The 55,650-nt window shown below is 37.1% G+C and overlaps 1 protein-coding gene across 2 annotated transcripts; it reads left to right on the top strand.

The window, feature by feature from the left end:
* Positions 1-14,979: 14,979 nt before the first annotated feature.
* lcor (ligand dependent nuclear receptor corepressor) lies at positions 14,980-47,732 on the top strand. 2 transcript variants are annotated; one of them, XM_084117314.1, is made up of 7 exons: positions 14,980-15,078; positions 35,086-35,151; positions 38,689-38,768; positions 39,207-39,333; positions 42,150-42,476; positions 43,749-43,845; positions 46,535-47,732. In XM_084117314.1, the coding sequence occupies exons 1-7, from the start codon at positions 14,982-14,984 to the stop codon at positions 47,589-47,591; spliced, it is 1,851 nt and encodes a 616-aa protein (XP_083973440.1). In that variant the 5' UTR covers positions 14,980-14,981; the 3' UTR covers positions 47,592-47,732. The 2 variants fall into 2 exon arrangements, with proteins under 2 accessions (XP_083973440.1, XP_083973439.1); XM_084117313.1 differs by having other exon boundaries at positions 42,147-42,476.
* Positions 47,733-55,650: the final 7,918 nt, after the last annotated feature.

Here is a 55,650-nt window from a genome sequence, read left to right as displayed (position 1 = left end):
TGCCGACGGTCCCCTCGGTCAGGGAGTGTAACTACTGACAGTGGGACGTGTCCAGAGTGGCAAACAGGTCAACCTGTGCGGCTCTGAAGTGTCTCTAAATTAGCTGGACCTCCTGGCGGTGGTGTCTCCATTCTCCCGGAAGCGTGGGCTGTCGTGAGAGCTCGTCGGCTGCACAATTGAGCTCGCCCGGTACGTGAATGCTTCTGACTCCAGAAGAGGAGATGGCGGGGAGCGAATTGCGAAATACAACAGGAGCGTAGTCATCCTGGCGGTTGATGTACGCAACATCTGCAGTGTTGTCCGCCTGGACCAGCACATGCTTTCCCTGTAGCAGCGGTCTGAAGATGCGCAGGGAAAACCATAAGGCTTAGCCTGGAAATCCAGACCTAAATCTAAAAGATTAATTGTCTGGCGTCAACTAATGAAAATCGGCCAGCTCGAGGGGCGGCACCAAGCATGCATTTGAAAATCTCACTGCACGCAATTGGATAACACTACGACCAATCACAACAATAAACCCCATGCGCTTAGCTACCAGCGGAGCTAACTGGTAGATTAGACTGTCGCCGTATCCGGTCGGCAAAACAGCAAAAATGTCCTTCTTGCAAAGGAACGATTCAAGCGACGTCTTCTGTTCCTGTTTTAGATAAAAAGCCAAGTCTAACTCATTCATTGTAGTGGCCAAAGCCGTTTCAAACAACTGGTATTCATCCATAGCCTTCTTGCAATGTTTACTAATGACTTTGACGTCACAGCGCTGTCATCATCTGTTTAGCTCGCCTCTGGCCCGCCTATATCAGATAACCCGATGTGATTGGTGCAGCTCAGATCGAGGGGCATATTTAATGAGCATCATTACTCGACACCAGAGTAACTCGCTGAGCAAATTCAACTTGTGCGAACTCTGGATTTCCAGGGTACGTAAGGCAACACAAAACAAATGATGTGCCAATGCAGTCGAGGTCCTGTCTTAGGAGCCCAAGGCTTCATGCTCGTGGCACATGGCACCATAGCATCTGTTGAGACAACAACATGCCTGGACACTTATTCTAGGGGAACAAGGTCTGACCATGGGCTGAAGGTTTAGCAACAGGCCGGTGTGATTGCCACCCGGTGTGTGTGTCGCTGCACCATGCCCATATCGAGACTCGGCCGTGTAACCAGTGCTGAAGCGGTCTCATACGAAGCAACCCAAGCGGCGAGACTGTGGCTGTGAATGCCATGTGCCCCAGGAGCCTCTGAAACAGTTTCTGTGGAATCTTTGCTGTCCTGCCCTTGAATGAATTCATGCAGTTCAGCACTGACTTAGCAGGCTCGTTTGTGAGAAATGCTGTTGACCAATGTTGACCAAGTCCAATTCCATACTGAGAAAAGAGATTCTCTGCACGGGGGAGAGCTTGCTCTTTTTCCAAGTTGACCCGAAGCCCTAGATGGCAGAGGTGCTTGAGCACCAGGTCCCTGTGTTAGCACAACTGCTCCCGTGAGTGGGCCAGGATGAGCCAGTCGTCAAGGTAGTTGAGAATGTGAACACTGCGGCTCTATCGCGTCCATCGCCAGTAGGACTGCGATCTCCTCGCGCAGGACAGGAGCATCCTTGTCCACCACTGAGGTGTACCGGGCACCACTGCACCTGGGGGGACGGCAGGCAAACTGAGTCGCATAGCCGAATCTGATAGTCCGAATGAGCCAGCGAGATGGGCTAGGAAGTGCTAGACAAGCTTCCAGACACTGTACAAGTGGAGTCAGAGAGACTAAAGATGTACCCGCAGTGGGGCAGCCTGGTGGTGCACAGGGGCCCTCGGAAGACACAGCGTCCTGGAGTGGGGGCCGAACGTGCAATGCAACACTTACCTGGCTCCACGATTTGGCACTGCTTTTTTACTGAAGCCAGCGGCGGTACAAACATTTTACTCAGCAAAAGATCCTCCACACCAACACTCCCTGGAGGTGTTTGTAAAATCAACAAAACGCTCTGCTCTGTATCTTCCTTATACACCCACTTCGCTGAGCGGGGTTCGCGATGCCAATCTCACTCGCCAATGTCCATTGGCTTGTTTTGTTTTCACTCGAAGGTGATTGGGCTCTCCGGTGAGATCACAATTCGTCAGTCACCTAACATATCTTAGAACGTGACTGACTGATAGGGAACCATTTTTGTTTCCACAAATAACCTTTCAGTTAAAGGGATAGTTATTAATAAAACTAGCCCATGATTTACTCACCCTGAAGCCATCCTAGGTGTATATGACTTTCTTCTTTCAGACGAATACAATTGAGTTATATATAAAAATAAAAAAATCCTTTATTAATTTTTATTTTTGGGTGAACTATCCCTTTAACAGTTCTTTAAAATAACCTTTTTATTTTTCTAAATGTAAAATAGAAATATTCCTTGATGTTAAAGGTTCTTCAATCCATTAATCCAATATAGAATTATTAGAAATATTATTACATATCATTATTACAAATAGGCTAGTGCACACCTATGTGTGAAATATGTTTCACATCCCTGTTTATAGTGGCTTTTCAGCACTGCATATTTGGGATTTCTCCCTAATCTAACCTGATTCAACTCAAAAGCGTGTTAGGCTCCCGTCTCCTGTGCTGGAGAATCTCCCATGAGAGTGTGTCTGCTGTTGCCGGAGGGTATAGGATACAGGTAGAGCTAGGGGAATATTGTTTTTCCTATACTATAACCATTGTGACAGATAAGGGAGACAGTTGGAGAGACCTAAATAATAATGGGAAATTTCACAAAAATAACAAATTCACTTAGTTTGAAAGGAGTCTCTTCTGCTCATCAAGGCTACATGTATTTGATAAAAAAAAATGTGTTGAAATATCATTACAATTTTAAATAGATGTGTTCTATTTGAATATAAATATTAAAAGTAAATGTATTCATGATCAAAGCTGAATTTTCAGCATCATTTCTCCAGTCTTCAGTGTCACATGATCCTTCAGAAATCATAACATGCTGATTTACTGCTCAAGAAACATTATCAATGTTGAAAGCATGTTGTGCTGCTTATTATTTATCTGGAAATGGTGATACTTTATTTTCTGGCGTTCCTACTTGACTACTGCACACAACTGTATTACACCGTCATGCTCTCCGATTGATAGCCACAGCATTTACATAAATTTAAACTCTGCTCAACTGTCACATCGTTCATACATGCTCAAATCAGCGACTCTCGTTTAAAATGAATTGCTGCATGCCTTCAGAATTACATACATTCCTCAGTCCTGGAGTGCAGTACTCTATTCAAATCCGTTTTTTGCACATGCATGTTCACTCAAAATCAGCTCAGAAAAACACATGAAGACTGTCGAACAGCCTGCCACTTCAGATTAGATCTGCATCATGCTTAACATTTCCAAGTCATAACTAAAACTCACTTCTTTTCACCAGCTTTAAATACAGTATATCACCAGCATTTTATGTATGGCTTCTGTCTTCTTTTATGTTATTTGATCAATGGTTTATGATGTATTGTAAAGCATGTTGTTCAGCTGTTGCTGTATAAATGGTGCTGTATAAATCATCTTTGACATATTCTGTCTAAGTGTAAGTCTACAAACGGCATGCCAGTCCTCAGGCCTCAGTGTGTGAGGATTTGAGTGAAGTGGAGGGGAGCTATTGCTTTTTTTTCTTTTTTTTTTGCCAGCTAATGGTTTACTAAATTAGGCTCCCCATCTGTCGGCTCTTACAGAGCTATACCTATTCCCTAATCTACGAAGACATTCTTAGCCAAGAGATTTTGTAGGGGAGTGGGGGAAAGGGCATAACCCTTGGTTTTAGAGAATGTTTTTGATTGCTTTTGATTTCTGTTTGAATGCTTAAGGAGGAAGGGAGAATAGAAACTGACATTTTTGTTTGGCAAAAGAACAGAAAATTACTGTGGATTAGTGTATATATAATTAAAGCAATGACATACTTGTATATATTTTGTTGCAGTTATTGTTGTGCACAGAATCACGGAAAATACAAATTATGTTTTTAATTTATAGCAAAGCCTCTATATATATAAATTTTTCTGTGCCGTACTCAACATAAATCCAATACCAAGTGACAGTTGCCAGATAATTAGCTGAATTTGTGTGGATTTTGTGTCAATCAGTAGCTTTGATGCTTGTACGTGAAGAACAAGAATTTGCAAATGACCCAATTATTTTTAGGAAGGCACTTTCAGGTGTAGCTTTTACTCACAGGATCTATCATTATTGTGCACATCAGAATGTACATTTGCTTAGCTTTGACAGGTACTTTTCAAGCACTTCTTTAAATAAAAATTGGGTTACGGTGGTTTCAAACGCAGTTCTTCAAACTAATATCTAAAGATGGCATAATAAATAAAAAAACATATCCAGAATTGCAACTTTTCCCAATTGCATTCAAAAACTCAGTGTTATTTATTAATGTTTGGTTTGGTTCGTCATTTTTTTTAAAATTATTATTATATTAATTATATAATATTACTATATTAATTATAGTTTGGTGTGGCTTCTGTGTAGATTTTGTAATCAATTCAAAAGCAAGTGCAATTATTTCATCAAGAAAATCCAAGAAGGTTTTATTGTAGCAATTAGCAGTCCAAGGTCTGTTTCTTTTATTGAATTTAAGTTAATTGGACTCCTGCTGTTCCGCTAATTACTGTAACCCACACTTTTCATGGAATAAATTAGTTCTGCAGGTGCTTACATTAACTGTTGAAAATGTTTTTTTTTAGGTTTTTTTTTTAGTTTGGAAACTGAGATTTTGTCTATGAAAAGCATTGTTTTAAAATGAGGTATATATGCAGATCAGTGGAAATGTGTCATTCTCTGTTAAATGATTTAATAAGAAAGCATCTGCAATATCATTGCCATGATAATTGAGTTAGCTATCAAGCTTTTTTTGTTGAATTTTAATGAATTCATTAGTGTGAACTATAGCAGCAATAGCAACTATAGTCTCAACAATAGTGTGAATTAATTATGGAATCATTAATTCATTAATGATTCGTTATTAAATCATTAATAAACCAACTCATTAAGAGCCGGTTCAAAAGTCATTTGTTAATAAATCAGACTGCACTTGCGTGCACAAATAATAGACAGGTATTTAATAAATAATAAATAGGTATTTATCTTAAAGATTGCAAATATATATGAACTCGTGAAATATTATTATGGTAGGCTACATAATACAGTGGGACACAATGCAGTGTTTTTAGTTAGTCTAAAATAACACAACATGTTCAGATGTTTATGTGGTTGGGCACAGCTGTTGTTATTTTTATTTTATTTTTAAAAATAAAATACCATTTCATATTTCATACCAAATAACATTTTAGTGCATATCATGAACAGAGAAACTTAAAATAATAATAATTATTATTATTATTATTAAAACTTAATTTTAAAAATTAATGTTTTATGCCTTCATTTGATTGCCAGAAAACTTTTAAAAAACACAACACAGAATTTCTGAAGAATAAAAAACATTTCATAGAAATTAAAAATTGTTTTATTTTAAAAAAAGTGTTGTTATGAATTAAATTAATTAGACATGCTTTTTGACTATTAAAATTTAATTAAACCATTAAAATGGAACCCAGAAAACTTGAAAACGAAATTTGAGAAAAAAAAAAAAACATTATCTCATAGGGCCCTAATCATGTTGTGTTTTTTTGTGTTTTTTTTACTTTTTAACTTTTAATAAATTAAGTATAAGTTTCATTATTTAAATTAATTCGATTTGCTTTTTGATTTCTAAAATTTAATTTAACCATTAAAATGGAGTCAAAAAAATAGAACAGAAGAGATTCAAGCCAAGAATTTGAAAAAAAGAACAGAAACGTAATTTGGGAAAAAGTAAAACGGATTTCATGGGGCCCTGCGTTTTGAAAATACGAACACTTTCATGAATCTGAAAATGTTGAATGGCCTTATAAACGATTTACACAAAATAAATCCTTCTGCTTGTGTTTCATGAATGAGGCCCATTGTCTTTACAGCACTCAGTCTCTTTATGCCATCATATTGAATTCAAACTGCAGGCTCACATCAGGTGAAATATCATTCGTTTTGGCATCGGTGCTGAAGATTCAGCAACTAAACAGGAGCTCTGGAAACACTAAGTAGCTTAAACAAAGCCATCAACGTTTACTTAAAACGAACATTGAAGGCTTACACGACATCAATATGTAATCTTTTGTATTGGCCCCTTTAACACACATACTGTGCTCCCAATCTCCAAAGAAACACTGTCCGTGAAGCCCCTCCCCCACTACACTGGTATTTGAACATCAGATTATCCCTAAACGCTTTGAGCGCTGTGCATGAGACAAAGCTAAGGAACGAATTAGGCAATGAGAGAGTTAAGTAATGCGGGCCTTGTGCGCGAGTCGAGTGGGGGGTTACAACTTAGTCATTTTTAGTCCTAGTCAGTGTTCATTAAAAACTGAACCAATCAACAGGTCTGGTCTGCATGAGAACGTGCCACGACAAATCAATTTACTGCATTGTTTCATACATGTGCACACGCAACAAAACTGTTTCTGTTACAGTTTAACCAAACCATTACCCAAAAGCGTATTCAGATCACTTGTGAGTGACTGCTTTGTCTTTGGCTGTGGGACTGATGCCTTTTGTTTATACCATACTGCAAAGAAGACCTTGAGGGTATGTGGAGCCCTGGTACATACAGCGCCTCTGTTTGTGTGTTTAGCTGTCTCTAAAGACGCCTGTGGAAGACTCTTTGTGATATGATCATTTAATATCAGCAGACTTTGTGATTTACAACGCAACTGAGATTTTTCGTTTCCCCGAAAATGGATTATATATATATTCTTTCCAATTACTATTCTGACCCTGACTGCGAGAATGCACATTTTTCACATATCCGCAGTTAATTGTAAAGTCTGAATTCACGTGTAGCGTTATTCAGTCTCTTTTGGTCTCATGAATTATTTCTATCAACTGAGTAAAATAAATGCTCTTCCAAATCCAGTATTTTCAGTGAATACATTTCAATACGTTCCTCACACAAAGCTTCTTGCTTCAATGTGTTTTATATGTGCTTGCAACTCAAGTTTCTTTCCTGTCTGTTATTGGTTATTTGACCTCAATAAACTCAAGGTTTGAGTGTGTTTTTTTTTTTTTTTTTTTTTTTTTTTTTTTTTTGAGGGTGCAGGGAAATGTAGATTGGAACAAGGGATTAAAATATTACAGCTACTTGCATCACATACAGTAGAGTAATTATTTTTATACTCTATTATGTGAATAGTACTGGAACCACCTCTGGGGTTTAAGAATCATTCACTTCATTAGCTATGGCAACATCATGACATGTATCTGAATAAGGGTCTCTGGAAGCCTATACTGTATAAAGCTTCTTAGTTAGATTTTTAAAATGTATCGTTTTACGCATCCTTCCTTTTATTGCATTTTTCATGTTTGATAACCGTTCTTACTATTTACATTTGTTGGATGGAAAAGAGCAACTTTGCTAATCATCAAATTCTCCACAAAAAAATAATTAATATGATTAACTAGCCTATATACTTTACTGGCATACCATTTGGAGTGAAAATTAAGCACACTATTCTTAGGTAGAAAATAACTTATAATGCATTTATATTTTATTCATTTAATTTGCCTTTCTTTTACCATTTCATCCCATATAACAATTGCTTCAATTGTTACTGTCCACAGTAACCCATTGAAATCACATTAGGAAATCTGCAGCGCCACTGCTAGTACAATAAAAGCTGTCAGTCACTCCTAAACAGCTTACCTTTAACTGCACTGTACCTGCTATTCTGCCAGCATTAATTGTGAGGGAACAGAAATTCCTGCTTTATTACATGACCAGAGAATCACTGCCTTAAAAAGTTAGCTAATTGATTTTACTCGATCCACTCATAGGATCTCCACTCGCTGCTTCTTCAAAGTGACACCTGATTGGCTGAGCTGTTGTCCGAGTGACACCCAATTGGCTGAGCTGTTGTCCGAGTGACACCTGATTGGCTGAGCTGTTGTCCGAGTGACACCCGATTGGCTGAGCTGTTGTCCGAGTGACACCCGATTGGCTGAGCTGTTGTCCGAGTGACACCTGATTGGTTGAAAAGGCTGCAAGCTGTTGATGCATGGCAATCTTTCTTGCATTGCAAGCCATTATCCTTTTTATACAGGGATAGTTCACCCAAAAAATGTAAATTCTGTCATTCATTACTCTCCCTCATGTTATTCCTAACCCGTAAAACTTTCAACTTTCAACTTTTTCTTCGGAACTCAAATGAAGATCGTTTTTTTATGTGTTACGAAGCACGTTTGAGCTTCAGCAAGAACCAATGAGGTTCATTCTCGTGTTACGCAGCACGTTTGAGCTTCTGCAAGAACCAATGAGGTTCATTCTCATGTTACGCAGCACGTTTGAGCTTCTGCAAGAACCAATGAGGTTCATTCTCATGTTACGCAGCACGTTTGAGCTTCTGCAAGAACCAATGAGGTTCATTCTCGTGTTACGCAGCACGTTTGAGCTTCAGCAAGAACCAATGGGGTTCATTCTCGTGTTACACAGCACGTTTGAGCTTCTGCAAGAACCAATGAGGTTCATTCTCATGTTATGCAGCACGTTTGAGCTTCTGCAAGAACCAATGAGGTTCATTCTCGTGTTACGCAGCACGTTTGAGCTTCAGCAAGAACCAATGGGGTTCATTCTCGTGTTACGCAGCACGTTTGAGCTTCTGCAAGAACCAGTGAGGTTCATTCTAGTGTTACGCAGCACGTTTGAGCTTCAGCAAGAACCAATGAGGTTCATTCTCGTGTTACGCAGCACGTTTGAGCTTCAGCAAGAACCAATGAGGTTCATTCTTGTTTGTTACGCAGCACGTTTGAGCTTCAGCAAGAACCAATGGGGTTCATTCTCGTGTTACGCAGCACGTTTGAGCTTCAGCAAGAACCAATGGGGTTCATTCTCGGGTTACGCAGCACGTTTGAGCTTCAGCAAGAACCAATGAGGTTCATTCTCGTGTTACGCAGCACGTTTGAGCTTCAGCAAGAACCAATGAGGTTCATTCTCGTGTTACGCAGCACGTTTGAGCTTCAGCAAGAACCAATGAGGTTCATTCTTGTTTGTTACGCAGCACGTTTGAGCTTCAGCAAGAACCAGTGAGGTTCATTCTAGTGTTACGCAGCACGTTTGAGCTTCAGCAAGAACCAATGAGGTTCATTCTCGTGTTACGCAGCACGTTTGAGCTTCTGCAAGAACCAGTGAGGTTCATTCTAGTGTTACGCAGCACGTTTGAGCTTCAGCAAGAACCAATGGGGTTCATTCTCGTGTTACGCAGCACGTTTGAGCTTCAGCAAGAACCAATGAGGTTCATTCTCGTGTTACGCTGCATGTTTGAGCTTCTGCAAGAACCAATGAGGTTCATTCTCGTGTTACGCAGCACGTTTGAGCTTCAGCAAGAACCAATGAGGTTCATTCTCATGTTATGCAGCACGTTTGAGCTTCAGCAAGAACCAATGAGGTTTATTCTCGTGTTACGCTGCACGTTTGAGCTTCAGCAAGAATCAATGAGGTTCATTCTCGTGTTACGCTGCATGTTTGAGCTTCTGCAAGAACCAATGAGGTTCATTCTCGTTACGCAGCACGTTTGAGCTTCAGCAAGAACCAATGAGGTTCATTCTCGTGTTACGCAGCACGTTTGAGCTTCAGCAAGAACCAATGAGGTTCATTCTCGTGTTATGCAGCACGTTTGAGCTTCAGCAAGAACCAATGAGGTTTATTCTCGTGTTAAGCAGCACGTTTGAGCTTCAGCAAGAACCAATGAGGTTCATTCTCATGTTACGCAGCACGTTTGAGCTTCAGCAAGAACCATTGAGGTTCATTCTCGTGTTACGCAGCAAGTTTGAGCTTCTGTGAGAACCAATGAGGTTCATTCTCGTGTTACGCAGCACGTTTGAGCTTCAGCGAGAACTAATGAGGTTCATTCTCGTGTTACGCAGCACGTTTGAGCTTCAGCAAGAACCAATGAGGTTCATTCTTGTTTGTTACGCAGCACGTTTGAGCTTCAGCAAGAACCAATGGGGTTCATTCTCGTGTTACGCAGCACGTTTGAGCTTCTGCAAGAACCAATGAGGTTCATTCTAGTGTTACGTAGCACGTTTGAGCTTCAGCAAGAACCAATGAGGTTCATTCTCGTGTTATGCAGCACGTTTGAGCTTCAGCAAGAACCAATGAGGTTTATTCTCGTGTTAAGCAGCACGTTTGAGCTTCAGCAAGAACCAATGAGGTTCATTCTCATGTTACGCAGCACGTTTGAGCTTCAACAAGAACCAATGAGGTTCATTCTCGTGTTACGCAGCACGTTTGAGCTTCAGCAAGAACCATTGAGGTTCATTCTCGTGTTACGCAGCAAGTTTGAGCTTCTGTGAGAACCAATGAGGTTCATTCTCGTGTTACGCAGCACGTTTGAGCTTCAGCGAGAACTAATGAGGTTCATTCTCGTGTTACGCAGCACGTTTGAGCTTCAGCAAGAACCAATGAGGTTCATTCTTGTTTGTTACGCAGCACGTTTGAGCTTCAGCAAGAACCAATGGGGTTCATTCTCGTGTTACGCAGCACGTTTGAGCTTCTGCAAGAACCAATGAGGTTCATTCTAGTGTTACGTAGCACGTTTGAGCTTCAGCAAGAACCAATGAGGTTCATTCTCGTGTTATGCAGCACGTTTGAGCTTCAGCAAGAACCAATGAGGTTTATTCTCGTGTTAAGCAGCACGTTTGAGCTTCAGCAAGAACCAATGAGGTTCATTCTCATGTTACGCAGCACGTTTGAGCTTCAACAAGAACCAATGAGGTTCATTCTCGTGTTACGCTGCACGTTTGAGCTTCAGCAAGAACCATTGAGGTTCATTCTCGTGTTACGCAGCAAGTTTGAGCTTCTGTGAGAACCAATGAGGTTCATTCTCATGTTACGCAGCACGTTTGAGCTTCAGCGAGAACTAATGAGGTTCATTCTCGTGTTACGCAGCACGTTTGAGCTTCAGCAAGAACCAATGAGGTTCATTCTCGTGTTACGCAGCACGCTTGAGCTTCAGCAAGAACCAATGGGGTTCATTCTCGTGTTACGCAGCACGTTTGAGCTTCTGTAAGAACCAATGAGGTTCATTCTAGTGTTACGCAGCACGTTTGAGCTTCAGCAAGAACCAATGGGGTTCATTCTCGTGTTATGCAGCACGTTTGAGCTTCAGCAAGAACCAATGAGGTTCTTTCTTGGTTACGCAGCACGTTTGAGTTTCAGCAAGAACCAATGAGGTTCATTCTCGTGTTACGCAGCACGTTTGAACCTCAGCAAGAACCATTGAGATTCATTCTCGTGTTACGCAGCACGTTTGAGCTTCAGCAAGAACCAATGAGGTTCATTCTCGTGTTACGCAGCACGTTTGAGCTTCAGCAAGAACCAATGAGATTCATTCTCGTGTTACGCAGCACGTTTGAGCTTCAGCAAGAACCAATGAGGTTCATTCTCGTGTTACGCAGCACGTTTGAGCTTCCGCAAGAACCAATGAGGTTCATTCTCGTGTTACGCAGCACGTTTGAGCCTCAGCAAGAACCATTGAGATTCATTCTCGGGTTACGCAGCACGTTTGAGCTTCAGTAAGAACCAATGAGGTTCATTCTCGTGTTACGCAGCACGTTTGAGCTTCAGCGAGAACCAATGAGGTTCATTCTCGTGTTACGCAGCACGTTTGAGCTTCAGCAAGAACCAATGAGGTTCATTCTCGTGTTACGCAGCACGTTTGAGCTTCAGCAAGAACCAATGGGGTTCATTCTCGTGTTACGCAGCACGTTTGAGCTTCTGTAAGAACCAATGAGGTTCATTCTAGTGTTACGCAGCACGTTTGAGCTTCAGCAAGAACCAATGGGGTTCATTCTCGTGTTATGCAGCACGTTTGAGCTTCAGCAAGAACCAATGAGGTTCTTTCTTGGTTACGCAGCACGTTTGAGTTTCAGCAAGAACCAATGAGGTTCATTCTCGTGTTACGCAGCACGTTTGAACCTCAGCAAGAACCATTGAGATTAATTCTCGTGTTACGCAGCACGTTTGAGCTTCAGCAAGAACCAATGAGGTTCATTCTCGTGTTACGCAGCACGTTTGAGCTTCAGCAAGAACCAATGAGATTCATTCTCGTGTTACGCAGCACGTTTGAGCTTCAGCAAGAACCAATGAGGTTCATTCTCGTGTTACGCAGCACGTTTGAGCTTCCGCAAGAACCAATGAGGTTCATTCTCGTGTTACGCAGCACGTTTGAGCCTCAGCAAGAACCATTGAGATTCATTCTCGGGTTACGCAGCACGTTTGAGCTTCAGCAAGAACCAATGAGGTTCATTCTCGTGTTACGCAGCACGTTTGAGCTTCAGCGAGAACCAATGAGGTTCATTCTCGTGTTACGCAGCACGTTTGAGCTTCAGCGAGAACCAATGAGGTTCATTCTTGTTTGTTACGCAGCACGTTTGAGCTTCAGCGAGAACTAATGAGGGTCATTCTCGTGTTACACAGCACGTTTGAGCTTCAGCAAGAACCAATGAGGTTCATTCTTGTTTGTTACACAGCACGTTTGAGCATCAGCAAGAACCAATGAGGTTCATTCTCGTGTTACGCAGCACGTTTGAGCTTCAGCAAGAACCAATGAGGTTCATTCTCGTGTTACACAGCGCGTTTGAGCTTCAGCAAAAACCAATGAGGTTCATTCTTGTTTGTTACGCAGCACGTTTGAGCTTCAGCAAGAACCGATGAGGTTCATTCTCGTGTTACGCAGCACGTTTGAGCTTCAGCAAGAACCAATGAGGTTCATTCTCGTGTTACGCAGCACGTTTGAGCCTCAGCAAGAACCGATGAGGTTTATTCTCGTGTTACGCAGCACGTTTGAGCTTCGGCAAGAACCAATGAGGTTCATTCTCGTGTTACGTAGCACGTTTGAGCTTCCGCAAGAACCAATGAGGTTCATTCTCGTGTTACGTAGCACGTTTGAGCCTCAGCAAGAACCAATGAGGTTCATTCTCGTGTTACGCAGCACGTTTGAGCCTCAGCAAGAACCAATGAGGTTCATTCTCGTGTTACGCAGCACGTTTGAGCTTCAGCAAGAACCAATTAGGTTCATTCTCACGTTACGCAGCACGTTTCAGCTTCAGCAAGAACCAATGAGGTTCATTCTCGTGTTAAGCAGCACGTTTGAGCTTCGGCAAGAACCAATGAGGTTCATTCTCGTGTTACGCAGCACGTTTGAGCTTCGGCAAGAACCAATGAGGTTCATTCTCGTGTTACGCAGCACGTTTGAGCCTCAGCAAGAACCAATGAGGTTCATTCTCGTGTTACGCAGCACGTTTGAGCTTCGGCAAGAACCAATGAGGTTCATTCTCGTGTTACGCAGCACGTTTGAGCTTCGGCAAGAACCAATGAGGTTCATTCTCGTGTTACGCAGCACGTTTGAGCTTCCGCAAGAACCAATGAGGTTCATTCTCGTGTTACGCAGCACGTTTGAGCCTCGGCAAGAACCAATGAGGTTCATTCTCGTGTTACGCAGCACGTTTGAGCTTCGGCAAGAACCAATGAGGTTCATTCTCGTGTTACGCAGCACGTTTGAGCTTCGGCAAGAACCAATGAGGTTCATTCTCGTGTTACGCAGCACGTTTGAGCCTCAGCAAGAACCAATGAGGTTCATTCTCGTGTTACGCAGCACGTTTGAGCTTCGGCAAGAACCAATGAGGTTCATTCTCGTGTTACGCAGCACGTTTGAGCTTCCGCAAGAACCAATGAGGTTCATTCTCGTGTTACGCAGCACGTTTGAGCCTCAGCAAGAACCAATGAGGTTCATTCTCGTGTTACGCAGCACGTTTGAGCTTCGGCAAGAACCAATGAGGTTTGTTTGCGTGTTAAGCAGCACATTTGAGCTTCCGCAAGAACCAATGAGGTTGATTCCCGTGTTACGCAGCACGTTTGAGCTTCGGCAAGAACCAATGAGGTTCATTCTCATGTTGAATGAGGAAAGAGATGGATGGACCTAGCCTATATCTAAGTTCCCCCAGTGGGTAAAAATGAAGCTGACCAAAATCAATGTTTGTCTTGATTTGAAGCATTGAAATATCAACATTGATCCAATATTATTAGCACTGAATTTTCAACCTCAACCAAAATGATGATTCTGATGGAATTTCAACATTGAATCAATTTCACCTTGCTATCTGAGGTCTCTTCAGAAATTGTGGACTACACTGCTCGATTTATATGGATTAGTTTTACTTATCTCTTTATGAACTTTTTGAAGCATCAAAGTGGTGTTTGTGTAGCTGTCAATGGAAGGGCAGAAATCTTTCAGATTTAATCAAAAAGATCTTAATGTGTGTTCCGAAGATGAACGAAAGTCTGACAGGTTAACAACAACATGAGGGAAAGTAATTAATGACAACACTTTTTTGGGTGAACTATCCCTTTAATGCATTAAACAGTCCTCAGAGAAACTAAGTACAAATGTAATAATTCAATTATGTTTCTGTGATGTAAATTATGTTATATTTTTATCTAAGGATAAAATATATGATTATGTATTATTATGCATATATTATTAAAAAAATGACAATGTATTTTTATTTTTATATATTATTTATCAACATATGATATACACAATATAACTGACAAGGATCATATAAGTATTAACATATGATAACAGACAATTTTTAAATGAAGTCATCTGAATTCTTTTCAGCGAAACACGCTATAGCAAAATGTAAAGCTTCGGCATAGGCTGAATAAGATTTGGATGTGGGAGGGACATGTCAGAACAGTGCTGCAGCAGCGAAGACCCCCCCTCCAGCCCTTCCCACAGAGAGAGAGAGAGAGAGAGAGAGAGGGAGAGAGAGAGGGACTGATGACGTCGACTCTGGGAAGCTCCCAGTAGAAGGTGCGCGCCCGCGGGAGGGGCCGATAGAAAATGGCGAGTCTGTGCAGAAGGCAGCAATGCACGATCGAGAGGCGCGGCTTTCGGCAGGAACTTGATTCGTGGCGGCATAAACTCATTCACTGTGTAGGTAAGCTCGTTTAACCTAACATGCAGAATTGTCCAGAACAGCTTCACGTTCCGTGAATGTGTATATTTGGTGTAGGGGACTAGTGGAAATCTATTGCCTATAGCGGCGAGCGAAGCGTCTTTTTTTGTCTCGCAACGATTTTTTCTCATAGCCGCTCACCACCCGCTGGACCTTATCAAAAAAAAAAAAAAAAATCGCAGTTATGAATTTAGTTATGCGGCCGTAATATGAGCAATAATGTGTCAAGTGCACATTTGTTTTTATTTCACTGTGTAATTAGTTAGCGTTTTTGCCCCGACGTTATTTCTTTAAGTTATTATTTTTTTAAAGAAAATTTGGGCGATGTTTATTTATTGTAAGCAGGGCGTGTTACGTGTACAGAGAGAATTGTGCATTGACCAATCAAATGCGTTCCTTTTGCCAGTGTGCGCGCTCCCTGTTTTATTGTAGGCTACTGTATTATTTGGGGTTGGGGGAGGGCTGTGCGCGTCCCCGCCCCACTGTCATGCTGCTGCGCGCGCGCGCGTCCTCCCTTCCCTCAAATCATCGGCGCTGGGGGAGCGCGCTTTGCTGCAATGGGGAAATGTCAGAAAATAATTTTGTATTTTAGGGGAAGGTGGGGGGTTGACAAAGAAAATGACACTGCGCATATTGCATAGTTGTTATCGCGGCCTTGTCAAGACCAATTCTTGCTATACTGAGCATTTTAATATAACGCTTTGATCTTAATCTGACGATTTTTTGGCGAATATATACGCGCTGATATTTGAGTCTGTTTTGATGTGTTTTTTGGTTAATCGATTGCTCGCTTTGTCCGTGAACGAGACTTGCCAGTGTAGCCAAAATGTCGCGCAAATAACAACATTATTTGTTTTTTAGGAACCCACGAGTCCCGTTTCAAAGTGTTATTTACTCATATTTGTTTCTCATTTCCAAAAATATGATGGAAAATATTGGTTTCCCGCCCCTCCCCCGTTACATGTAATGTTTCATTAGCTGTGTTTAATCCTTTTAAATCGCCGTATCTGATGTTATTGGGAGATTATCTATTGAGTCTTAACCTCGAGGTTTCCTCGTTTTCAACCCTAGATTTGTGTTAATCTCCCTTTTAATGTCAGACAGAAAACCCTTGGCTTTTGCATCTGTTAACTGCAGCTTTTAAGTAAATGTTGGACACACTTTATCAACCAAAACATGTAGATATTTCAACGACATAGTGAACCGCACAAAGTCTGATTATAATGTTGCTTAAGATATGACACATGCCACAAATACATTTTAGATGTCACATATGATCTCTATGAATGGTAAAGCTTTTATTGTGAACTTTGCTCTTCTGTTTGCTCAACATGCTCTACATCATATCAAATATGATACACTTCTGTGTTTAAAATGACTAGGATGTGTTTTATTATCGAAGATGGCATGTGTCAGTGAAGCCTGCTTAGTTATCATCTCATGATACGAGGAAAACACTCCCAATCTGTATCAAAATGCCTGTTTCAGGAAGTATCAAGGCACTGAGGTTATGTTGGTTGGATTCATTGCTCTTCTGTTCTGAAATATGAAAGATATTTGGCAGTGAGCCATTAAAGGGTTGGTTCATCCAAAACTGATTTCCTTACCCTCAAGCCATCCTAGGTGTATATGACTTTCTTCTTTCAGCCAAACATTATCGGAGGTATATTAAGTAATATCCTGGCTCTTCCAAGCTTTAAAATGGGAGTGATAGGTAGAAGATATTTTAAAGCCCAAAAAAGTGCATCCATCCATCATAAAAGTAATCCATACGCCTCAAGGTGGTTAATAAAGGCCTTCTGAAGCACAGCCATGCGTTTTTGTAAGAAAGATATCCATAACTTTATAAACTATTATCAATGGCTTCTGGTAACGGCTGTACGCGAGTGACCTCCCACCCGACACATGACGTATTAACGAACACAGAAGTGTTACCGGAAGCCAGTCATTATATTTTTCTTACAAAAACGCATGGCTGTGCTTCAGAAGGCCTTTAATAACCCTCTGGAGTCATTTATATATTACTTTAATGATGGATGTGCTTTTTTGGAGCTTCAAAATCTCAGGCGTTACTTCCATTACAGTATAAAGCTTGGAAGAGCCAGGATATTTTTTAATATAACTCTGATTGTGTTTGGCTGAAATAATAAAGTCATATACACCTAGGATGGCTCGAGGGTGAGGAAATTATGGGATCATTTTCATTTTTGGGTGAACTAACCCTTTAATTATTACCTTACAAATCATGGGAATTTCTATAGTTAATATAATTTTTCCTTGTTATATTCTGCTCAAAAATATTACATTGTATAAGATTGTTTCTTTGAGAGTACAATCTATGATTTTTAAAAAAAATCCTTCTAGTAATCACAAATGACTATGTTATGGAAAAATGATAATTGTGTGGGAACTCTATTTTAAATATAATTGCTGTGTTTATTAAGGCTTAAAGATTGGTTGCTTCTTGTATCTTGCGCTGTGTAGTTATTCTGTCCATCATAAGAGATTAATTCCACGTACATTTTGTGGAAATCTAGGCTAAATATTTTGGGCTTAGCCTATTGAAAATTTGCAGTGAATTCATAACGAGAGCTTAGCTTTATCATGTGTTTTTAAAAAGTAACCAAAGCCATTAATCTCCAACCGTATTTCTGAAAGTGTGTAAAAGTTGATTCACACCTTCATGACGAGATGTTTCTCCCGAGCTCTGTTGATAACGCTTTAGGGAGCATCATAAATCATTCCCTCAAACTTTTTGTTCCAGGGTCAAAGTTCCAAAATCCAAACTCTATTGTTGTTAACACACTGTCCAGCATTCCAGCACTGATTCGTTCAGAAACACCATTTAGTTTGATGGTGAATTTGGATTGTCAGTATCATATTTTGTCATACATTTCTTTTTCCGTTTCTATTTGTAGTCTGATACTAAATCGCCCTCTGTAATGTAACATGGACTATTATGTTTCATACAGGCTAGCTTTTCCTGTATGTTGTTGGTAACTTTTATACAGCCTTGCATTATGGGAACAGCAGTGGTTCTCAAAACTGATGGAATCCTTTAAGGACTGATTGCCTAAAATGGTTAATAACCTGATTAAAAATGACTCATGATAATAATAAATTCATAATAATTGACAAAAAATTACATTTATCATCAAATTCATTAACTGTTTTCATTTACATTAATTTTATGATGAGCATTTCAGTTGTGCCATTCCTTGTCATTTATTTTCATTTACTTGAAGTAACAGTCTATTATGAGACCTCTGAATAGGATTTGGGGTGTTATGGATGGACGTCTGTTATGGATGTTTCATTTGTTTAAGGTGCCTGTGTTTTAATAAGCCAAATTTATTCCATCTGCTGTTTACTTTCACCCCCTGCAAACACTTGATCCATACGTGGACCCGACGCTCCAGTGCCAAACCTAACCTTGGCTTTCCCGGCTTTTCGGACCTCTTTCTGTGTGAATTTGTCGGCACACATTTGGTGTCATGCTCGAGAGCGTCACAAATTCAAACAAAACTGAAGGTCAAAGCTGCTTGCTGTGAGAACCATTACCATCAGGAAAAATGTCACTTTTTATTTTTATCTCTAGTCATCATCTACCTCCCCCTCTCTCTCTCTTCGAAAGCTTCCCTTTCCTCTCTCTTCATCAAAGATCAGCAACAACCTTATGGCCAATTATGTCTCTTGCAACATTTCTCTCAAATATAGGGCTATTTTGGATATTCCTTTGACATTTTATCAATGCTTTAGTCTCCATTTTTGGTCCAGTCCATACTAGATAGATAATATAGTGCTTTAGCAAGTTCCTGTAGTTCTTTTCAAATGTATTATTGGTTGATAATCATGCATTTTGGTGGCACATATTGAGAGCGACTTTATACCTTTATTTTTCTAGCTAGACCGTAAAACGTTTCTAGCAGCTCTTGAACATCCACCCCCAACTGAAGAGGTTGTTAAAGAAGCGTCTGGAGCTATTTGACGACAGTTTCCAGCAGGTTTAATTGGTATGTAGGCTGCAAGAAGGTGCATTGATTCAAGTTGCATTCGTTTTTGACCACCGCTGAAAATCAGCAGCATTTTAAATTGATTTAAAAAAAAAATTGTCATCTGAATTGTGTATGGATCTTTTTCTCTGTGGGGAGATATTGCATTTAGGGAAAATATAGGGAATTTTTTTTAATAGTTATGCTCCATAAAGCTTAGGTTAGTTGCATTTTAGTATTTTATTCAATGAAATATACAATTACTGTTAGGTTTCATTGATGACCAAATGAAAGACGTGTTTTGTTTGCACCATTGGAGAAGCCGGTTTATAATCACAATAGCAACTGTGATTATTTTACAGTGGCGCAGCTAAGGAACTAAAACATTGATTCTTCATGATTATCGAGTTTACAGCTGCAGTTTCCATCACAGCTTTTGAAGCTGTCAGGGTTTCACTAAACCATGTAAACTACTTTAAATGTACTAGCACTACACTCCCACAGAGATAATACTTTTGGTTTTTCCACTGGATTTTTCTCAACAGTTCGGATCTTAAACATGCCAGGCTTCTGTGCCTAAGTATTTTATTGACATCTGGGAAGTCTGTTTCCATTATTATTTCCTTTAAAACCCCAGGGATTCTCATTCTGTCAAAGGGCATCTAGATTAAATCCATACTTTATCCCAATTCTGACTTTTCTGACTCCTCATTTCATGCAAATCCTGTTCTTTTTGTGTGTGTGTGTACATAGTGATTTTTGGATTAAAGGCACAATATGTAAGATTTTTGGATTAAAATATCCAAAAACCACTAAAACAGTGTTATGTTTTTTTTTACTTATACTTACATTTATATCATGTTTCCAACAATGTTTAAATCCATAGAAATCAGCAGTTTTAACCAGTGTAACATTGATGTCATGTTCATGTTTCCAGTTTTACTTCCATAGAAATCATGGAAGCACCAAAGACGCTTTAATAAAATATTGTTTTTTATAGCAACTGTTTGGATACATTAATTGACGGAAAACTAATCATTGTTTTATAGCTCAACACAGTAGTATCAACTTTTAACTCACTCAAATGTGTTTTAGTATGATTGTTTTGACCAAGTCAAACACCGCTGCGTTACTCCACAATTTTAATTTGTCAAATAAAACGGCCAGTATGAGTAGTAATTCAGCATTTGCGGCTGTTTCATTAGAATGAAAATAAAATAATGTGAATTTAAGTGATCAAACGTAACTGTAACACAATTCAAGTTCAGGATGTAGACATTAATCGTAACATAAACATGACCAACAAAACTGAAAGGAACGGCCGACTACGGCATACACTGAAAAAAACGATTCGTTGAATTTAATAAAAAAAAATTATCGTAAGTGGTTGCACACAATTGATTTTAGCTACATTTAAACAAATGCATTAAGTTGAACTTAATTTTAGTTCAGCTTAATGCATTTGTTTAAATGTAGCTAAAATCAGTTGTGTGCAACCACTTACGATAAAAAAATTGATTAAATTCAACGAATAATTTTTTTCGGTGTACAAGCATAATAAAAAAAAATGTCCGACGGCCCGGCTTCATACCACAGCAGCGTTAGTAAAACTTTTATACATTAGCTCATGCATGAACATGATTTCTGTTTATTTTTCATTGGCTGTGAAAGTGAAGACGACAACTCCCATGATCCCGCGCTCATTCACGCTACGCCTTTTGTTATTGTTTTGAATAAGCGACCTCTGGCGGCGAAACTTACATACTGTGCCTTTAAGTAGATCAATTGGTATTTTGGATGTCAGATGCAGATGAACAATAATTGTAAAATAAACCTTTCACATTTAAAAGAACAGTTTGAAAAGACTACATATTTCATTGTCAACACATTTGTTCTCTCAAGGCAGGTTTTCCCCTAAATTCCCCAAAGATTCTAGGTATAAGCGAGTCCTTTGATTTGATGAAACGAAACAGTTTTTAACAGCCTCTTGCGCAAGAACTTTGGGAGTGTTTCTTTTTGATATCCAGTAACCGTAAAAGACAAGATAAGCAAAATCTTCACTCTTCCTCTTTCTGTGCTGAAGTTCATTTTAGCCTTTAGCTAATCAACTCCCTGTAAATTCAAGTGTGTCAAAAATCTGCCATATGGTTTACTTTTTTGTTTTTGTCTACTTCTCATGTGACACTGTGTGGTTGTTATCCATTAAACCCCCTGAACACTTGCCGTGTTGGGAATGAGTTTAGATTAGGGTGAGGGTTGAAGGAATTTTGACATTATTTTTGCTGGCTAATGCTGTTTTCAGGGAACTGTTGGCATGCTGTTTCAGTGGCAAATACATGAAAACCATTCAGCCTAGTTTTCAGGTTTTAATGTTTTATGGTGGTACAATTCCTAAACGCTAAAAACATTTTAGCTTCACTTTTAGTTTAAATCTTACTGAAACTTACTTGTGAAATGTAACACAAAGACATTTATACGTTTTCAAAACTTACTGCAGTTATTTGATGGATATTTCTTATGCATCAGTGTTATTTGAGTGACTTTTTTTTTAGATTTTGCAGTTAAAATTTTTAATGCTTCAGTAATATTTAATATTTAATATAAAAAAAATATTAAAATTAATATTTAAAGTCACTCTATCATGAAGTAAAAGCCACTGTTAATGTTTCTTGTGTCATTGTTTAACATTAACATTGCTTAATAGTTTTACGGTTATTGTTTTACGGTTTTACGGTTAAGTATTTTCATGTATTTTTGGGTTATTGATTAGCCGTATTAGGGATGGGTTGCGATGTTCGATTGGTCAAACAAAGTACTGGTCAATTTTTTTGCACCAATACTTACATTTGCATCCTGTAAAACTCTCTCAGAAGAGATCATCCCGTTTAAAGCACAAGAACAGGCTCAGGTGAATCCAGAACATACAATTAATTCGTTTTTTTACACGCACAACCAACCTTTTAGTAGAGTTTACGAGTGTGTAGTTCTGCCCATCCCTGAGCTGTATGTTTGCATCATTCATTTTCTCCCACATCCATCTGGATCCCAACACGTGAAGGATTTCTTTTGTTTCTCATAGCGCAAGAATCCATGTGAAAATCATGTGAAAAGAGCAGGCTGAAATCTCATATCAATTACATGCCCCCTCCTCCCGAATGGAGATGATTTTATACTCTGGTGATCTGATGACTATTGTCTTCAGGGTTTTTTTGCTATTAAACAAGGATTAATTGTGAATCCCATTGTTCGGTAGCTGCCACTAATTACAAAAGTAAAATCACGTGTTTACTATCCTGAATTATTATAATAAAACAATCTATTTTTTGGTAATTTTAATATTCTCAAATGTTTTGGGATTTTTCCACACAGTTCTGATTAAAAATCATTTAGTGGAACGCATTATTATCTCTCCAGCAAAGTTATTACTTTTTGTCCGTTTTTTTTTTTTTTAAAGCTAGATTAAATCTCATTAAAACCCATATAACCTAGAATAGTATTTGAGCAGATATAGGGAGTACGAAGTGATGTTATTTGCTGAAGTTTGAGTTGTTTTGTGTTTCTCATAAATGAGAAATGAGAAACACAAAGCAATAGACCTGGATATATATTGCTGTTTGGTTGAATTATGATATTTTCATGGTAGTTTGACAGTTTCTTGGTAAATCTTAACGCTAATTTTCTGAATTGTGCATTGACTTAACTGGCCTTGGATGTGTAGTTTTTGATTTGTCCTGGGAAAGACCTGGAGGATCCAAGACAGATTGATTTGTGGGAAGGAGTGTTTTTGAATGGAGTATCGCATCTCCTGCATTGTATGATGAAGTTTTCCTTTCACTCGTGTATTGTTGAATTATCACACTGGCATACAATGGATACATGTTCTCTGATGTCTTTTTGAAAGGAATAGTTCACCCCCAAAAAAGAAAAAAAATTCTGGAGTTATTTAACAGAATGTCCAAGCTGCTCTTTTACAGTGGAAATTGTCACAATTCACTTTTAAAGATATAGACAATTCACTTTCATTGTATGGAAAAGAGCAGCTTGGACATTCTGAAGAATTTCTTATTTTATGTTTCACTGAAGAAAGAACATTTAAACTACTTAAACTACACCACTGGTGGTGGTGAACAGCAATTGTTACCATAAAGAGCTGTTTTTTACTTGTTTCAACCCATACATTTGAATTTTGTTGGTATAAAATTAACACATTTAGATAAATAATATGTTTGACTTGAATAAAACCAGTTCATTTTGATGTTATCATATGGTTTCTTTTATTTATTTATTTTTTTCAGTGTACGCCTATAGAGGGATTTGATTTATTATTGTGGTTTTGTTGCTGGTTCTGAAAATATATGTTGGTAAATATCCATATTTTTGGAAAAACTCTATGAAAAACTCTATGTTTTTAATTATGTATTTTATGTACTGCGTTAAACATTTTTAACATACTTGGCAACATTGACTGCATGGTTGAAATAATCGTATTTATACAATATAATATAAAATATATGAAAAAAACAGAAAAATAGATACCTTTTTGTTATATCCCTCAACCCTATTAAATGAACAGATAGAAGGATATTATTGATTCAAGGTTCAGGTGCAATGTAATACACACACGATGAAGGCCATGCCATTTTTGTAAGTGCTTTCATTCTCAGATTGTCCTTAGGCTATAAAAATAACAGCGTTTTTACAGTAAAAATTAATTATGTCAAAGAAATATATATTTTTAAATGTGCTGCAGATGTTCTGTGGGTTTACATGGAGATCGCCACATCGGTTTGACGTGCTAGTCATGAAAACATGAAGTATTGTGGTAAAAAAATAAGCTTTTTGAAGAAGAAAAAAGGCGTTATTCTACATCGCATTTGTTTTGTTTTTTGGTGAACACTTAACCCTATAAATAACCTGCTTTGCAGTGGACTTAAATCCACATCTACTTCAACCTAATGCTTCACATTTGGTACTTAATGGCCAAGTAAACATTGCTTTTGACACTAATCACCACCATCAAAAGCTTAAAATTGCCTTTCGTAGCCAATAGTTCGTTTTTATGACAACTGGTGCATGTACGAGATGTACATTCCCTGCAATTGGGGCTTGATGTCCTAAAAGGTCCTGTCATAGAAGGCCGATGTCCTGATGGGTTACATTTGATTGGCCGTTCCCTCAAAGCACATCTGCGGGTTTACAGTTTTCCCGCACTCTAATTCAAACCCAATCTAGGTCAAGAGGGGCCCGAATGACATTGTTTAACCTCCTCTCCAAATAACACTTCTGCACTTGCAATGTTCTTGCTGGAATTGGACAAGGGAAAATAAAATAGCTGAAGCAGGAAGCATCTGAGTGTGTTTTTCTCAGAGTTTTGTGCACTAGCTTGTACCAGGAATGTTCTGTTTTTTTATTTAGTTATTAATTTATTTTGTTGCTGTTGTTGCTGGAAAAGCAATGTATTTCAGGTAATAGGACAACATTATCTGGAAGACGGCAAAGTCTTCTTTTATCCTTTATCTTTATGATCTTCATAGTGTTTTATTAAATTATTATTTAGACATTTAACAATCCAAACAAGATTTGAATATATTTTTGAATAATATTTATTTATTTACTGCCTTTTTTACTTTATTTAGATTCTAAGTCTCCAGGGGTATCAAGTAATATTTGTTGTCTAAATTTGGCTATTGCTTTGATACTTAAAATGTTGCATTAATTTGCATATTTTTGAGAGTGTTGACAAAAGTGACAAATGCTAAAGTTTTTATTTAGTGAATTGAGCAAAGATGGGGCATGATATTTTTGGATGGTCCATTTATATTATTATTAGTCATGTATTATTGACTGTTATATGACAATTTTTCGATTCTTGCCTGAAAACAGTCAATTCTGATGAATTTTCTGTTTTTAAAATATATATATATATATATATATATATATATATATAAATGTGTAAATGTGTTTAAAATAAATTATATTATAATACATTTTCTTAAGGATAAAAAAATCTATCTTAGCTAATGCTGTAAACTATATGGGGAGCCCTTAATTACAAATTACTATAATATTAAAGGTAACAATTAACAACAGAGCCCAAATTATTAAATTTAGCTGCTATTTATTTTTAGATATATAATAATCAACACTCATAAAAAAAATATTTTGTACTGTAAATTGCACATAAGGCAGAGCTGATAAGAATGTAAATGTGTACCTTGAAATGCAATGCAAGTCGCTTTGGATAAAAGCGTCGGCCAAAAAATTCAGAAATGTAAAATTTAGCATGAATGTTTTGCATTAACTTCGAAATCTAATTACGTTTAAGCTATTATAAAGTTAATTTTCTAATCAAATTAATTTTTTAAATATAATCATTTACTCAGTGGCTGTCATAACTTGTTTTCATGACATATTTATTTAAACATACATTAAATAATCAAGACATTACTAACAGGTTAAGTAAATATAAAATATAGGTTAATATAGTGCATATATACGAAATGCTTCTCTCTAGAGTTAATTTATCTTGCGGACTAACCCTGCTGTCGACACTAAATCCCTGAGGTAAATGTAATGCTACGTGAGATATTATTCTCAAGTTGTTTTATTGATACAACACTGGTTGAGAGATGTAAACATATCGAGTGATCGTCTCTTCTTCTTCTGTGCTTTTTACTGGTAGAGAACAGCGTCGCCCCCTTCTGGATTGGAGTGTGGATCGCCTGTAATGAATGTATTCGTCGTGTGACTGCATGTACCGAACCATGATGTACCGATGTACGGTTCGGGGGCAAATACCTAGAGTTGGGTATCGTTTGAATTCTAATGATTAGGATTTCGATTCTGCTTATCGATTACGTTTCTTATCGATTCCTAATTTCAATTCCAATAAGGTAAAAAAATAAAAATAAAAATCAACAGGCTAAAGAACAACTTGCGCAAGAAATGTTTGCCTGTGGTTTAAAAATACCAAAGAAAAACAACTAGCCTTTATATTTTAATATAAATTTCAAGCATTCGCAACAAATAGATACAACTGAACAAAGATACGATTGAAATAAACAGTGTTTTAAGATTTTCAGGTATTCAGGTACAGAAACTGTAATCAAATGTACAATAACACTGCACTTTATAAATAAAATATACATTACAAATATAGTTACAAAAGTTATTCAGTCAAGAACGAGTGAATTTTCTGTTTGTCTTTTGTTGTTTGATTAGTGTTGCTATAGAGACGGCAGCAGGAATATTAGGCTGCTGTCACTTTAAGAGTTGCCCAATATAGTTACACATGCAGAAAACAGCGCGCGAGTCGCCTCGTGCTTGAATGGTTTAAAATCGCATTGAAATGCTCACAAAGGAATCGATAAGAGGAATCGAATTTTTTTATTTTATAACAAGTATCCGATTCCTGACCTCAAGTATTTCTGGAATCGATTTTCGATTCCCAACCCTACATGTACCGTTACACCCCTACTAATCAGTCAAAAGACCAGGGGTGCGTTTCCCAAAAGCATCATTAGCCAACTATGTTCGCAAGTTCCGTCGTTATCAGCATAGTCCAACGAGTCAATGTTTCCCGAAACCTTCTTTCTAACGAACATTCGCAAACAGCATCGCAAACTTGTGTGGCTGGAACGACAGCTCTCGAGCTGTGATTAGAAGCAGAGTTTCTTGTTTTCATGACATGTGGACTCAATAAATCCTTATCTTGAGCAAAATAAGGAAGATGACATTCAGGACAATCTGTATCTTTTATTTAGAATACATACAAATGTCATTTACGTCTTTTAGTTTGTCAAGAGATTTAAAGCAGCGTTTCTGAAGAGTGCACATGTGCTCTAGTACGTAAGAACGAGCCTATGATTGAATCTGGAAATAAACAGAAAAAATGAGAAATAGTCCTCAGATGCCATGTCCGTAATTTATAGCAAAAAATCTAGCATTAATTCGATCTCAAACAGATTCATTATTACTCCACCACGTGCGTGACGTCATAAACCAACGTGGTTGAACGACCACTTTGCGACAATATGGTTTCGGGAAACAGTCGCGACTAGCTAGTTGATTTCTTCAACGATGCATCGTACTATTGTAGTTAAAGGTAGGGTATGGGATTTGCAAAACAGCCGGCAGATTTTGAAAATACACAACTCGAATGGTCCTACCTTCTTTCCTCCAACGCTGGCCCTGACTCCACCCATTACTCTCTCTCTGTCTCTCGCGGTCACACACGCGAGGGGGGTGGGGGAGGGGGGTATGGTACGACCGTTTGATTGACGAACTTACTGTCCAATGATTCTAGGTGGTCTTGGAAATGATTGGCTGGAGTTTTTCCGAGTCCTGCCCGTTCCACAGATGATTAAATTGCTTAATTTTCATTTCAGTGCTTCTAACTCAGTGGCTGTAAGTGGGTTAGGAATAGGATTTCAAGTGATTTTGAAAAAAGAATCACATACCCCACCTTTAAGCAGCGAGTTACGCCGTTGTACGGGAAACACGCCCCAGGCCACTGAATCCTAGTTGCTCCGCACGACGTGTCCGCTTAGCGCATCTTCTCCTAGATTGGTGCGACGCCCAACCGTTTCCTGACGTCTTCGTTCGCTACGTGGTCCCGCCGCTTTAGCCCGTCCGCATCTCCAAAACACGCAGAGCCTGTTCGTGTTTCACAGGGCGAACAATGATCTGATAGATCTTGGCCTTGAGGCGGTCAGGCATCCGTTCGAGTTGTTGTCTTCAAAAACAGACAGAGCTGTTTAACAGCTAAAGCTCAGAATGCTAATTAAAATATACTTGCAGTTAAGAAAAGGTCTACATTAACTAGTCAACCTCACTGAGTTCTGAGTAAATGCGAGTATCTAATTTGCTGTCATTCACTGTATATAATCAGCATTATATCTACCATCTTCAACCTTGATCTATGAGATTAAAAACTCATATCAGTCATGCTTTAATCTGCACTGTATTGCAACCGTTTTAACATTAATTTACCTTTCCTTTAACCTAGCGCCCTTCATCTGCAGTAGACCTTCCTATGGCATTCTCCAGGAACTCGCGGTTACGGCCAGCGTGTTATAAATACTTTTCTAACTTCATCAGATGCTACGCCACATCAGTTGAGGATCATAATTAGCCATTCATCTGCAAACAAAGACCCCGTATGTAATAAATGATGGGGGCAGATTTCCTGATTCGATCCTCCCTTTCATACCATGCGTGTCCTTTAGAATTCAAAAGTCTTTTTAAGAGTTTTTAAAAGCAAGTTTTCAATCGCAATCCAAACATATATATATATATATAGTCCAAAAAAGATGACTGACAGGAGCAGGAGACAAAGGGATGGAGGAAAGGCTAATTAAGAGAAGTATAGCGATCTCGCCCAGTGTCACTAAGCAACGTATGAAACCTTAATTTTACGCCCTGAGGATAGGAAGCACACGTCTGAGAAAAGCCGGTCTGCCTCCATAAACTTCCCTTTTTTTTCCTGTCCTCTCTTTAATAATAAAGCATGTGCACCTTGCGACCTCATAATTAGCTTTTTCAGCAGTCTTTCAAATTAATTAGTTTGATGTCTGTGTATGAAATACGGGGATAGAGGGCATTAAATAGTGAAGGCAGGCAAAATGGCAGTAGCGTTGCGCTTATTTATACCATTAATCTCACACAGGTGATGTGCCACTCTTTTATTTAAGCTTCTGCGATGAAAGAAAACAGGTTTTTAGGGGTTGCAGTTCTTGAATGAACAAAACGAAACATTAAGGTTGTACCGAAAGCCGTGGCGAAGTGGTTAATGGCGCTGATGCTTACGTGAACTCTTGAGGTTCAAATCCGGCTTTCAACGTGTCTCTTCCCTTCATTTACTGTCGTTTTTTTCCACTTTCATGTGGTAAACATTATATAAAGGCCAAAGATTTCGATTTTTTTTGTTTAGCCAAAAAGGTTTTATTTCCTCTAAACTCATTAAAAACGAAGGCCAAACATTAAAAAGCAAGGAAAGGTCTATGTTTTTGAATTGTGTTTTTTTTTTTTTTTTTTTTTTTTTTTGAGCCAAAGAAATACTACCGTTTTTTTTCCCTTTTTTTAACTGTTCGAAGCATTTGACACAAGGTCATCTGTGAGCAATGCTTTTATGTCGGTGTTTACAGTTTATTTGGAATTGAAGTTAATTGACTCTGGCAGAACGTGTGAATTGAAGCGTAGAAAACCTATAAAGCACTTTCCTGTGTGAGAATAGAGAATTGAGTCTATTGATATCACGTAGACACCAACGGCAGTCGCATGAGATATCTGCGCTATTCACTCGCCGTTGGTTTGTATTTGTTCGCCGTACACCTTGTAGGTGATTGAGACAAGAGCAGAAATCTACTCTCTCAAGGGTGAATCTATCCAGCTGCAGAATAAGCAGCCGAAGGTAATCTTCCTTACCCCAACATCTGTTCCACTTCACTAAAAATATGAGCGTCTTAAACGCTGAATAAAACATAAGCGTTTGAAACGTGCTCGTTTTTTGTGAGCAAAGTGTCTCTGCGTCTAGGATAATGATTTGTGAATTTATGTTCTGTTAGTAAAGAATGTGAAAATAGATGTCAAATTGATTACTTTTAAAATGATTTGATTTGAATCTTTTGTTTATATATTATCTTGCTGAGAAATATATAAATGTAATATAAAAAACTATGAATATTCATATTATTTATAAATAAATCTTAGAATATATTTAATATATTATTTATGTATTATAATATATTTTCATATATATTTACATAATGGATACCATAATGTATTTACTGAATGTATTCTCAGCTCAGAGTTTGCCTACCTTCATTTTCTTGGGCTTGTTTGAACAAATCCCAAACACTAAATGCACATTGTAGTTAATTTATATTACAGACATTGATAATGCCTAAAAGTACTTTGAATGGAGGCTTGTTTTCCTCCATGGAATAATTATGAACTTTTCAGATATAAACTAGCAATTGCGTGTTATAAAGTCAGAAAAAACGTCAGAATTGTGAGAAAAAACGTCAGAATTGTGAGAAAAAACGTCAGAATTGTGAGAAAAAAACGTCAGAATTGTGAGAAAAAAGTCAGAATTGTGAGAAAAAAAGTCAGAATTGTGAGAAAAAAAGTCAGAATTGTGAGAAAAAAAGTCAGAATTGTGAGAAAAAACGTCAGAATTGTGAGAAAAAAACATCAGAATTGTGAGAAAAAAAGTCAGAATTGTGAGAAAAAACGTCAGAATTGTGAGAAAAAAACGTCAGAATTGTGAGAAAAAAAGTCAGAACTGAGAAAAAAAGTCAGAATTGTGAGAAAAAAAAGTCAGAATTGTGAGATAAAAAGTCAGAATTGTGAGAAAAAACATCAGAATTGTGAGATATAAACTCTATAAAGACTGCGAGTTTATGTCCCGTTTTTGCCAGTTTATTTCCTGCAATTCTGACTTTATATCACACAATTGTGAGGAAAGAAATTCAGAATTATGAGATAAAAAATCGCAATTATTTTTTATAATTTTTTATTACGTGGTGGAAATGCGCTTCCATATGTTTGAGCTTATTTGAAGGGATAAAACTTGTATTGATGTCTCGGGCTTGTATTTTATTTTATTTTTTTCATATATATATATATATATATATTTATTTTTTATTTTTTATTTTTTCGGGGGGGACAAACGAGTGAATGTTATCATACCTTGATGCTTCTTTTCATATTTCTAATAGCCAGCGTTCCCAGCGGGCATTGAGGCTCACACTATTTAGATATGTGTTTTGTCTAATATATTGAAAATGTTTATTAAAGATAGTGGGACCTATCAAAATTACTTTAAATTAGCTCTATAGTATTCTAGCTATATTTCTTGGTGCTTGAAAATCAGAGCACATTAAAAATTTATTTCATTTATTTTTATGTGTCAAAGGAATAATAAAAGATATCAAGCTTGCGTTTTACAATTGAAATCCTAATCATTTCAGTGGCCTTCAGTCGGATAATTAAATAATTGGATAATTAATTAGACGTTCTGCTTTTGGCACATGGCGCACTGAATAAATCATTGGCCCCAACAGGATCGTTGAACTGCGCTGCGTGACTCCTGCGTGCCGCCACACTGAATTCATCCGGCAGATTCCTGTCACAAGGAAAATGTTCCTGCTTTTTTTTCCCTCTTCTAAACGTATAGAATAGCCGTCAGGGACACAATGGCAGGTTCTTCGCAGATTTGGGATTGCTTTCTCAAACACTGCGGCTTTTTTTGTGGGTTAACTCCTTAACCAAACAAAGAGAAATGACCCATTTTCCTCCACCCCTCCCAAATTTGAATAAGCTTGGAGTGAAATTGGATAAATGCGGTTGAAATGCGGAGAAACTACTCTTTAAACACAACAGTGGACTGAAGAATGGGGTTGAGGGCAGGATTGGGATCATATTTTGGTGTGTTTTTCTTTTTTGTCTTTTGAACTGCTTGGGGCCGGATAAAGGGTGACATCCTCTTCCGATGTATATGTTGAAATCTTAACAATCTACTCTTCCCATCGGAGACGTTTCTGCAGGGATTAACCATAAGATCTAACCGAGATTAATGTGTCTTAATGGAGGTTTGTGTTTGTCATTATATTGGTCAATTTCGTTCTTGAAAACTCAGTTAATTGTGCTTCGACACACTGGTTTGTTTAGTTTTCCTTTGACCTGGCTGTCACGCTGCTGACTTTTTTTGTGTACCATCCGTCTCAGGGAATGGCTCTACCAGATAGAGATGGTTGTAGTTGACACAGATTTCCCCTGAAAGAACAAACCCAACCCCCTTTCTACCTTCTGTGAATGGAGGATGTTAAGGATTGGGGGTAGGGAGTTGGCTTAATTTAGGGTTAAGATAAACCACGGGGAGGCAAGCGTGCACCGTCTCTAATATGCTGATTTTAAAGATTTAATGAAGGTATTGCCATCCCCGGAGAGAGAGAGATACCACCCCCCCCCAGTCTTAATGTAAGATGATATTGATCTCTTGGGTGGTGCTTAATTCCTTAAAATGTTACAGAGGAAGTCTGGAAGATATTGACAACAGCTCAAGCCTTTAGGAAAGTCTATATTTTAAGCATTTTTTAAAATAAAACAAAAAATGTTAAAGTAAATTTTTAGCAACATATATGAAGCCAAAATATTAACAAATTATTGTAATATTCATTCAGAAGCAGTTAATATCCAAGTTCATTTCAAAGGGGCCAAATGTCAAACGGTGTGCCTCAGGGTTCGGTACTCGGTCCAACGTGTGAAAATCTCCAAATCGACTTGCTGTCACCACAGATAAAAATAATGCTAATGCTAAATCTCAAAAAATAATGCTAATGCTAAATCTCAAAAAATAATGCTAATGCTAAATCTCAAACTCAGAAATGTTGTCATATCCGGTTCGATCCCATAAACTTCTAATTTTCTTTTCTTTCTCTTTTATATATATATATATATATATACACACATATAAAATGTTACAGTGGTGTGTGCATATATATATATATATATATATATATATACACACACACACACATTTTAAGGGGATAATTTAATAGGAATTTTAAGTAGATAAAGTAAACCATAATGTAGTTCATGGATTTAGAAACATAGCCAAAGCACTCCATGTTAATTGTGTTCAGACTAATTTCAGCATTAGAGGTAAAAGCATGATATTGTTTTTTTTACAGTAACTGAGCCTTCTAATCTGTCCTCAATATAGATTACACATATGCATTTATGTTAGATTTAATTCAGTTAAAGACTGAACAGCTTGTGTGGAAAGCTTGCTCAAGACGTACATCTTGGAAACGTTGTCCTTCAACCATCTGCAGAACTCAGACGATATATCGATCTTATCTACTGGTTAGATACATGGTTGCTTGTTGCCCAGTGAAAGTAAATTATTCATTCATCCACTACACTATATATAGACTATTAATGGTCACCAGGAAGTTCGAACAAAAAGCTGCTGACGTGACCCTCCCCGGTGTCAAATTGATTGGCTTGTTTCTGTTCGTTCACGCACCCCTCACTGGGACATTTCCCCGCCCTGGTTTTACTGTTGTGTGTGTATGGAATGCATTCTTCATTTGCTCATGGCGATTTAGGGTCATGTAGTGAATGAATGTTAGTTTTGTTGGCTTGACTGAGTCGCTCTATGTCGATATCCCACACAGTTGTCCTTCATACAAAATGCAAGAGGCCTGTATGAAGTATTATACCAAGACTTATGATAATTCAAAATACTTCATATCTTGCAAACCAACTTGGGTAAGGATTAAATTTTAGGCTCAATTTTTACACACAGACACACACACACACACATACACATGTATATGTATACATTTTATTTGTGACATTTGTAAATTATTTTAGATTTTTTAAATTTGCTTATCAGTTTTTTTTTTTCAAACACTTTTTACCATCAAACACTCCATGAAGTAAAACGTTAGTTTTGTGGTCCATGTGTGTCAGCTTTAAGGTACTTGAATTGTTGACAAAATTGGCTTTTAGCAGATACATATAAAATGTACAGTCTTTTTCTTCCAGGAAAATGGCTCATCTTGCATCGCTCATTATTTTATCAGTAACACTTACTTAATAAGGTCTTAACATTATTAATGTATTAGCTAACATGAACTAACAATGGACAATACATTTGTTACCGTATTTATTCATCTTTGTTAATATTAGTTAATAAAAATACAGATCATTGTATGTTAATGCTAGTTCACACACAGTGCATTACTAATGTTAACAAACACAACTTTTGATTTTAATAATGTACGAGTAAATGTTGAAATTAACTAAGATTAATAAATGCTGTTGAAGTATTGTTTATTCTTAGTGCATGTTCACTAATGTAGTTAACTAATGAAACCTTATATTTTATCCAAAATATGTATTAAATAAAGAAATTCGGCATCACAGTTTTTTAAAAACAATACTCTTGATTACAATATAACTTATAATGTGTATCTGTAACTACACATCATATGAACAACTACACTGACTTTCACAAGCAATATAACTAAGTATCAGTTGGGTTTGGGCAAAAAAAATGATGTATGGCAAAAATTTGTAAATGTTTGTGAAATGTAATCACACAAAAAATCTCTCTCTCTCTCTATATATATATATATATAAAAAAATGTCCTTAATCACAAATATCTTTGCATTCTCTGTCCAGTGCTTGATCACTGTGTACCTACCAATGCAATTATCCACTAGAGCTGGAACAGCGCTGCAGTTTTAGCATTAATGCGGTGCATTTAATGGACTACAATGTTAGAAGTCTCTGAAGTGCTCGTTTTTGTTTTCAAAGCCTCCTTTGTAGAAGCAACAATTTGGAATGCATGCTTTATTACTGCAGTGGGAACCGCTGATGAATTGTGAATCACACTAACTAAGTCTGGCTGTTTCTGTTTCTGTCTCCTGAAGGACAAACACTTGTGATCATGTTCTTCTTAATCATTGTGGCAGCATAGCTTTAAGGACGTCATTGAACAGTATGCTTTTGGTTTAGGCTAGAAAATGCACAGAAATGTTATTTTGACAATGTTAATTATTTCATTATGATGGCTGTATTAATTTGCATGAATCTTTTTTAGATATTTTTGGTGGCAGTTCTTCATTTAGGAGTTGACATTGTGTATGTGTGCATCGCATCTGGTTCCTTTCTAAGATTTCCAAAGCTTGTACAAAATCACTTCTATAGACATTTACCCAGAATAATACGGATCTTTTTTTTTTTTTTTTGTAGTCCCTATTTTAGCGGCTTCATTAGAGTGTATTCATGCAACTACTCCGTTGATCCAGTATTTTCAGTTAATTAAATTGAGTGGCAGGATTAAATTGGCAAAGCATTGATTTAGTTCATAAAATTGAAAGCGGTTTGTGCTTGTGTGGGGGTAGACGTGGGTGGACATGTGATTTGTACTTAAAGTCCATACATATAGCTAATGAGAATGTACCTTTGTCTTCTTCACAGGGTTTGAAAGCATTTTGGAGGGGCTGTTTGGACCAGGACTCGTAAAAGATCTTACCTTCTTTCAAGGTCAGTGTTGCAGTTTATATGATGGTGGTGAAGATTAAAATAACGATTACTTTTAGTTTCGAATGTTGTAAACTTCTACAGTCTAAATAAAGAAGACTTTTTTTTCTTTCTTTCTTGTTCAGATTTTCTTCTATTAGCCATGTTCCTGACCTTATATTATAAATCATGAAAATGTATTAAAAATCCATTAAAAATATTAATTATTACATTTAAAAAACATTTGGCCACAACTAACAATTTTGCCTCTTAAGTTTCTTCAACTATGACTGTTTGTTCCACTGTAGGTTACCAAAGAAACAATAGCGTCAGTGAAAGGCATGTTCAAAACTAAATATAACATTAAATTAAAAACTATATTGTGCATAATTTGCAATCAACCTGTAATTTTTTTTTCAAACTGCGAAAGTGTTGTGTTCAAAAATAGTGCTAGCAATAAAATTAGCCGGTTTATTCCAGAAATGTTTAAAGTGTTATTTTAGTCTCAGAATGCTTTAAACATAATACATAATCCGAGATTTGGTGAAGTTAGGGAGGAAATCTGGACTAAAACATGCCGAATAAATGTACAGATGTTCCACTGTGGTGATGGGAGCAGCTAAAAGAGAGAGATTTGTAGAGTTCTTAAGTTATTGGAGGTTTGACGTCATTAGTAACATTCGCTCTGATAAAATGAATGGTTGTAACCACAGATACACGAGTAAGCCTAAAACTAGGGCTGTGCAACGATTAATCGCATCCAAAATAAAAGTTTGCTTACATAATACATGTATGTGTACTGTGTATAACTATTTAGTCTATATAAATCGATATAAATGCACATGCATGTATATATTTGAGAAATATTTGCATATATTTATATATAATTTATATTATATATAAATATTTTATATATAAATTAGGGCTGGGAAAAGATTAATCGTGATTAATCGCATCCAAAAAAAAAAATTGTGTCTACGTAATATAAGTGTGTGTACTGTGTATAATTATTTTGTATATATATAAATACACACTTGCATGTATATATTTAAGAAATATTTGTTATTTATATATAAAATATTTAAATTTATATATAATATACATTATATATAAGTATATACAGTATATACATTTCTTAAATATATACATGCATATGTGTGTGTATTTATATATACAAAATAATTATACACAGTACACACACATATATCACGTAGACACAAACTTTTATTTTGGATGCGATTAATCTTTTCCCAGCTCTAATATAAATAAGAAATTTTTTCTTAAATATATATATGTGTGTCTTTAAATGATTATACACAATACATTATGTAAACACAAACTTTTAATCATTGCACAGCCCTAGTTCAAACCATCAAATTCATTCATTCACGCTGAAAAAGCCAAAGCCCGACTCGCGTAATTGCAAATTACTCTCGGAGGAACATTGTTTTGGTAGTTTTATGCCTCCGCTGCTCGATGGACGAGTCTTTTGTACTGCACTTTAAATAATGAAACCGTTTAAAGAGGTTTTTTGTCCACTTGAACAAAATTGCTGTTGAAAAATGTCTTCTTTTGTTCTGGAGTGCCTCAGGGTTCTGTTTTAAGACCTTTAGTCATTTTGTAAATTCACTAAATTAAACGCAACGATCTAATCGCACATTAGCTTGTCAACCATAAAACCAGAAAAAATTTCAAATGGTCTGTTTCTAAAGGTATAACTACTTAGTTTTTCGCTCAAAAGAACCATTCATGAGCCTAAACCATCAAATCATATTAAGCTAACTACATTTTTATAAAAATGAATGAGCATGAAATATAAACATGGCTTTGATGTTCTTTTTTGCAGCACTTGAAGTGCAAATTACCTTCACACAGAATTTTCTATGCCAAATATGACCTTTTTCTCCAAGTTTTAAATTATGCTGGCAATTATTTATTAAGAAAAATGCGTATTTTTGCAATAACATTTCATATTAATAAATGTCCATTGATAAATATATTTTGTGTTTGATCATTTTAAGGACATTTCTGTTTATCTTTTTGCTGTTACTGGCAACTACAGTAAGAAAACTACTTCTCATACCCAGATCAGTACAGTTTAGGTCTGGCTCTTCATGTTCTTTGGTAATGAGAGATTGCTTGAGACAAATGTCACCGCATTTCTTTTTTTAGTTATCCTTTTGTCTTAATTTAATAAACCGTTCTCTGTTCTTCTTCACTATTAAATAATCCTTATTATAACACATATTTTGTTTAATTTACCTGTCACACATGGAGTAGTCTAGACTAAAAAAGATTGTCTCCGCTTGGGTTATTTTGCAGTCAGTCGGTCAAGAGACGGCAACTCCTAAAAATAAGCAGAATGACCTTTTCATGTGATTGTCAGCTAGCGGCTATGATCAGACACAGCGTTGAAAACATAATCTGCCTAGGATCATAACAAAGAAGCATATTTAAAGGGGCCATATAAGGGGTCAAGTTGTATCACTTAAATGTCCCCCCCAGGCCCACTTATGGTAGTCAAGGTTTCTTACACCAAAAACCATTGTAATTTAGTTTCTCATGACCATTTTCCACCCCCTCTTTTGAACCCTTAGAAATTAATGGGCCATTTTTATTTTTTTTGCACATGATTCCTGTCAATGTTCACCAATACATCAGATCGCCACAGTCTAACATATGATTTAATTTAATTGATATTTTGGTAACACTTTAGATTAGGGTCCAATTCTCACTATTAACTATTAAATTTGACTTTTGCCTCAATAAACTCCCAATTACTGCTTATTAATAGTTAGTAAGGTTGTTAAGTTTAGGTATTGGGTGGATTAAGGGATGTTGAATATGGTCATGCAGAATAAGGCATTAATATGTGCTTTATAAGTACTAATAAACAGCCAATATCCTAGTAATATGCATGCTAATAAGCAACTAGTTAATAGTGAGAATTGGACCCTAAACTAAAGTGTTACCAATATTTTTAAATCATTTACTAGTAAAAAAAATATATGTAGTTAAATACGACTCGTATACCGTAACCATTATTATTTATTTTACTTTGTTTTGCTTTGTCAGAATGTTCTGTTTCAGTTTACGTTTATCTAAGTTTACGTGGTTGCGTTCGCTATTCTTCAGCGTTTTAGTTTGTGTGTTATATTAAAGACTGCGTTTTAGTTCTTACTCCTTTACAACTACGAGTCTGACACTCAACACACTGAAATTAGAAAAGAAAAGTTCACTTTCTGCACATTTCATTCAATTATGCAAACTAAACATCCTCTGACTTCTGAGCTTAAACCTCTATATTGTCAGGTTTTCTCAAAAAAAAAGAGGTTTCTCTTTTTAATACTTTTATATTAAAAAAAACAAACATAGCATGGACCAAAATATGGTTTGGGTTGCTACTGAAAATGTGTCAGTGCAGGAAAAACCATATGCATCATATGCATTATAATTAATAATAATAACTGGCCAACATGCTGTCATTAGTTGCAAAGTGTTTTCAGTGTTTGTTTGTGAAAGGATAGCACTTCACTTACACCATTTCTTGTTCTCCTGCAGATTGTGAGCCTGAGGGTGTGTCAGATTGGTCGTTTAATGAAAATTGTCTCTTTTGCTGCTTAAGACGTGAAAAAGTGAAGGTAATTAATCTCGCTCGTATTTTCTTATCTATGTATTTCCACAAACAATGCATTAGCAATGTCACATTTCACCTTGAGTCATGCTATGTTTTCAGACATACAGCACTTTATATATACAGTATCTGTAGTAGTTGGGTCATTGGTGTTGAATAAAAAGAAAAACAGGGGAGATGCTCATTAACGCTCTCAGGAATGTTTATTAGTCAGATTACATTATTATTAATTTAACTCTTTTAGTGCAACAAAAGAAGTATATTGGTACACATCACAAAGCACTGACTACACATCCATTTTTCAGGTGAAAAGAAAAGACTATAAGTATTATTTTTTTTCTGAGTGCAATTCATTTGTTAATGAAGTTTTTAATATGATTGCTTTTGCTTTTAATTAGCTTTTTTAATTTAATTAATTGAGTCTCTCATTGTATTTTCTCTCTAGGAAAATTTGGTTGGTTTGAACAACCAAGTGTTATCAGAAGCGGACAGCTTCAAGCAAGATCAGTCCAATATTAACAAACTTGAGAAGCAAGCAGAGGATTTCCTCAATGTTGTCTTCTATAGAAAGGGTAAGACGAGCTTCACACGCATTACAACTGAAACTAAAGTAGTTGAAGACTGTGTAAAGACACTTTTTCCAGTTTACTGGCATGATCAATGTTAATTGTAGTTGAATTGTAGTTGAAAGTTATTTGTTATAAACAAAGGCAATTACGGTGGTGAATTAAAATGATGTCCTTTTAAAATAACCTCAAATAATGATAACATTGCAAAAATCCATTTTGAAATAATTGACAATTATTTAAAACAAACCCTTCAACTCAATTTAAAGAGGACCTGTTATTCTTTTTACATGTTCAACTTTCTTTAGTGTTAAATGTGTCTGTTTGAGCACGAAAAAGCTCTGAAAAGTCAGTATATCAGTGCAAAATATCAGTGTCACTGTTTCTGAACTCCCTGAAACGCCTCTATTGTAGTCTTGAGTTTTCTTCCAGAAACAAAAAGGTCACAATATGTAAGGGTTAATGCCCAACGTGACAATGGACACCTCGAAGGGCATTAACCCGCTTATACCATGGTCACTTGCCAAATAACACATTTTTAAAACATTAGTTTATATTTTAATTAGTTTTACAATCGAAATCTAAAGTTTTTACAAACAATAACTTGGTTTCCCTGGTTACGCCTGACGGTTTATTTACTAGGTGTCCTCTATCACTTTTTAATGGACACCCTGCAGCCAATCAGAATCGAGTATTCACCCAGACCATGGTATAATCCTCATTTAAATCATTCCCACCCATATGCATCCGCAAAATAAAGAGACGAGGCCTGGTTGAGTTAGTTAGTAGTGTGTTGAAACTGGCGATTATGGTAATTAGGGATGGGACATTTCCTGAACATGCTCAAAGCGCTTAACCAATCACAACACACTGCTCCAGCCGACCAATCAGAGCACAGTGTGCTTTTCAGAAGGCGGGGCTTCATAGAGACAGGAACTAAACAGAGCGTTACTGACAGACTGGGAAAAGAGGAGCTGCAATAATGGAGAATATGAGAAAAATAATGTGTTTTTTGATCATTCAAGCATGAAACCTATTCTAGTAGAGCCCAAAAACAAAATACACAAACAAAAAAAGGGCATAATAGGTCCTCTTTAAATCAATTACAGTGTATATATACAGTAGTCGACATTTGAAGTGGATCAAAACCTTTCATCAAAGTTATACATGAATTTTGAACAATACCCGTTCTTGTCTTAGGACAACTTTGCTGAACTTTTTTGATCGACGTCAAACGTTGACTATTGTATAATATATACAAAAGCACCAATACACACAGCAAGACTGGTGACTGAATGGTTTGATGGACATGAAAGTTAAGTTGAACATCTCACGTGGCCTGTAGAGTCACCAGATCTAAATATTTCAGGGTATTTAGGAGTAGCGAGTCAGAAAACGTTTTCCTCCACCATCTGGGACTTGTATCTGTCATTCCCAAGACGAATTGACGCTCTATTGGCCACAAAAAGAGGCCCTACACTATAATAATACATGATTTTGGTTCAAAACCAATGTTTCAGTTTTATTGTCCACCCCCTGTATATCACACATGCACACATATTCTACAGTAAACAGCATACGATACGCATATATATGTGTACAAGATAAGGGTTTTGAGGTTCAGATGTTTTCAGGTTGTCTTCCTTCCTTGTGCTGTGTGTATTTGATGTTTTATGCTCTGCGGAAACGGTCTTCCCTTTTTGAAAGCCTGCAGAACTTTACTGCCCTGTAGGAGATGTTTGTTTTCACAGCCTTGTCTGCCGAATCCAGCGCCTTTGATTTTAACAATGGCAGTAAACAAGCGCATTGTGAAACGGTTTGATGATGCGGTGTTATAAGATATAAAATTCATAAAAGAGAAATATTGATGAGAGAGGTATTTTTAGTCAAATATTAACTTAACTTGTTTGTGTTCACCTGGCTGTTCAATAACAATATTGCAAAATACATAAGAGACTTGTTCAAATCTGTGTGTGTGTGTGTGTGTATATATATATAGTAGGGGTGTAGCGATACCCTCATGTTACGATTCGATACATATCACGATACTGAACTCACAATATGATATTATTGCGATACTCCAAGACAGATGATAAAAGGTTAACTTAGTATTAATTTAAGTATTATTAAGTATAAATTTAGCATTACATTGTGTGTGTAAATGAATAGGCCTGGACTTGGTGCTGATATCCCAATGCTCAGGACAATAGAGACACCAGAATAACAATATTCATGATTCTGGAGCTGAAAATACAGAATTATTTTAGACGAATATGCTTTAAATATATATTTAAAATAATATCGGCCACTTTTTACTGGTAACATAAGACATTTGGCATTATCAGGACACACAAATATTCCCCCATTGCATTATTATACATTATATTCAACATTATATATAGTAGTTTAATGTAGTACTGACACTAAAACTCTGTAAACTTGAATTTTTTTATACATAATACTATACACAATACATATTGTCACTATCCATGATACATATTGTTGCATTTTTGTATTGCGATATATTGTGACATGATATATTGTTACTTACAGCCCAAATATATCGACTAAAAATGAAAAAAAAAAAAAATTACCAAAACTTGACCTAAAATTAAAACAAAAATTATCATTAAAAACTATAGCATATACAGCATCTCAATGATACTAAAAACACTGCTGTAAAGTGTGAGCTTGGAGTGATCAAAATATTTGAAGGCTAGACGTATATCTTCTAGCTAAAACTACTTTCTCTATATCTTGAGGTAATATATACACTAAATGCATTCATTGTCTCATTGCATCCCGTATATCCCTCTCAGCAGACCTCCCAAGATTTACAGACCCCCACATTCCTCTAGTGGCTCGTGAGATCATGCAGCGAATGATCCGACAGTTCGCTGCCGAATATACCTCAAAAACCAGCTCAACTCAGGACGTACCCCAACCCCAGTCCCAGCCCAACGGCACCAAGGACCAAAGCCTGCCGAAAGCGCCCTCGCTGGAGCCGGACGCCTCCACCCCCGCTCCCGGCACCGGCACCGCTGCCTCCGCACAGAACCCCGTCCTCAGCAAGCTCCTCATGGCAGACCAGGACTCCCCGCTGGACCTCACCATCAAGAAACCAGAGACGCCAGAACCCAGCGAACAAGGTGAGGCCAGCTTCGCTCATCGCTTTCTTAACCTGTATGTGTATCTTTTTTAAATGTCGAAACATCCTTTTTTAATGTTTTTATGTTTTCAACTTTATTTAGGCTATTGAAGAATTGAAAAAAAACAAGTAGTGCTGGGCAACGATTAATCGCATCCAAAATAAAAGTTTGTGTTTACGTAATATGTGTGTGTGTACTGTGTATAATTATTTTGTATATATAAATACACACACATGCATGTATGCATTTAATAAAAAATGTGTTATTTATATATAAAATATTTATATTTATGCTATACATTATGTATAAATACAGTCGTCAACATTTGAAGTGGATCAAAATCTAAAAAATCAAAAAGTTATACATTAATTTTGAACAAAACCTGTTCTTGTCTCAGGACAACTTTGATTAACTTTTTTTGATCCACTTCAAATGTTGACTACTGTATATGTACAGTATATACATGCATATGTGTGTATTTTTATATACAAAATAATTATACACAGTACACACAACTTTTATTTTGGATGCGATTAAAAAAAGTTAAATATCTATATAGTTATAAATAATCAAGGCATGTCTTCCATTCCATTATACATTTTAAAAAAGGAACAATTTTATTCTGTATTCACTGAAATATCAATACATTTTAATAAACAGCAATTTACCTACATTTTTTATTTTATTATTTAAGCATGTTAATTTCCAGTCTGTGAAAATTGGGGCAAATTATGATTCAGTGTTTTGAGCAGATTCATTTAAAATAATTGATACGCAAAAAAAAAAAGAGAGACTAAAATAAGGTTTAAATATTTGCCTGAAAATACACTATTAAAATATATGAAACTATTGCACTTACACAATTTTAAGAAATCGTAAAAACATGAACATAAAATCATAACAATATTCTCTTTGCTGGTGACTTTTATACTGGAAACAAAATATCAAATATATTGAGTCAGCTTGTAAAGTTTTGAGACAGAATGTCGTTTTGGTTGAGAATTAGCTGCATAATTCTGTACACATTAGTTGTATATAGACTTTTCACAGAGATTGTCTTGCGTTTGGGATGTGCATTACTCAGTTAGGAAACTGTGAATATGATTAAAGAAATTATTATAACCAGAACCTCGTAAAGATCTTTCAAGACTATAAAATATCAAAACTTTGGATCTATGAATGGTTAAAGGATAACTAGATGCTTCGATTCAGTTTGGTCAACTGATTTGTGTTTTAGTTTGGTCTTAGAATATGACAACGTTTTATTTGCAGATGGAGTCCTTGACCTCTCAACTAAGAAGAACCATAGTCATGGTAGTGTCTCAATGAAAAGCTCTCATGGTTTCTCAATCATGCCCACAGTTAAGGGGTAAGAAGTCCTTTTTCTTTTCTTTGTGGCATTGTGACCATTTCTGGCATGTCTGTTGTACACTGTATCAGTGAATCGGTGAATGAGTCCTATCACTAGTTGCTTATTTTATGTCTCACTTTTTGTTCACAAAATGAGCACTTCAGTGTAACATCACCCACTACAAAAATAAGATTCAGTAAGTAGGAATGACCAGTGAATGAATATTGAATGAATGAGTCAATGAATATTGAGCATTTGTCAATACCGAGTCCCAATCCGATAGCCTACTTGTATTTTCCTAGTGCTTGGTTTTATTTATATATATATATATATATATATATATATTAGGGCTGTCAAAATTAACACGTTAACACACACAATTAATTTTTCTAGTTTAACACATTACAAATATTTAACACAACGTGGCATCCATTTTTTTCCCATCATCCTTTGGCTAGCGTTATATTATATGATCTGTGTATCTCCTGTCTGTGTGACAGAAACATGACTTGTGCGCACAGACGACGCTTGAACAGACAAAACCACACAAAATTATGCCAAAATGCCATGACAGAAAATGCAAAATGCAGATCCGTGTCGTGCATCAGGTCTTAAAGTGACAGCTGCCTAATAAACCTCCTCGTGTTTGTTATTAATGTTAATCAAAGAACAAAAGAAAAGGAGAAAATCACTCATTGCTCTTGACTGAATAGCTTTTGTAGCTTTAATAAGGATTAATCTATATTTCGTTTATAATTTATGCAATGAAGACTGTGAAGTGTTTGATAACTTTATTCAATTTCTGGATATATCTTACCTGTTAGACCTACCTGAAAATCTTAAAGCACTGTTTAATAAGGTTACATGGGTCAAAAACAATGAAAACAATGACTTTTTGTGCATTTTGACAGGGAAAGTAAAAATCTGAACTCGTCTGACTGGGCCAATAGAAAAAAAAATTAGCCCTGATATTATATTAGCATCTGTTACAATGGTAGACATTGTAATACAGACTGTGTGGTTACAATTATGAATATGATTATAATATTGATATGAACTTCTAGTATTGAAGCTCATGGTGTCAGAATGCCAGTCTGTCAGTCAAGTCCGAAGCAACTCATAACAACGCGTTAAGGCAGCGATGTCTCAGATAGGCTGACGGCATATAAAAATAAACAGTAAATAAATGACTTTCGAGTGATTTGTTACAAAAGTGTGCATCAAATATGTTAAACACCAAAGCTCGAACAAGCGCGTGTAAAACGCTAGAATAGACCTCATTGGTTCTTGAACGCATATTTGAGCTTCGTATTTTCCTTTTAATGGCGGTGGGCAAACAAACCCACTTGAAGCTGCAACTGCCACCTACTGCACAACACCTGTGTGACATGTGACGAAAAATAAAGGATCGGCCTCGGGATAACCAACACCAATCAGTTTTAAAAAAGCATAAAGCATCAGTAAAGCATTATCTGTAATTTTAGATTTACATTTCAAGCCAAACCATGTAATGCAAAGATCATAGAAAGACTGTTGCTGCACCAGTGTTTAAACATTTGTACTCAAGGTACAGGTGTCCTTAAAATGGTACTCTTTTAGGTTACATTTTTTTTTACTTGGATATACAAAAAACTCTCAAAAAGTGCATGTCTGTGTAGTGAAATTTGTATAAATATTGTACAGAATGGTGCGTTTTTAAAGTAAAGAACTTTATGTACCATGGGCAAGAATTAAATTTCATAATTTAGCTGATGTTTGAATGAACAGAGCAACCAGAGTTATCTAAGTGACGTATCATCAGAGCACAATGGTGATAGTTTATGTAAAGCCCCTTGTGGGACCTTCAATTTCCTGCTTAGACAATCAACTTTCCTTTCTGTACTAAGACACTTTACTAAGGTACAGAAAATGTGGTACATTTCCTCAGAAAAGGTACATTTTTAGTTCTCTGAAAGGATACAGAATGGTACTGTGAAGGATTGTCTATGAAACCACACAAATAAGGTTCAAAAACTTTTCTTTTTTTTTCTTTTTTTTACATACTGTATGTGATTAACCTTGGATCAAACTACATATTACATGAGACGTTTTATTTTCTATTCATTTTACATGTGGTTTGCAATATTTGCAACCTTTGGGACATGTCTAAATTTAAAGTCTCACTGTAAAACTCTGATTTGTTTTATTTTTAGCAATACAACTAGCAGAGATGGAAAAACATTTAATTAAAAATGACAACATGTATGAAATTAAAACGGCTAGAATGGCAAGCTAGCAAATTTAAGTAAAAGTGTAAGTTAATCTGTCACTGAAGTAGGGGGGGTTAGCTTGTTCGATACCAGATGTTGGTTTCCATTTATTTTCCATAAATTAAAGAAAAAATATTAGTTTGATATTTTCTAATTCCAATATCTATGGTAATGGGGATGAATGATTGAGCTTGACAAATGCAGTCAACATTACATCAAGTTAATGATTATAAATAGTTCAAGATTATGTGTAAATTATAACGTTTGGCATTCATTGTTCGACACAGTAAAAGTGGTGTTTGTTACCCTTTACAAAAACTTAATGGGACTATTCATGGAAAATCCCCCATTCAGTTTCTTGAAGACAACAGAATTGTTCCTTTCCATTAAGTGCAAGACTTCATTCCAGTAACATACCACATTCTCACATATGAACATTTTATCTTTCCATAAATTAGGCGTTCCCAGAGAGCTGATCACAACTATCGAGATGTTGACGATGAGGATGGCTTGCCACCGAGAAGCTTGCATGATGGGATAAGGGAGAACTGTATTAGTTCTGGACCCCTCAAGCCACCGTTGGCCCGTTCACTCCTTATAAAAGAGGAACTCCTGAACCAGAAACATCGCCTCCTCGGCCAACCCACACCTCTTTCTTTGGCTAGCCTAGAGTCCGTGGGTCTCCTCAACAGCCAAGCCCAATCCCTTCTCTCGCGTGATGGATCATGGGGAAAATCCCATCTAGACAGCCTCCTGAAGCTCAAACAAATTGGCGGGAATCTCAATGACCTAAGCGACCTGCCTCTTTTCCAGGAGAACCTAAGCCTGTTCACCAAGGGCACAAAGTCCCATGACACTGGCTCCATCACGGTAAAGAAAGAACCAGGACATTCCCCTCCAGTGGACTTGAAGATCCCGCAAGTCAGGGGCATGGACCTGTCCTGGGACTCCCATGGGAACGCCTCGGATCTCTATAGTTACAGCTCTATAACGATGGGTAACGTGCACTCGGAGAATGCGCTCAGTAGGAAGCTGAGGGTCATCTTGCCAAAGCAGAGTCGTAGGGCCGCTCTGGGAGGCCTTCTCGATGCAGGAGCGGTGGCCGAGTACTGGGGGGCAGACCTCGAACAGCCGACTTTGGGACCCCAGTACCCGACATCAGATCCAGAGGCCGACCCAACAGGCTCCAAGCAACCCCGAAAGAAAAGGGGCCGGTATCGGCAGTACAACACTGAGATTCTAGAAGAAGCCATTGCTGTGGTGATGGGTGGGAAGATGAGCGTTTCAAAGGCGCAAAACATCTACGGTATTCCCCACAGTACCTTGGAGTACAAGGTAAAAGAGAGGATGGGCACACTGAAGAACCCACCAAAGAAAAAGCTTAAACTGATGATGAGGGCCGAGGGGCAAGACTCTGGGATCGCCGGCGAAACCGAATCCACGTCGACGCCCGCCACCACACCCATCGCAACGCCAGTGGACCTCCTGCCGGGGACAGGAGACAAAGTCGAGTAGATTACACAGAACACCTCATAAAACGGAAACAGTTTTAGATTCTGACAGAAACAATTGATGATTTGGAATTGAGGATGGGGCTTTAATTGTGCCAATTTACTTGCAGTATCTGGGTGAGCACAACTGCAGGGATTGATGGGAGGATTTGAGCCTGATAACTGGGGATAAGAAACAAATTGGCAGTTATCAGTGGTCGCATTGACACTGCAAGCATTTGCTGAAGTTTTTTACAACATAAAGCAACAAATGCGTACTAAAGCCATAAGAGAGTATCGACAGAAAGACATTTTGTTAAAAAACGAAAAGCAAGCAGATTAACCCTTTGTTCGCCCCCTTCATCATGAACTTTGCTAGCTGTGCCATTAATGCTCACGCGTTTTGGACGGCATGCCATTTTGAGAAATGAGAAGTGGGGTTTGAAGGGTTTACGTGCAAAGCTGGAAAATAACCCTTCAAAAATGAATTCATCTTCTCTTATTGGTAGGTTTATGAAATAATTCATGATCTTTAAAACTAATTTATTTCAAATGGAGTTGACAAGGATTCTGACCCAGGGATCAATCCTAGGCCCGTTTTCTATTAACAGGTAAAACCAATTGCTTTCAACTCTTTGTAGATTCCTCCTTTTATATTCTGCGCCATTGAAACAGACTGAGAATTAGACAAGTCCATTTTAAAAAAACAAATGAAGCTTAAGATTAGTCATTCAGGGATGCATGTTTGTGATGTTGAAAAGATTTTTTTTTTACTTTACTGTATAACTTTTCTTTTACTCTAGCGCTTTCTTTTGCACTACACTTTCAGTCTGGCGCTCGCCAGAGCCTAAATCTGGCAATTAGACCTGATTACCTCGACACTGCTTGCATTACGCACTTACTGTTCTGTCTGGCATACCACATCATACTCATTTTACAGTACTCTACTCTTGGTGAGAGCCTCTCTCTTAAAAGGTTTCCAAAACCCATGAAAGGGGACAATGCCGACTTAAACCACACAGGACAGGAACGTGTTTCAGATTCACATCTTTCTACTAAAATGAATCGAGGGAGGGTTCAATGCAGTCAATGTTTGGCTGTTTCTGGCGGCTCCCTCGTCGCTGCTTATAGTCAGTCGCTGACGTGTATATTTATAAAAAGAAAAGCATTTTTCGCAGAGGGTTGGATTTGGGGAGGGTGGAACATAGATGGGGGGAAATGTAGGTCGGGTTATGACCATATAACCCTGTTATATTATAAATTTGCGTTCTTTCAGAGAGCCAATTGTTGTCTCTGAACAGATTCTTTTCCTCATGTAAAACTCAGGGCAACTGAGACAAATATAGCGATCATGTTTTTAGAGAAACAATGCATCTTACCTACTTGAACTGGAACCTGTGACACACTCGCAGTAAATGAGTTGGGTCAGGGGCAGGGCTTTATTAGTTGGGTCGAGCTGAGCCATGGATTGCAGATATTGGTGGGATGTTATCGTTCGAGACACCCGGCCCGATGGGAATTTTCTGAGATCTCTCTGAAAATAGCACTTTGTTTAAAAATAAAAGCGAATATGTTTGGGTGTGCGTTTTAAAGTAGCTTTTGCAGTAGCAGATAGCATAAAGGAGACTTGCAAGATCAAAGGGGGGATCATTTCAACGACCCCCGCCGTCCTGCAGCTTAGACCCAAACATGCTCATTTTGTTTTGAAAAAATTACCTCTTTAATACACAGTGGTCGACAGCTTGAACTCTCAGATTTGTCTAGTGTTGCCTCACTGTTTAGTGTCACATTGCCCCTCTTCAACTCTAAACCGTGTCACCTGATGTATATAAAACTGAAAAGGCGCGTAGATCTGTGAAGATTTTCAGAGAAGAGAAGGCTTTTGCAATGGCATGCTCCACTTTGATGTTGTTTAAAGGGCATTCTGGTATATCACTGCCTGGTGCTCACCCAGTCTGTGACAAAAAATTATACTTCAGACTTCAGGGTTTCTGATGGATGAAACTGACTCTTTGAAATGTACCTTTTATTTATTTCATTATTTAATTTCAATAATTTAAGTAAATGGCATGCACCAGTTCAGTGGAGGCTGATGAGTTATTTATAATCTGACACTTTTGGTGGCCAGGTGGGAACACTGTCCTGGCCTCACCTTTACAATTTTGCCCAGTGAATTCAAGTCATTTTAAAGCCTTAATTAGGCTTGTATGTATTGGACAATTTCCTACAACACTATAGTTGTTTAAATTATCTTATTAATCAAACATTATTTTTAGTTTTGTTAGCTTTGTTTAATGAATTTGCATTGCCATTATAGCCATGTGTGGAATAGCCACTACTGAAATTACTAGGGAATCTTGATTATTTTTATCAACACTACATACAATACTAAACAATTGATGTAATATATATATTTAGTGCAAATTTTTAAATGATGATCTGTACTTGTACAATTGATTATGTAGCAAGTCGAAGGGAAGTTAGCTAAGTTAGAATCATATTCATACTTATAGCTCTACGCGTAAATCCCTTTAGGTCATCTGGCATCAAATGCACCAACACTTTACCAATGCTGAGCGTTTAAAGTGTCTAATTAGAATTTAGTTTGATCCTTAATCAATCAATCAATCAGGTTATTTATTAATCGAAGTGATGTAAAATAATACTCTTGCCATTTAAACATTTTCTTAACCAGGATTGTCTTGTTTCACAGTAAAAAAAACAATATGTTTTCTTGATTTGACAGAATATTAGAAACCCTTGAATTAAAAATTTTTGAATGTATTTTTCTTGTTTTAAGTATAAATTTAGTTGGATTCTCCAATAAAATTGCTTAACTTTTACTGGAAAACAAGATTTAAAAAAATATTACTTTGCAGTGCAACTAGTAAATTATAAGTAGTAGATCAGTAGCTACATCTAGATTGTTAGTACAACTAGTACTAACAGATTGAATATTTGCCCTCATAATTGGCACTTATGAATTATTGCACTGATGGCCATGACTGGAAGTTGTTTTGCAGCACTTAAATCTTTCGGAGGAAACCTCCCTATTGTTGATCTCGAAAGTTTTGAACTTTCAAACTTGCTACTGTACATTCTTCAACCCTATTCGTCATCAGCCGTCCGATTCACAATGGTGCATGCCATTTCGACATATTTATTTAATTTGACTTCAATGATTAAATGTATTACAGGGTTAACGGCTCCCCCTGTCCAAAAACATCCTCCTCTTAAAGAAATCAAAACATCTTTTACACAAATGAATGTAGAACCATTTTTGGAATGATTTCTGATACTTAGTAGTTTAGAAAACATGGCACTTTCACATTTCATACATTGAACAGACTGTTTTAATTTTTCTCTTGCTGCTCGTTTCAACGGTTGTTGTTTTATTTGCGTTTCTCTGAAACGTACACCTGTAGCCTTCAGTACTTTCGTATCTCAGGATAGATTCAGCAGAAGGGTTCGCAATATTTGTCAGTCGGATATCAATGCAGACATAACTACCTGTACAAGAAGTGCATAGACATGTTATATTAACTACAGTCTTTGCACAATATACCTCATCCTTGGGAATAAACGCACCTTTCTGTGCCACATCCTTAAATACCATTCAGGGGCACGTGGAAAAGGAGCAGTTGAAACTCTGGGAAATTAATTTTATTTTCCTATTTCACCCTCTTTTTTGTCTTCTATGAGAGGGGATGGCGAGGCATTTCATGTGTCTGACTGACCAATATTTACACCCTTTTCATTCAGGTACAGAAAAACGATTTTTTTTTAATACAATCAAAAATCTCGCTTAACATTTCGCATCTTGCCAATAACGGGTCCCATCCTTTAAGTTAACTATCAAAGGCAAACATCAATGGATACTGTAAGACACAATCCCTTTTTCCTGTGCTCTGAATAGCGATTCAACCGTCAGGTTTAACCCTCATGGGTGTTTTTGTGGAAAACACAAATGGAGGTTGGAAGGGGAGAATATGGGACAGGTGGAAATGTTAACCTTTCTGTTGTTTTTTGTGCTCTTTGTAAACTTGTTTTTAAACTGCATTCTAAAAATCTCAAGAGATACCTTTATATGGAAGAAGAAAACTATACATATTACAAATGAATATATTATATTTATTTTACTGTTAATCTTGTTTATTTGTCTTTTTTTTTCTTTTTCTGGTTGACATTGAAATGCTACACAAAGAAACGATGGAAATCGACGCCGACATGAAGTGCCATTTGTTTTGTCTCAAGTGGCTCATTATGATTTCTTTTCTGGAAAGATGTTCGGATAGCCTTTTATTTTATTTTCTTTGACCTCCACTGCATATCCACATAACAGCATTACCTCAGGTGAGACCTCTCCAGAGCAGCTGATTCTACATTTAGTTGTAGAAATCAGGACCTGTACTTGACTTTTACACGTTTCCAAAAACGCAACGATCACTTTTCAAGGAAGCAGTTTATAAATAACGCTAGTCGCATTTTTTTTTGTTTTCCTCCGGTGTGTTTTAAAATTGAATGCTTTGCTTAACTGAACCACGGGTCTCTTTTTTGAATACAACTTTAGCACACGTTCAAATCAATAGGGCACACATTTGTACTCCACAAATAATACACACTCCAAACACTCACATGCACACAAAACACCATCATGTCTACATCATGTGGGTGGTTTACAGTTTTAAGCTATTGGTTTGATAACTCTTCAAGGGAAACTAGGTGGTTGTGACATTAGAAAGAATCTGAAAAGGCAAATATGGACATGATGTCTTGTTACATCTGATTAAATGTCTCTTTACAACTGCCATTTAAATACATACTAGATGTTAAGTTGATTTTTTTTATTTTTTGAGATTGGATTATTTTATATGTTTTGTTCAAACCATTAGTTAAGCCCAGAATGATATTGTCATTTGCAATTCCTTCAAGTTTAACTATTGTTTTCTATGGATTTTAGTGAAATTGAAGTGAATAGGCACACCTTTATTCAACAGAACGTTTGGAATTGGGAAAAACGAATTGTCGGCAAGCATTGTAGTCCAATTTAATTATAGATTTCCATCGGACTGTCAATCTATGCACTTGAGTTACTTGCACCACAACAGTTTTCTGAGTTTGTGATCACATCAAGTAGTTTTTAGCACCAATTTCTTCTTCATTTGCAATTTAAATAGCATTATGTCAAGTAAATAAGTTGAATATTTAATATAGATTTAGATCAGCAGTATAGCTTAAAATAGCAGTTGTCATGGTGCAGCACACGCCGTGGTAAAAGACATGTTTTGAATGTAACCTCCTAGAGAAACATGTCTCAGAGGAAAAGATGGAATATGCACAGACAGTTCAGCTCAGAATAGTCAAACTTACCATGATACTGTATACATTATGCATTTCATTGAACTTTTAATTTTGGTGTCATCCGGAGTGCCTGTCTTGCAGTGTTCAATCGTCACCGATAATTTGATAATTGCATTCAATCACCATTACACGAATAAACATTGTTTACTAATTAATAGAAACGATACTGAGCCGATGATACCTATTGATAATTGGTAACAACAATCGAAAATCATTAACCAAGGCGACTTACAATCTATTCGTTTTCTTATACTGAATTGAATCAATGTTGGCTTGATTAATGCAATTAAATAAAAATAAATGCATTTTATTTCATTTTATTTATAGGTGAAGTGTGTCATTTCTAGCGCAATGGCAAAAATTATTTGTTTTTTAAACATGTTCAAAACACTCGTGCCATTGGTCCACAAACAGATAATCCCGCCCCGAACTCGCTCTATTCGTTGAACCAATGTTGCTACGCTAGATGCTCAAACAAACAGATCAATGTTTTGAAAGCAAGAAACAGGGACAGAAAAATGTTTAAATACACACTTCATCTTTAAAATGAGATGTTCCTGCATAGGTCTAAGCGAAACTGTGAATTATACGGAACAGAGCGATGAAAAGTCAACACCAGACCTCAACTCTCCACAATGAAACATTAGTATGGATGACAGTGAAGTCGTTGTTCTTAATACACTCAATGCTAGCTCAGCGAGAGGTCAAGTAGAGCTGTGAAAACGCAAATGAAAGTGAAAAAGGAGAAAATGTGCTTGATGAAATAGTCAGCGTTCTTCTAAAGAACTTGAGAGCTTTTGGCTGGTAAAGGGCTGCCATTGTGTTGCCATGACAATCTTGCAAGATCATTCACAAGTAAAGGTGTGCCTATTCTAATTACCGTTTTCTTGAAGCAAAATCCAATTCTTTTTTGTTCTTTTATTTTATACCTGGATTGTGTATTCTCAATATTTCATATGCGATTTCTACCATACATCAAAATATAGACCAAATTTTTCTTTCTTTAGTAACTTTTCTATATAATTTGGCGGGACACAAAGAGAATATTAGATTGAAACGTGTTGGGAGTTATGATATTTCAAAGCAAGAGTCCTTCTTTCTGTAATGCGTGTTGGATCTAGTTTCATGCCTGGATCTGCTCTTGACCATTAATCTCATCCATGACTGTTTCAACCCTGCAGTCCATTGAGTTCTGCGGGATTAGGATTATTAGTTTTGCTACCTCAACTTGCAGATGGTTTTGACATTAGGTAGTATTTTGGTAGTAAAGCAAAAATGACTTGTATCTTGAGGGACGGACTGTCCCTAAAGGCTTTTGCCGATCAGGTTGTGGAAAAAAAAAACGTGTTTGCGGTTTGATCGGCGTACCTGCCGTACTGTATGTAGCATTTCAGATGCACGGAAAAACACTGGCTCGTCGTTCCAAAAGTCACGGTCCCGTTCTGTCGGAAAGCAGTTATACATTCCGCATGCACATATGTGTACCTAATAAACCACATTTATGATCGAGGTAATGGCTCTTTTTGGACCAAAAGGTCCTAAGTTATGCATCTTGACTGCTTCTAAGTCCAGTGTTTGGGAGGAATATCAGGTCGACCGATCACCTCTAAAGTTGGGAATTTGTCATTATGTGTTTTTTTCTTAAGAATCTCAGTGTAGTCATTCCATACCATATGAGTTTGTGCCCTTGAAATTCAAGCCAAATGCAGTCTGTGGGCAGTATCTTTGTTTGCAATCGCATTTGCATTCATGCGTTTATGGTGCACATCTCATCTCTTGACGGGATGCTGTGTCGCACTTTTCTGGGGGGTTTTCCAATGAATGGAGTCGAAGCTTTATGGAGCAAAAATGCCTTTTGCTATCTGTTCGACTGTTCACATTTCCAAGTACTTTTTAAAGTTTGGTAAACATTTTCAGAGTGGAGTCTTAACGTTGTAAAGGTTCGGCGTTCAGTGTAGTTTGGCGATTGGATCCCTTCTCCCGTAAACCCCCCTCAGGTTAATGCATGAGACTGGAATGATTAGGCTCGGCTAAAGATTGATACCTTTTCTATATTTCTTAATACTGTTGATATTGTGATTTTAAAACTTTGATCAAAAACGCTTGCCTTTACGTTCCATTTCTTTCACCAGTTTTGAGAAGTCACCCCTCTTTAATACAGAATCCCACCAGTGTAGTGGTCCAAAAAAAAAAGTTTGATTTTTGTTGCAATACGAAACGATTTGAGTGTTGAAGGCAATAGTCGTGATTTAAGTCCCATTGAAAGTGAGTTTGTTGTCGCAGGCCCAAGAAAGCAGGTCGCCCAACAGCCGGACGACTCGACTCAACGTCCTTATCAGACCGCCTTTTTGCATTTTGAAAAGATTCAGCCAAATATCCTTAGTTCAGTGCTTTATTAACAGCGAGGATTGTAAAGTACGAATTACGTGGGGAAACAAAAATGGACGCTCTAACTTTAGATCTTTCGTTTGGTCCCTCGAGACCCACAAGGCCACAAAGACTATTTTGTTTCTGATGTCTGTACAATGTGTGATGATGTTTCAACTAAAAGAAAGAAAAAAAAAACCTTACAACGCAGAATACCTCAGATAATAAATCCATGTAAATCTTGACAGCCTCCACATGTAGATAGAGCCCTGTTCACTGCCTCCCCACCTCTCATGTCTGTTCTTCTACCGTTTCACTGCCCGTTATATGTTGTGGAGGTTTCATTACTTTCTTTT

This window comes from Abramis brama, assembly GCF_963993115.1.
Source record: "Abramis brama genome assembly, chromosome: 6".
In the NCBI taxonomy this organism is placed as follows: Eukaryota; Metazoa; Chordata; class Actinopteri; order Cypriniformes; family Leuciscidae; genus Abramis; species Abramis brama.
The sequence above is the reverse complement of the archived record's forward strand: the minus strand, read 5'-3'. Positions and strand labels throughout refer to the sequence as shown.

Excerpts from the sequence above, each read along its gene's own strand:
- lcor (XM_084117313.1), top strand. The coding sequence starts at position 14,982 with ATGGCGAGTCTGTGCAGAAGGCAGCAATGCACGATCGAGAGGCGCGGC. Across the intron at positions 38,769-39,206 it reads TAAGACGTGAAAAAGTGAAG|GAAAATTTGGTTGGTTTGAA; the intron begins GTAATTAATCTC and ends TTTTCTCTCTAG. Across the intron at positions 42,477-43,748 it reads GCCAGAACCCAGCGAACAAG|ATGGAGTCCTTGACCTCTCA; the intron begins GTGAGGCCAGCT and ends TTTTATTTGCAG.